Raw genomic sequence first — 72089 nt, forward strand, 5'->3', positions numbered from 1 at the left:
CCTTAGCTTTAATGTTAAATAGATGGGTATGGATGAATATAGTTGGGTATAGCTGGTATGGTTGGGTATAGTTGGGTATAGCTGGGTATGGTTGGATATAGATGGGTATGGTGGGGTATAGGTTGGTATAGATGGGTATAGGTTGGGTAAAGATGGGTATCAGTGGGTATAGGTTGGTATAGATGGGTACCAGTGGGTCTAGGTTGGTATAGATGGGTATAGGTGGGTATGAGTGGGTATAGGTTGGTAAAGATGGGTATTGATGAATATAGTTGGGTATAGTTGGATGTGGTTAGGTATAGATGAGTATGAGTGGGTCTAGGTTGGTATAGATGGGTAAGGATGAATATAGCTGGTATAGATGGGTATTGTTTGGTATAGATGGGTAAGGATGAATATAGTTGGTATAGATGGGTATTGTTTGGTATAGATGGGTAAGGATGAATATAGTTGGGTATATCTGGGTATGGTTTGGTATAGATGGGAATGAGTGGGTATAGGTTGGTATACATGGGTATTGGTTGGTAAAGATGGGTATGGATGAATATAGTTGGCTATAGCTGGGTATGGTTTGGTATGGTTGGGTATAGATGAGTGGGTCTAGGTTGGTATACATGGGTCTAGGTTGGTATAGATGGGTATAGGTGGGTACAGGTTGGGTATAGATGGGTAAGGATGAATATAGTTGGGTATAGCGGGGTATGGTTTGGTATAGATTGGGTATAGATGGGTATGGATGAATATAGCTGGGTATGGTTTGGTATGGTTAGGTATAGATGGGTACAGTTTGGGTATAGGTTGGGTATAGGTGGGTATGAGTGGGTATGGTTGGGTTATTTAAATACTGAGGCCTTAAGTCCATTGTTCAGTAAAGGAGCTGGAGTTTGAGACTCTGATGAGACAAACACACACACACACACACACACACACACACACACACACACACACACACACACACACACACACACACAGTGTGTCTACTGTGCAGCAGCTGCAACAGCTGTTGGCTCAAAGAGCTCCAGAAGCCTCCAAGGGCAAAAACAGCACAAACAGAGCTGCACACAGTGTGACTGACACACACACACACACACACACACACACACACATCCACACACACACACACACACACACACACACACACACACACACAGACACAGACACAGATAGATCCACTCCTACATTCAGGACTTTTTGTGGTTTAGTTATTGATCACTTTTCAAGAACCTTATAAGGGTTCTTTAAGGGTTCTTCAGTAAAGGCAATACTTCTATACAGAACCCTGACAATGTAAAGAACTGCTTGGATGCCTAAATGTTTTTTTTTGTCTGATTAAAAGGTTCTTCACATTGGTGGAAAGCCTTTTGCAGATGGTTCTTTAGAGAAGACTGCTCTACACAGCAGCAAAAATGGTTCCACCATTGTTCTGAGACAAAGAACCCTTTGTGTTCGCGAGCGCATTATAGCACACGATAAATTCTGTTGGTTTAAATGGTTTCCGCTTCTTCTCCACTGAAAGTCGCAGCTGTGACGCCATCGTGAAACACACAGCGGACGTTCATAAAGTTCTCTGGAGACCAAGGAGGTCTCTGTGGTCCGTTTGGGTCACGCCGGGCTGTCCAGTCAGTGCTTTGTATGCGGCGACTGAAATGATAATGTAGCATTTCCCATCAATCCCAGCTTTCAGAGCGTCCGCACGGAGTGGCGTCAGCGCGCCCGGCCTTTCCTGCAGCATTCCTATCAGACATCTCTCTGGAACAGAACCGCTTTATCCCTCACTGTTCTAAGAGCACTTGTTCCAAGTTCCCCTCATTTATGAAAATGATGAGTGCACTTCAACCCTGGTGTTCAGTTGTGGGTGAACCGACCCGGTCAGGAAGTTATTTAGAGTTAAAGTAGTGTAGACATACACTAACTGTCCAAATATTTGTGGACACCCCTTCTAATAAATGCATTCAGCTACTTTAAGCTGCACCCATTGCTGACACAGATGTGCAAATGCACACACAGCTTGTCTAGTCCCTGTAGAGAAGAAGTACTGCCAATAGAATAGGACTCTCTGGAGCAGATCAACATCATGACCCTATTGGCTCCATGCTGCCTAATGCCAGGCGTGGGCTAGAGGGGTATAAAGCCCCCCAGCATTGAGGAGCTGTGGAGCAGTGGAAGAGCTGTGTTCTCTGGAATGATGGAGGAGGAGCTCCATCCAGTACTTTTGGGATGTCAAATCCTCACTGCAATGCTCCTCTAAAATTTTGTAGAAGCTCCAGATCTCATCAGAACAGATGCAGCTGAACATAAATCCAGTAAAAAGGAGAAACTAGAGCTTCTCATTCTGAAGAAAGAAAGTAGTGAGATCTTGTCGGTGAGCTAGTCTGAAGAACAGAGCTCGGCTCCTCCAGGTTTCTCCAGCGTGGAGGATGTGTTCAACTCCACATATATATTGATTTAATACGCAGCAGGGCTACACTATTATTTGAGTGTAAATGGGCGGAGCTAAACTGCTGAAAGCAGACTAGGCAGATAGAACTGTATGTAAATTAGTACTTTTTGAAAAGTTAACAATGGTCACACACTCCAGCACACCCCCAGCATCCCCCAATACTCCACAGCACACCCCCAACACACCCGAACACTCCCCAGCACACCCCCAGCATCCCCCAATACTCCCCAGCACACCCCAACACACCCGAACACTCCCCAGCACACCCCCAGCACACCCGAACACTCCCCAGCACACCCCCAGCATCCCCCAATACTCCCCAGCACACCCCCAGCACACCCCCAACACACCCAACACTCCCCAGCACACCCTAAAAGGGAGGACAGCATGGTTGCCTGTGATTCGGGCCCTTTATAAGGAGTCAGGATATCTGCAGTGTGGAACACAAGAGGTTAAAGATCTTCAGATTCACGCCAGTCATTTACAGAAGGGCTTCTGGGACACTCATTTTTAAGGTGCCCCTTTAGGAACTCTCGAGCGATGAGCTTTGGGATGTAATGCACTAGGTATAAACGTCCATCACTCAGGGGTCAGGGGTCGGGGTCACACTGCAGAAGTCTGAGGGCTGGTTTTAAGGCTAAACTCTGCCTATAAAAGATCTGACTATTAGCTGGGTTTGCGGTCGGAGTGTGTGAAGTGATCCAAGTTGAGGAGAGATTTATACACAACACACTCTGCAAACACCCACGGTAAACAGTGTGTGAGACCAGAGAAGGTCTGGCCACTTCCTTAACTGGTCACACACACACACACACACACACACACACACACACACACACACACACACACAGTTTACAAACCATTTGCATATTTCCAGTGGAATGGGGGTCACTGCTGTAACTGACTTCATAAAGAGTCTCTGTGATACAGAGAGAGAGCGAGAGAGAGAGAGAGAGACAGAGAGACAGAGAGAGACAGCGAGAGAGAGAGAGACAGCGAGAGAGAGAGAGACAGAGACAGAGAGAGAGAGAGAGAGAGAGACAGAGAGACAGAGAGAGAGAGAGAGAGAGAGAGAGAGAGAGACAGCGAGAGAGAGAGAGACAGCGAGAGAGAGAGAGGGAGGGAGAGGGAGGGAGAGAAAGACAGAGAGAGAGAGACACAGAGAGAGAGAGAGACACAGAGAGAGAGAGCTGTGAAAAGATCTAAAAACTTAAAAAAGATTTTTTGTTTATCTGGGTTTATTCTAATGTTATTTAGAGTTAATTACAGGTAGACACTCTCACTGACCACTGACTTTATGTTTATTTGGGTTTATTCTAATGTTATATAGAGTTAATTACAGGTAGGCACTCTCACTGATCACTGACTTTATGTTTATTTGGGTTTATTCTAATGTTATATAGAGTTAATTACAGGTAGACACTCTTACTGACCACTGACTTTATGTTTATTTGGGTTTATTCTAATGTTATATAGAGTTAATTACAGGTAGGCACTCTCACTGATCACTGACTTTGTTTATTTGGGTTTATTCTAATGTTATATAGAGTTAATTACAGGTAGGCACTCTCACTGATCACTGACTTTATGTTTATTTGGGTTTATTCTAATGTTATATAGAGTTAATTACAGGTAGACACTCTCACTGATCACTGACTTTATGTTTATTTGGGTTTATTCTAATATTATATAGAGTTAATTACAGGTAGACGCTCTCACTGACCACTGACTTTATGTTTATTTGGGTTTATTCTAATGTTATATAGAGTTAATTACAGGTAGGCACTCTCACTGATCACTGACTTTATGTTTATTTGGGTTTATTCTAATGTTATATAGAGTTAATTACAGGTAGACACTCTTACTGACCACTGACTTTATGTTTATTTGGGTTTATTCTAATGTTATATAGAGTTAATTACAGGTAGGCACTCTCACTGATCACTGACTATGTTTATTTGGGTTTATTCTAATGTTATATAGAGTTAATTACAGGTAGGCACTCTCACTGATCACTGACTTTATGTTTATTTGGGTTTATTCTAATGTTATATAGAGTTAATTACAGGTAGACACTCTTACTGACCACTGACTATGTTTATTTGGGTTTATTCTAATGTTATATAGAGTTAATTACAGGTAGGCACTCTCACTGATCACTGACTTTATGTTTATTTGGGTTTATTCTAATGTTATATAGAGTTAATTACAGGTAGACGCTCTCACTGACCACTGACTTTATGTTTATTTGGGTTTATTCTAATGTTATATAGAGTTAATTACAGGTAGGCACTCTCACTGATCACTGACTTTATGTTTATTTGGGTTTATTCTAATGTTATATAGAGTTAATTACAGGTAGACGCTCTCACTGACCACTGACTTTATGTTTATTTGGGTTTATTCTAATGTTATATAGAGTTAATTACAGGTAGGCACTCTCACTGATCACTGACTTTATGTTTATTTGGGTTTATTCTAATGTTATATAGAGTTAATTACAGGTAGACGCTCTCACTGACCACTGTCTTTATGTTTATTTGGGTTTATTCTAATGTTATATAGAGTTAATTACAGGTAGACACTCTCACTGACCACTGACTTTATGTTTATTTGGGTTTATTCTAATGTTATATAGAGTTAATTACAGGTAGACGCTCTCACTGACCACTGCCTTTATGTTTATTTGGGTTTATTCTAATGTTATATAGAGTTAATTACAGGTAGACGCTCTCACTGACCACTGACTTTATGTTTATTTGGGTTTATTCTAATGATATAGAGTTAATTACAGGTAGACACTCACTGACCACTGACTTTATGTTTATTTGGGTTTATTCTAATGTTATATAGAGTTAATTACAGGTAGACGCTCTCACTGACCACTGACTTTATGTTTATTTGGGTTTATTCTAATGTTATATAGAGTTAATTACAGGTAGACACTCTCACTGACCACTGACTTTATGTTTATTTGGGTTTATTCTAATGTTATATAGAGTTAATTACAGGTAGACACTCACTGACCACTGACTTTCTGTTTATTTGGGTTTATTCTAATGTTATATAGAGTTAATTACAGGTAGACGCTCTTACTGACCACTGACTTTATGTTTATTTGGGTTAATTCTAATGTTATATAGAGTTAATTACAGGTAGACACTCTCACTGACCACTGACTTTGTTTATTTGGGTTTATTCTAATGTTATATAGAGTTAATTACAGGTAGACACTCTTACTGACCACTGACTATGTTTATTTGGGTTAATTCTAATGTTATATAGAGTTAATTACAGGTAGACGCTCTCACTGACCACTGACTTTATGTTTATTTGGGTTTATTCTGTTATATAGAGTTAATTACAGGTAGACACTCTCACTGAACACTGACTTTATGTTTATTTGGGTTTATTCTGTTATATAGAGGTAATTACAGGTAGACACTCTCACTGACCACTGACTTTATGTTTATTTGGGTTAATTCTAATGTTATATAGAGTTAATTACAGGTAGACGCTCTCACTGACCACTGACTTTATGTTTATTTGGGTTAATTCTAATGTTATATAGAGTTAATTACAGGTAGACGCTCTCACTGACCACTGACTTTGTTTATTTTGTGATTTGATGTGAATATCATGGTAATATGGACCAATTTGAGTTGCTGTACTTCTAATTAATCTTTATTGACGTGCTTCCTTGCTGTGAAGACGATCTGATCAGTTTTATAAAGATCATCCTCTTATTTTAGCATCTTTATATTGGCTCCTACGATACTGTAAACAAGCTTAAGCTGAAAGGAGATCAGGCCTTTTCAATCTCAGCCAAAGACTGTTGAACAGCTTACCACTGGATATTTATGGAGTCCCGCAAGGCTCTATTTTAGGACCGCTATTATTTACATTATACATGTTACCACTGGGCTCAGTTAAAGGCAGACATGGCGTTAACTTTACTGTACAAATCAGCCAAACCTGACGCTAAATGTAGAGTAAAGAAAATGGAGGACTGTGTAAAGGATATAAAACTTCCTTCTTCTTAACAGCATGCTAGCAGCTAAAAATCTTGGCGTCATATTCGACTCAGATTTATCATTTGAGCAACATATAGCTAATATTAGTAGAACAGCCTTTATGCAGCTTAGGAACATCTCCAAACTAAGACTCCTTATCACTACAGGACTCAGAAAAGCTAGTACACGCTTTTATCACCTCAAGGCTAGATTACTGTAATGCACTACTGTCAGGTCGTTCCAGCAGGAACCTCAATAAACTTCAGCTGGTTCAGAACACTGCAGCCAGGGTTCTTACTAAACTTAGAACATCTGACCATATCAGTCCAGTTCTATCAGCACTGCACTGCTCCCAGTTCAGTTCAGCACTGATTATAAAATTCTTCTATTAACATATAAAGCCCTACATGGCCTCGCTCCTGAGTACCTGCAGGATCTTATAGTATATTACGAACCATCAAGACTACTTAGATCTCAGGGTGCTGGCCTCTTACTCGTTCCCAAAATTCAGAAAACCTCAGCAGGGGGAAGAGCCTTTTCTTATGAAGCCCCCCAGCTCTGGAATAACCTTCCAGATAATGTTGGGGACTCAGACACAGTCTCAGTCTTTAAATCTAGGCTGAAACCTTATATGTTTAGTTTAGCTTTTGGTAATTAATGTTTCTTAGATAAGGGCTGCAGGTCCAGGGGTTCGAGGACACAGGGAATTATGGTGAGCTGAGATGCTGGAGCAATCACAATCACGATTACTTCGAGTATTTGTACCTTAAAGTATTTTGTATTTTCTATTATCATCATCATCATCATCATCTTCTCAATGTTCTTTTTTACTCTGAACGATTGTTAAAATCACAGACTGAAGCTCTTTAGGTCCAAAGCCTGGTTGGTTTGAACACCTGTAGCAATACCTGTGAGTTCAGAGGGTACACACACACACACACACACACACACACACACACACACACACACACACACACACACACAGCCGGTTTAAAAACACATTTTAAACAGTGTTTATTTGTATAGAAATAAGTACATTTCGCTTTGCCGTTTGTAGTTACACGTCGTAAAAAGAGAATTACACTCTATTAGCTTGAAAAGGGAGGAGGGGGAAACTCAGTCGACTGAAATGACCATTCAGTGTTAAAACCTGAAGCCCTTTTAAGCTTAACGCTTTCGAAAAGCGCGTGTGCGTGCAGGGTGTGTGTGTGTGTGTGTGTGTGTCTATGTACGTGTGTGTGTGAGATGCCGTGTGAAAGTGTGTGTGTGTGTGAGAGAGTTCAATAGTAAGGAGTCCACACTGCCACGGCACGCAGTTCTCAAAGTTGCTCATCTTCTGTTCTATGGTTGCGGAGATGCCGTGTACTCTCGGAGTGAACGGCGGCGAGAGTGTGTACAGGCCTAGGAGAGGAAGAAGTGGTCCTCCGTTCACTCCTCATACAGCACAGACAGGCAGCCAGGCTACAGCGGCGCTTTGAGAGCGCTATGCTGCGGTTCGCGCTCCACGTCCTCTAACGAAGAAAAACGAGCTACAACATCTCCACCAGACAGTCCACCAATCAGAGTGCAGCTGTGATCCAGAGCACCCACCACAGAGGTCTCCTCCATGTTACACTCCGTCTCAGAGATCCCCCCGACGTGCCGAGCCTCCCTCACGTTCGGCAAAAAGAATCACATGTACAGTTTTGTCCTCGCGGTCGATCTGCGCGGCCATGTTCGGCGCCTGGAGCAGCGAGGCTAACGGGGCTCGAAACCCACCAGTCTGCAGCATGACTGGACAGGTCCTACAGTGTCCGCAGGCACACGGGAAAGGCTGTGAGAGATTACCGAACCTCTCCTCACAGTCTGGTGTAGGCCGCTGCAGTTTGCTGTTCAGGTGTGAACCGGTGGGAATTCTGAGTATTCTGTTATCAGTTCATATGCAGATTATTTCACTGATGCATTGATTAGTCTACACCAATTATTCTCAGAACAAAAAAAAAAAAAAAAAAAAAAAAAAGATATGGGTACGGAGGGCACTAGCAATTGCTTGTTTTTTCCAATACCGGTACTGAAACGGAGTATTGGCCGATACTGGTGCAGCATTTCTTCCTTAAAATATACTGCACTTCAAAGTGAGCTGTGTTAAATAGACTTCACCTGAGATGAGCATCCTTACCCATCCATACTCACACATACCATCCATACCCACCCGCATTAGCCCATACACTCCCACTAACTAATATCCACCCATACCCACCCCCACTAACTAATATCCATCCATATTAACTAATATCCATCCATATTAATTAATATTCATTCATACCCACCCGCATTAACTAATAATATCCATCCATACCCACCCATACCCTCCCTACCCACCCATATTATCTAATATCATCCACTCCCACCCATACCGTCCATACCCACCCCATTAACTAATATCCTTCCATATTAACTAATATCCATCCATACCACCCATATTAACCCATAACCACCCATATTAACCCATCCATACCCACCCATTTTAACTAATATCTATTCATACACACCCATATTAACCCCTTAACCACCCATACTCCCCCCATATTACCCACTCTCATACACACCTATACTCCCCCATACCATCCATACTCATACATACCATCCATACTCATACATACCATCCATATCCACCCATACGAACTCATCTCCACCCATAATAACTGATACCCACCCATAATAACTGATACCCACCCATAATAACTCATCCCCACCCATACCCATCCATACTCAAACACACTAAACCAATACTCATCCAATAGCCCACACATATTGATCAGCCGTAAATTGTGTGTTTTCCACTAGACTGTAACTACTGGAAATGTGTGCCCTGAATTCTGATGATAATTGGTCTGTAGGTCAGAAGCCTCTCACAGGAATGACCAACATCATGTAAACGGATGGATGGGGTTCTCAGTGAACTGCAGCGGCCTCGCAGCTCCAGTGCAGAAGAAAAGAAGCAAGCTCCCCGAGCCGGCCTCCGCTGATCAGCTGCATTTGAAGTAAGAGGAAACTGTAAATCCGATTCTTTTGCTGAACCATCGCTTTAAGCTTCAACCTGAGTCGTCCTAATGTCCCACAGTTCCACTTGCATAAGCGTTCGTTTCTCCTGAGTCTCGCTCCAAAACTCTGAAAGACACGTCAACCCTGATACTCCTCTCTGCTCCAACAGCACAAAACAGGAAAATCACTGGATGAACAAAAAGCTAAATCCAGATCAGCTGTTAGATCAGCGCCACTGAAGAGACGATGCCAGGAAAGAAGACGCCGTCTTCAAAGAACATTGGAATCAGCTAGACTGCAAGAAGTGTAGATGTTGGCAAGTGAAAGTATCTTACATGTAGGCAACATATCTAATATTTCCTACTGGAGGAATATAACAAGATTATTCAGATTACTTTGAGGCATTGTTCCTCTTGGTGTCCACGTACGCCAGTTTCTTAGGCTTATTATTTAGTAACTACATGAAAACCAAGGCAAAATAACTGAGTTAGTCAAACTGAGTATAATTAACCTGCCTCCCTCTTCCAGTGCAATAGGATCACCTTAAATATGTAAAACAAAAAAAAAACAACTTGAATAATCGTATTAATATTCTCACATTAATGTCATAATGAGAAATATTAGATATAATATCCACATTTAATAACTTTCATTTGAATATCTCTCATTTCTTGCAGTGTGTGTGTGTGTGTGTGTGTGTGTGTGTGTGTGTGTGTCTCTAATCCGGTCTGTTTAACCTTCGGTTTTCCCTCCAGTCTCTCAGTTTCTCTCAATCTGCTCAATATCGAGCTCTCCGCCCAGCACGTCCCTCCTCAGCCCGCAAAGCCCCGCCCACGGAGGCTCCCATTCCTTTCCATTGGCCGTCCGTTCCGCATGTCCGGAGACGTCTCCGTCCGACTCATCGATGACAGTAGAGACCTCTTTGGGACTGTGTCGAGGTTCTGCCTCCTGGTCACAAGCAGAGGAGGAGGGTGGGATGTCGTTCTGGTGGGCAGGGCTCCTGACTGAGGGTGGAGTTTGGCTTGATTGGCAGCAGTCATCACCGGTAAAGCCAGGACAGCTGAGGCTCTGGAAATTCTGTTTCTGTGGGGAAAAACAACAAAACAGGGAAAAACAGACGTTACATTCACAACAGACTTTACTCTGAAAGGATAAGCCCCTCCCCTTCACAGTACACTGTCAGGATATGCTCCTCCCCTTCACTGTACACTGTCAGGATATGCTCCTCCCCTTCACTGTACACTGTCAGGATATGCTCCTCCCCTTCACTGTACACTGGTAGGATAAGCTCCTCCCCTTAGTTTTACTCTGAGAGAATCAGACTCCTCCTCTCGTGTACGACCCTCTTGCTCCAACTATACTCTGATGGGATAAGCCCCTCCTCCATTTTCTCTGACAGGATAAGACCCTCCCCCTTTACATTATGCTAATAGAATAAGCCCCTCCCCCTACAATATACTTTACTTTGTCATTTTGTAACTCAGTGCGCTACAACAGGGTGCCCAAGCACTCGTAAGAGGGAAACCCCCCCCCACACACATGCACACACACACCATGCACACACACACACACACACCATGCGCACACACACACACACACCATGCACACACACACACACACACACCATGCACACACCATGCACACACCATGCACACACACACTCTCTCACTGTCTCTGTAAGTAGCAGGGCGCTAGGCGCTACTTTAGCCATGGTCTGGCCCGGTTGCCACGGAGACAGATTATTTGGTTTGTAAATCAAGTCTTGTTTTTCCACGAGATGCTGAGATCTGCCCCCCCCCCTCCCCCACCCCAAAAACACACACACACACACACACACACACACACACACACACACACACACACACACACAAAGATTCAATTCATGATTCTTTAGGATTTGATTCAGGGAATCATGATATTCTAAATATTACAGCGATGTTTCATAAATAATTATTGTTTATTTACTGTTTTCTTTATTTTAATTGTTTTTATTGATTATTATTGTAATGGATTAAAATTGATTCTATTATTGATGCAGTTCAGATCGTGACTCAGTAAACAGCCAGGTAATGTTTACTGCCTCTTATCTCAAATGGACTGACTGGACCAGCGGTGTGTGTGTGTGTGTGTGTGTGTGTGTGTGTGTGTGTGTGTGTGTGTGTGTGTGTGTGTGTGTGTCAGTAGCAGATCTGCATTAAGGGTCAGTAGGTCTACTCTGTGAACTCCGTAAGGACGGGGGTGATGAATGATCACCATAGCGATCCCATATGTTATGATCCTGTGTTCTGAGTGTATGATGGGTGTGGTAGGAACTTCAGCACCTGCATGAATCACCTGCAGATTTACACCAGTTATTGATCACCTTTCACCAACAGCCCGTCTAAAGCAAACTGGGGTTTGTCTCCGATTGGTCGGTGTGTTCGTGGCCTTGAGAGATATAAGAATGAACGTGTAAAAAGAAAGGAACCTTCAAGAAAAGGTCTTAGAAGAACAAGGTTCCTGGAAGGTTCTCAGACTGAAGGAACGTCTACTTAACAGCGTAGGTGGAGCTCAGCAGCTCTCCCCTGCTGCTTTTCCGTGCCGCGGCCTAAAGCATGTGTGGAAACCCTCCCACCACTCTTTATTTTTACTCTATTTCAGACTCTTAAATCCATACAGTACTGCCCCCAGCAGCCTGAGTACCACCCCTCCACAACCTCTCACCCTGTCCACACGCCATCCACACGCCAGGCCATGAAGCTAGCGGAGCTACATCTGCTGACGGAGCACCCAGACTACACCAGAAACACTAAGCAACACCAAGAGTCCTCGTTATGGCAGACCAGAGCCCACCCCTCTACACCAGGAAGAGTTCCTGGGTAAGACCCTCTACATTCTGCTACCTGTGGATCATTCACATGTAAGAGTTCTAGATAAGAGCTCGATAACTCCTGTGCATTTAATGAATACTTTTATATTATTAATAATAATACTCTAATTATAAAACATGAGAGAGAGAGAGAGAGCATCATAAACACACAGGTAGACACGATATCTGTACAGAAACCTCTCAGACTTCATGTTCTCCGTTCTCTTATCATCTCAATCTAAATCCACACTGAAACGTCTGAAACTGCTCAACCGCCTGAAGCGGTGCTGCACTGAGTCAACAGTGTGATCAGGTGAGTAATACACACACAGCACAGCAGTAAACCAGGGTAATACCACTCGCATTATGATTAGGATCTGGAAACATGGTACATTACAACTGTTCATTACAGGGTTCACTCATTTCATATCTCTGTACTCAGATGGTCCACTGTAGACTCCTCAAAGACGCTCACCTGACCTTCAGCTGACCTTCAGCTGAGTCTGTATTAAATAAAGTAAACGACTGGCTATGGAATCCATAACCGTACACCTAATCCTAACTCTAATCCTAACCTAAACCATAAATTAACCCTTAATCTAAACCTAACCCTTAATCCTAATTCTAACATACATCTTAAATTAACCCTTAATCTTACCCTAACCCTTAATCCTAACCTTAACCCTAACCCTTATTCCTAACCTTAACCCTTAACCCTAACCTTAGCCCTTAATCCTAACCCTTAATCCTAACCTTAGCCCTTAACCCTAACCTTAGCCCTTAATCCTGACCTTAACCCTTAATCCTGACCTTAACCCCTTAATCATAACCTTAAATTAACCCTCAATCCTAACCTTAACCCTTAATCAAACACCTAATCCTAACCTTAATCTTAAATTACCCATTAATCCTAACCTTAGCCTAAACCTTAAATTAGCCCCAACTATAGCCTTAATCTAAAACTTAACCCCAAACTTAACCCTAAAAGGTTCAAGTTAGGGTTAGGGTTAGGGTTAGGGTAAGGTTTAGAGGAGGGTGAAGGTTATGATTATGTGTGTGAATGTACAGTATATGTAAATAAATCACGATTAATAGAGTAAAACAGGTAAACAGCGTCCGAACAGTTAACTGACGAGATCTATACCTTAAACCAGTCAACAACGCAGAGTGATGCTGCAGCACGTTCGATTTCTAAGTGCTTGTTGCTAGGCTGCTAGGGTGTTGCTAGGCTGCTAGGGTGTTGCTAGGCTGCTAGGGTGTTGCTAGGCTGCTAGGGTGTTGCTAGGCTGCTAGGGTGTTGCTAGGCTGCTACGGTGTTGCTAGGCTGCTAGGGTGTTGCTAGGCTGCTAGGGTGTTGCTAGGGTGTTGCTAGGCTGCTAGGGTGTTGCTGGATACTTTTGGACAGTATATAAGCTATCAATATTAGCTGCAGCACCCCAGTGCAGAACTGCAGTGAGGTTCCACCCGGCGTCAGGTCTGGCTCCACCCAGACAACACCACATAATGAGAGGATCTCCAGCTGTGTAACCAGGCTTACACTCCCCAGTCAAAAGTTTTAGGACATTCTGACTGTTAGGGACTTAAAACTGCCTTAAAAGCCTGGACCCTCACACCAAACTGCCTTTAGTATCTGGACCCTCACACCAAACTGCCTTTAGAGTCTGGACCCTCACACCAAACTGCCTTTAGAGTCTGGACCCTCACATCAAACTGCCTTTAGAGTCTGGACCCTCACATCAAACTGCCTTTAGAGTCTGGACCCTCACACCAAACTGCCTTTAGTATCTGGACCCTCACACCAAACTGCCTTTAGAGTCTGGACCCTCACACCAAACTGCCTTTAGAGTCTGGACCCTCACACCAAACTGCCTTTAGAGTCTGGACCCTCACACCAAACTGCCTTTAGAGTCTGGACCCTCACATCAAACTGCCTTTAGAGTCTGGACCCTCACACCAAACTGCCTTTAGAGTCTGGACCCTCACATCAAACTGCCTTTAGAGTCTGGACCCTCACATCAAACTGCCTTTAGAGTCTGGACCCTCACACCAAACTGCCTTTAGAGTCTGGACCCTCACATCAAACTGCCTTTAGAGTCTGGACCCTCACACCAAACTGCCTTTAGAGTCTGGACCCTCACATCAAACTGCCTTTAGAGTCTGGACCCTCACACCAAACTGCCTTTAGAGTCTGGACCCTCACACCAAACTGCCTTTAGAGTCTGGACCCTCACATCAAACTGCCTTTAGAGTCTGGACCCTCACATCAAACTGCCTTAAAAGCCTGGACCCTCACATCAAACTGCCTTTAGAGTCTGGACCCTCACACCAAACTGCCTTTAGAGTCTGGACCCTCACATCAAACTACCTTAAAAGCCTGGACCCTCACATCAAACTGCCTTAAAAGCCTGGACCCTCACACCAAACTGCCTTTAGAGTCTGGACCCTCACACCAAACTGCCTTTAGAGTCTGGACCCTCACATCAAACTGCCTTTAGAGTCTGGACCCTCACACCAAACTGCCTTTAGAGTCTGGACCCTCACATCAAACTGCCTTTAGAGTCTGGACCTCACAGCGTGCCTTTATCAATCTGCCTTAAAATTCCTGACTGCCTTAAAACTGATTTAATCAAAGTCTGGCTTTGTTAAACGTCCATGCAGCTGCTGGCTGAAGTGGCTCTAACAGACTGTAGGAGGCAGCTGATTGCTCTGATCACTGTGTGAAGTGCTGTTAAGGCTGGCAGGTTACTTTCTAAACTTGATGGGAACCCACAGCAGAACATCTACGACCAACAGCAACCACATCTGTAGACACTCATTACCAAACGACCTGAGGAGAGCCGAGGAGAGCCGAGGAGAGCCGAGAAGAGCCGAGGAGAGCCGAGAAGAGCCGCAGATGTAAATATATACGATACGTCTGTGATGTGTGTTATGGTTCAAAAATACCTCGATCCATTGGAACGGAAACATCTAGAAGTGTATATTTCCAGACAGGGTCAACCTACTGACAAACAGCATTGTCCAGACAGGCCATCTGCTTCCCCTACCTCTACACCAGGGACTGTATTCATGGAGAAAATCATCTGGAATCTGATCTGGGATCAGTTTCCACCAACAAAATCCCCAGTAGTGAGGGTGTAACGATCTCAGCAACATTAAAAACTTAAAGTTACCACTTTAATCAGCACATGGAAACTAGCTCTGTCTCTTTGTGTCTCTCTCCCTCTCTCTCTCTCTCTCTCTCTCTCTCTCTCTCTCTCTCTCTCTCTCTCTCTCTCGGTCTCTCTCTCTCTCTCTCTCGGTCTCTCTCTCTCTCTCTCTCTCGGTCTCAAGATTGTGATTTGGAGGCTTTTTAAATTAAGTTCTGTTTAATAACAAACACTATATTGACAAAAGTATTGGGACACCTGCTCATTCATGGCTTCTTCTGAAATCAAGGTTATTAAAAAGAGTTCTGCTTCCTGCTTCTGTTGGAGTAACTGCCTCTACTGTCCACAGAAGAAGACTTTCTACTAGACTTTAGAGGTGGATTGCTGTGAGGATTTGACTGCAGTTCCACTGCTCGGCCGCTCAAAGACAAAGACACCCACATTCACCATTTGTGCTGAACAAATAGAATCTGGCCTTTAAACCATCTGTGCAGTGACCACACACATACACATACATGTGTGCATTCATTAGAAGGGGTGTCCACAAACATTTGGACACAGTGTGCATTAGGCAAAGCGTTCAGCAGAGGCCGGCAGTCTGGCATCAGCAGACGTCTGTTGGTTAAATGATTTTTCTCAGCTTCCGCTCAACAACCCAGAAACACTCATCCTGGGTTGCCCCTTCCAGCGTGGCCAGAACAGCAGATCAGCCTCTACAGGCTGCAGGTGGTGATGAGTCAAAGCGACAGTGGCGAGGTGAAAGATCCACTATGGTTCTCTCTGCAGTTTATACCTTACATGGCGAGGCTGACTCTGTAACATCATATAACTGGTCTGTAAGACCCAAGTGTGTGTAAGAGGATTATGGCACCCATCAGAAGTTATGCTACTGGCTGCCCTCAGTAACCTCCTGTTCCTGAATATGGTAGCAGGGATAGGTCAGTGTCATCTCCAGTGATTAGTTCAATTATGTGCAAAGAGCTCACTCTGTAAAGAGCTGCACATATATAGGAAAAGAAATAAATAAATAAAAATAATATCATATAATAAACATATATCACCAGATTATCGAACATGTTGTGATATTAATAATACACCCTGTATCCAAGATCAGAGTAAAATAAACTATACTGGGCAGATATAAACAGCCACTGGTAGATATTAGGGATGAGTATTGGCAAGAACCTGGCAATTTGATACACATCACAATCATTTTAGGAAAACTCAGACCTTAATTAATATAACTAATTTGTACTTGTAATAGTACAAAAACACACCATCATGTTTTAAAAATAAAAAAAACCCTATAATTCACTTTTTCTCCAATCAGAACAGTGGGATCTGAAGACGCAACACTGCTACACTATATGTCTAAGTTTGTGGACACCTGTTCCTTTTTTTTCTTTTAAAATGTAACAGTGGGGCTTGTGTTCCCTTTGCTGCAGTAACTCCACTCAGACATTTTTTCCAGAGGTATTGTCTGGAGCTCCAGCACTCTAGAGACGTCAGCTCCAGTGCTCCACAGCCCAGTGCTCCCAGTGCTGCAGGGCTGTGTACCCCTCGCTCTACTGGAGGGCACTGGGCCTGGGGGCTTTAGACCAGGCGTGGCTGCTGCAGAGCGTCCCGTTATATCAGCAGTGCTATTCTATTGAGCTGTGCATGTCCAGCTGGAGGCCTGGAGCACGTCAGTGTTTGGAAGTAGAAGAGGAGAGATTTTATCATCAGGACCTGGATTTGACTCTTCACACTGCAGTCTTTTTATTGATTTATTCATTTGTTTGTTTGTTTATTTTATTTATTTTTACATTCAACCAAAAAAGAAACAGGCCAGAAATGCTGAATAGAACCTGCGGAGGCAGAACACAGGTCCAATAGGAATGTAATTAATTAGGTGTGTAATTCTGTAATTGAGTACTTGGAGGACAGTAATGACTGTAAACTTCTGAAAGCTGAGAATTCAGATCTGACAAAAGGAAATGGTGTCAAACCACAGTGTTGTTCCCCACCTCTCCCGGTGTGACTCACTCCTTTTACTGCTCTTCCAAAGCAGCCCACACCCTTCTACAGTCATGAGATACACTATGTCCAAAAGTTTGTGGACACCCCTTCTGACAAATGCATTCAGGAACTTTACGTTGCACAGACACACACAGACAGCTTGTCTAGTCCCTGTAGAGAAGAAGTACTGCCAATAGAATAGGACTCTCTGGAGCAGATCAACATCATGGCCCGATTGGCTCCATGCTGCCTAATAATGCCAGGCGTGGACTAGAGGGGTATAAAGCCCCCCAGCATTGAGGAGCTGTGGAGCAGTGGAGGAACGGTGTTCTCTGGAATGATGGTGGAGGAGCTCCATCCAGTACTTTTGGGATGAGTTGGGGATGATGAGGTGGGGTGATGATCATCATCAAACATCCTGACCTCACTAACGCTTATGTGTGTTAGGTGTGATATTGACTTAAAGACACAAAGAGAGATCTCACGTGATGCAGACAGTCATTCTGACAGACTGCAGTACACTACAGGAAGTGTGGTGGTGGTATGGTTTCGCTCTGCCATGAAAGAAGAAAACCTTTAGAGGAACAGAACCCTGAAAATGTCTCCATTTTGCATGCAGACCAGCCTATGGTCTACAGTGGCTGTTCATTTCCCCATAGATAAAATAATACAGGGTGGCTCTCTCACCCTGAGATAAACCAAGCCAATATGTTTACACTAGTGCTGGGTGATCTGGTAAATACTATATCACAGTATTTAAATACATTTTCCTGATAAACGATATGTAGCCTGATATTTGGTCATACACCCAAAACCCACCATCCAAATCCCCTCCCATTCTGAGTACAATAATTTTTCCTTTTTTTTTTTAACAGTACATTGAGGCCCCGCCTACTTCCTTCAAATTAGCAAGGCTGTGTTCCTCTGACTGTCCTCTCGAATGTTAAATACAGCCTGCACTATATGGACAAAAGTATTGGGACAACTGCTCATTCACTCATTCATTCTTTTTTCTGAAATCAGGGGTATTAAAAGAGTTGACCCTGCTAACTTGACCTTTCTACTGTCTAGAGTTTCTACTAGATTTTGGAGGAGCATTGCTGTGAGAATTTGATTGCATTCAGCAACACAAGCGTAAGTGAGGTCAGGACATTGGATGATGATCACCACCCCACCTCATCATCCCCACCAACTCCCCAACTCATCCTAAAAGTACTGGATGGAGCTCCACCACCATCATTCCAGAGAACACAGTTCTTCCACTGCTCCACAGCTCCTCAATGCTTTTATACAGGGACTAGACAAGCTGACAAGCAAAGCAGATCATTAGAAGGGGTGTCCATAAACATTTGGACACAGAGTATGAGTTTCGTAGCCAAATGTATTGTATCCTATAACCCCAAACCCTATAACAGCCCAACATAACATGACCTATAGTATAGTACTGTTACTTCTCAACACATCACAGGCTGTGTTGACTACTGTAGGGGGCGCTATACCACACTAGGTGGAATGATTACACAAATAATTATAAGTTGCAATCCTATCTCTTACCTGGGTCATCTTGGCCAGGTCCAGGGAGGGCCTGTGTTTGTGTGTGTCGGCAGGTCTGCGGCGTTTCACTCCGATTTTCTTGTCGTTGAGGACACAAGGCTGAGAGCGGCTGCGGGACAGCCCACCCTGACCGGCCCGGCGGTCCAGCTCCGGGGTGGAGTCCGGAGAACTGGCCTCCGAGGGCCCTCCGCTGGGCTCAGCCAGGCATATCTGTTCATGAGAGAGGTAGAGAGGGGTTTTGGAGACTGCGGCGGAGAAAGGAGCGAAAGGCTGCCGCTGGAAGTTTCCAAAGGCCGGAAGCTCCAGCAGGTTGGAGCGGGTGGGGAGGCTGAAGCTGGAGCTACGCTGCATGCCAGAGAAGCCGGTCTGAGCGAACGCGGACGAAGACAGGGCGGATCCGCGCTGGACGCTGCCCCCGCTGTGGCAGCGGCGCTTTTCCACAGTCGTCCACACCCGCGAACCCTGTGGTCGCCATGGAGACCGGCAGCTGGCCGGCTCGTCTGAGCAGGAGAGCGACCGGCACTGCCGTTTGCTGGGCGGCGCAGTGGTGGCATTCGGAGTTTCACTCAGGCTGAGGTCCCGCAGCAGGCCGCTGATGGCCCCTGCAGCACCAGTCTCTGGCAGGACGTCCCACAGGCTCTCCAGACTCGAGCCCACCGGCCTCTGACGAACCACACAGCCGCGGCTAACGTCTGGCCACCGGCCCGGCTCTGGAACGGAAACAAAGTCAGAACATGACACTAATGCAGTGCTGGAGCCGGGTTCGTTTCTTTACCCTGCAGATTCATACTGGATTAAAAACCACTGCATAGTTATTACCATCAGACTGTAAAGACTACACACTGCAGATTCATACTGGATTATAATCATATCATGATTACTAAGAGCACCTCGTTTATACTACACACACTGTAGAATAATTGTAATCCAGTATGAATCTGCAATTATGGCAGATTCATACTGGGTTAGTATGAACTCACACTCCACAGTTGTCACCATCAGCTACACATACTGTGGATTCATACTGGTTTACAATTAATGCACATTTTAATTACCCTGCAATTTCATACTGGAGTAGAACTTCACTGTTCCTACAACATAGTAACAACTTAACAACAAAACTGTAGATTAATAATGGATTAATAAAACCAAAAATTTATTCATCCTACAAGTACCATTATAAATCTGTAAAAAATCATACTGGATTAGAACCACTTCAAAATTACTACCATCAGTTTACAAATACCACACATTGAGAAGTGATTTTAATCCAGTATGAATCTGCACTATTATTACCATCAGACTATAAAGACTACCTACTGCAGACTCATACTGGATTACAATTATTCTACAAGTACGGCAGATTCATACTGGATTAGTTTGAATTCATCATTCCACAATTTCACCATTCCACATACTGTGGATTCATACTGGTTTACAATTATTCCACAATTAAGGTATCATTTTTCCACACTGCAGATTCATACTGGAGTAAATATCACTCCACGAATATTACCATCAGACAGTAACAATGTAAAACTGAAGATTCATAATGGATTTTTAAGAATTAATATAATAAATCTGTAAAAATTCATACTGGATTAGAACCACTTCACAATTACTACCATCTGTTCACAAATACCACACATTGTGAACTGATTGTAATCCAGTATGAATCTGCACTTTTATTACCATCCGACTATAAAGACTACACACGGCAGATTCATACTGGATTAGTTTGAATTCATCATTTCACAATTTTCACCATTAGCTAAAAGCTACACATACTGTGGATTCATACTGGTTTACAATAATTCCACAATTAACGTCAGAGTATCATTTCTACATACTGCAGATTCATACTGGAGTAAATATCACTCCATTATTATAGTCAGACAGTAACAATGTAAAAACGATTCATAATCGATTAAAAAATATATTATAATGGGTTTATTATGGGTTAGAACTACTTCAAACTTATGACCATCAGTTCACAAATATTACACATAATGCAAATTCATACTGGATTACAAATATTTCACAATTATTACCATCAGACTGTCAGGACTACACACTGCTGATTCATACTGGGTTAGTATAAACATCACTCCACAATTATCAGGTAAAAGCTACACATACTGTGGAGTAAAAATCACTCCATTATTATTACCATCAGACAGTAACAATGTAAAACTGAAGATTCATAATGGATTTTAAAAAATTAGAATAATAAATCTGTAAAAATTCATACTGGGTTAGAATCACTTCACAATTTCTACCATCAGTTCACAAATACTACATAGATTATAATGCAGATTCATACCGGATTACAATAATTTCACAATTATTACCATCAGACTGCAACGGCTACACACTGCTGATTCATACTGGATTAACATAAATCCACAATTATCAGAGTCAAAGCTATGAAAACTACACCCACTGGAGATTCATACTGGAAATAAATCACAGGGTTAAGGACAAACACCGGAGAGATGTGAGCCAGGATGTGTTTGGATATTTGTTCCAGCTTGTGCTGCAATTACCCAGTTTTACTGCTTAGCTTCCACCTTAGGCATGCGATGGTGTTTTGCTTTCTATGAATCATGTTCCAACACTGAGGCCACTACAGCTTCTCCTTCACCCAATACTTTCAATAAGCTTTATGGAAAATCACCCTAACGACAGATCATATCTACTGACTAAACACACCAAATAGAACTTAGTCAGTAGCCCCACCCCCAACTGTAGGCGGTCAGCTGAAATATGCTGAGTATGCAGAGTCCATTTCTTTAGCTCTTGAGAAACTGAAGACCTGATCTTTGTGTTGCTTTAAATAATAATGCAGTTTAGTAAGATGAGCTGCTAATTAATGACGTAAAAACACATGTTAGGTTCTCATGTTCCACTGTAAAACAGCTCCACACTGCAGACTCTTAACTGTTCTCAATTATGGTCTCCATATTGACTTGTGTTTAGTAGAGTCTAAGATCAGAGGATCTGAATTTGAGTCTATTTAAACTGGCTGAGCTTCTTCAGTAAACAGTGAAGCTCTTCAGTAAGTCGCTCTGGGTAAGAGCGTCTGCTATAAATGCTGTAAACGTAAATGTTCAGCTCTTCTGAGAGCGTTCCTCGCTGCTGCAGGCTGGGAATAACGTCTGTTCATGATGTCTGGGGGCTCTGCTCGAACACAGCGGTAAAAACAAAGGATGGCAACTGGATCAGGCCTAAAACAGATGCTATTCTGACCCATTCAAATGTAATGAATGATATTTTAAAATGATATTTATTATTCAAAGTACAATATTCACAGCAATGCTAATATGGTAGTCTAGTGATAATACACACACTTCTAGAGAGTGTCCCTTAACTTCCAGAGCTCAATTATGAAGAAAGGGTAAAGGGTATGTTTTAGTATATTCTGTACTGTTACACTCCTTTATTATTTATTTATTTATTTATTTAATATTTTATCAGATTTGTCACCCATTTTCTCCCCAATTTGAATTCTTCACAACCCCCCACCCCCACTACACGCAATGCCCCCGACACTAGTGAGGGCGGACCAACACACGCCCCCTTCGTTTTTCGAAGTGCAACATCATCGATGCAACATCACTGGGCTAGCAGCATGACCAGTGATCCTCTGATCATAGTGACAGCGCCTTAGTCCGCTGGACCACTCGGGACCCCTATTATTATTATTATTATAGTTAATTAAATATTTGCATCAATAACAAAACTATACCTTTATTTTCTCATTATCTTCATGTCCTGCACCTGTGCTTCACTTTAAAAGGACACACACACACACACACACACACACACACACACACACACTCTACACAGCTAACCACAGAGCAAATCCGCTATTACAGACACAACACACCCTACTACACTCTGCTCCTCCTCTCAGAATGTCTGGAATGCTGTCGGCTGAAACTGGCTGTCAGAGTGTATCGTTCCATCTTTAGTGTCATCAAGTTCTCATGAAGAGGGTGAGATCATGACAGAGAGGGTCCGGGGTAAAAGGGACAGAGCCTTAACCCTGCCCTGCCCAACAGCACACTAAACCCGAGGCCCAGAACACACAGAGCCACGAACAGCAGCGGCTGACTGGGGCTGGAAAGGAGGGGGCCTGGTCACACGGTGTGCCCAGTAGGAGTCCGGACATGTGAGCCCTACTCCCCACACCACTGTTCTTCCCTAAATCTCCCACACGCGTGTGTAATCTGACACGGCAGCTGAATTTGGGTTGATTAGCTCTGCACCACACAGGCCTAGCACAGCTCTGACTCTAACCATGACCACATCGGCCGTTTGTGCCGTGATGACTTTCTGAGGACACCTCGTTATCTAGGTCAGGGTTCAATGCCAAGAAGGCCCAGGCCTGCGGTTTTAACCCCTTAAATTGTGCACCTTAAACCTTGGCCTTTCGATTTGGACGTTGTTTTCTTCTTAAAAGAAATATATATCATATATAAGCATTCTTAAAGATAAAGTGACAGACTGCTGAACTGTGAGAAATGAAGGGAGGCTGGGAAATGGTCATATACCAATGAATTATGACTGTTTGTGGTACATAAGACCACTCAAACATCACAGGACGGAAGACGGGGGCTCTTTAAATGAACAATACGAGCCTTTTCAATGCGATTTCTGAATAATTAGTATTAAAATATGAGCATATCATGATAAAAATAATAATAATTTTAGCCAAAAGCAGTGTTTGAGAGGGAGTGGGAGTGTTAACACAATTAGACATATTCTATTATGGTACCTGAGGCCTTTAGCAGCTAGCCTAGAACAATTACAGCACCAAATTACAGACCAACACTTTCACAAGGGCTTGTAGTGGATAGCGGCTAGCTAGGCTAACACTAGCAATGCACACAAATAACAAACAACTGCTAATCCTCAGTGCGGGGTTCTCTCTGGCAGTAGCGGCTAGGCTAACCAAACTAAAGCCAACACTACAATATATATTATTAAGGCATCAGAGACCATATAAGTAGCAGCAGACATGCTAACAAAGCTAAGGCACTAACTTACTAATGCTATGAAAGTGGCTATGGCCTTCAGAAGCTTGTGTTGTTTGTTTGTTTGTATGAAGTAGACGCTAGGCTAACACGCCAAGCAGCTAAATGACAACCTGAAATCCACGAGTTCTCTCCGGTAGTAGCAGCTAGGCTAATAAAACGCTAAGAAATCATATACACACACAATATCAACAGGAGGCTGTAGGTTGTAGCTGCTAGGCTAACTAAACTAAGCAAGCATAACAAACTACAAATACCATCAGGCACCTGAGGCCTGGAAAATGGCACATATGCTAAAGTCAAGCTATCTTAATAATAATAATAATAATAATTTGGACCAAAAGCAGTGGTTGAGGGGGAGTGGGAGTATTAATCTTACAGACTTATTCAGTTAGTAATCTGCAGTTTTGTGGTTATGAGAGTAAGGACCGGCCCGCTGGGTTTCAAGGGGTTAAAAGACACAAGACTGAGCTGAGGGAGCACAAGCTATTTCCTCACACCGCCTCCCAGCACAGTCATCAAAGCTAACGTCAGGTGGACGGGTCCATCTTCAGCTTTCTGCTCGGCCGACTCCCAGCCCACTCGCTATTTCCTGGAGGAGCGCCCGCATCTACAAACGGGGCGAGAATAGCATGTGCTTGACCTCGACAGCGACAGCGGCTCGGCCCGGCCCGGCCCGGCCCGGCTCGGGACACGGGGGATTTTTCTGAAGTCAACAACAAAAATGCTGCTGTCACCGGGCAGGGGGAACAAAAGCCAGCCTCAGCAGCACGCATCGTCGTGGGCATCGCGGTTATGTGCCAGCAACGGCCAGGCTAGCGCCAGCACAAAAACCTATTGATCTGATTTTGGGACCCGAGCTCCTGTTTGTTTATTCAACCCGAAGACTAGAGGCATTATTGTCCCACCTCTGCTTTCCATGTCCTGATATAGTGAAGACAATCTGCCCTCAGACAAACCCCACCGAGGCCCATGAGGTCTCGTGGGTGGTAGCAGCTAGGCTAACAAAACAAAGGCAACGCAATTATACACAAACACTGTTGAGGTGCCTGAGGCCTTTAGCAGCTAGGCTAGCAACGTTAAGGCAACAAATCACACAAAGACATGGTTACAGTGGTTTGTGGGTAGCAGTGGCTAGGCTAGCTAACGCCTAACAAGTAATGTAGAACAAAAGAGAAACAACTGCTAATCCTGAATAATCCTGCTAATTCTTTCAGACTCTAGCAGTGATTATAAAGACATCCGAGACCATAGCTTTCTAGCAGCTACGCTAACAAAGCTACGGTAAGCAACTATACACCGTCGAGGTGCCTGAGGCCTTGTACGTCGCTACAGCTATGCTAACAGAACAAAGCTAAGGTAAGCCATCAAGGTGGGTGAGGTCTTCTGGGTGGTAGCAGCTAGGCTAACAAAACAAAGGCAACCGAATTATAGACTAATAACCACCAGCATTATGGTTTATATGTAGCAGTGGCTAGGCTAACACAAGCAATGCAGAACAATTACAAACATCTGCTAATCCTGAGTCCTGAGATCTTTCTGGCAGTAGCAGCTAAGCTAACAAAGCTAAGCTAAGAAATGACCTACAATCAAAGATGCCCGAGGCCTTGTAAGTTGCAACAGCTATGCTAACAAAGCTAAGCTAAGAAATTGTATATCATCAAGGTGTCCGAGGCCTTGGGGGTTGTAGCAGCAGCTAGGCTAAGAAAACAAAGGCAACACAATTAGACATATTCTATTATGGTACCTGAGGCCTTTAGCAGCTAGCCTAGAACAATTACAGCACCAAATTACAGACCAACACTTTCACAAGGGCTTGTAGTGGATAGCGGCTAGCTAGGCTAACACTAGCAATGCACACAAATAACAAACAACTGCTAATCCTCAGTGCGGGGTTCTCTCTGGCAGTAGCGGCTAGGCTAACCAAACTAAAGCCAACACTACAATATATATTATTAAGGCATCAGGGACCACATAAGTAGCAGCAGACATGCTAACAAAGCTAAGGCACTAACTTACTAATGCTATGAAAGTGGCTATGGCCTTCAGAAGCTTGTGTTGTTTGTTTGTTTGTATGAAGTAGACGCTAGGCTAACACGCCAAGCAGCTAAATGACAACCTGAAATCCACGAGTTCTCTCTGGTAGTAGCAGCTAGGCTAATAAAACGCTAAGAAATCATACACACACACAATATCAACAGGAGGCTGTAGGTTGTAGCTGCTAGGCTAACTAAACTAAGCAAGCATAACAAACTACAAATACCATTAGGCACCTGAGGCCTGGAAAATGGCACGTCAAGAAACTACAAAACCATATTAATCAATTAGCATCTGAAAGCTAACGCTAATGCCATTCAAGGCGACCGAGGCCTACTGCACCGAATCAGGCCGTTACCTCAGGTGCACCGGTCAGGGGTGGAACGTTTGTGGCATCACGTTGCTAAAGGTAAGTGCTCTCAGGTGTCAGACCTCCCTGGAGAGAGCAGGCCAGGTGTTGAGGGAGGCGAACGACACGGACAACTTCTGTTTCACTCTGTTCAGAGATCCGACCACTTCACTGTCCCCAACCGGACAGGTCAGTCCCAATGAGCTGCCAGAAGCACAATCAGCACCTGCATGCAGACACTGACCACATTTGGCCCCCTCTACTTTAGAAAGACCACAAAGTCAGTCAACATGAACGGTCAGTCAGTCAAATACACCATCAGCCATAACATTAACACCACCTCCTTGTTTCTACACTGCAGATTCTGTTATCAGCCTCCTCCTCTCCCCCTGATTGTCCCTCAATGCTCTCAGGACCCCACAGGACGGACCACCACAGAGCAGACTGTAGAGTTCGGGTATTGGGTCAGTCGTTCTCAGCACTGCAGTGACACTGACTGACCTGGTGGTGGCGGGTTAGTGTGTGTGTGTTAGTAGTGTGTGTTGGGCTGCTGGTACGAGTGGATCAGACACATTACAGAGGTGGGCCAATGCAGTGCCCAAGGACTCGTATTGGTGTAGCGCACCCAGACTGGAAATCGAACCCCGGTCTCCTACATGCTGTTATCTGTTGCGCCATACTGTGGGCTCTGATGAAGGACTAGAGGATGACCAACACCAACAAACTGAGTAGCAGCAGATCAGAGAGCTTCTGTCCTGGACTCTACTGTCTCTACAAGCTGGACCAGTAAGCTAGGTAGGAGTGGACAGTGAGTGGACAGACAGACACAGTGTTTAAGCACTCCAGCAGCACTGCTGTGTCTGATCCACTCGTACCACCAGCAGCCCAACACACACTACTAACACACACACTCGCCACTACCACCAGGTCAGTCAGTGTCACTGCAGTGCTGAGAATGACTGACCACCACCCAAACACTACAGTCTGCTCTGTGGTGGTCCGTCCTGTGCTGTAAGTGAACGGTCAGTTCTTGAAGGTGATAAAGGGGATGAAGGTGATGAAGCAGGAAAAATGGACAAGCATAAGAATCTGAGACACTTGACTGGGTCAGAACATCTCCAGAACATCAGGCAGGTCATGTGGGGGATCAGTACCTACTAAAAGTGCTCCATGGAAGGATAACAGGTGAACCGGCGACAGGGTCATGGGCTCCCATGGCTCACTGATGCTCATGGAGGCTCCGCCCCCCTCACAACTTACAGGACTTACAGTATCTGCTGATAACGTTAGCCTTGCTACCAGAGACCACAGCAGGACACCTTCAGAGGTCTTGTGGAGTCCATGTCCTGTTCTGACTGCACAACCTACACAACGTTAGGCAGGTGGTGCTAAAGTTATGACATTTCTTTAGAAAGCAGCGTGACTGACTACAGCTTCAATTTCATTTTGAATTAAGTAGAAATTTCGAACAAATGGGGGGATTCCCCTTTGATGGAGAGGTGGTGGAGTAGGCGGTTTGGCAGAGCTTAGTGCAGTGCCTCCAAAGATCACGGAGGCTTACGAGAGAAACCTGACAACTTCGAGAGAAGATGCACGATTGGACGAAAAAAGGAAACACACGTACCCATGATTCCGCAGGAGAAGAGGGCCGTTCCCTGGCTCATGGTTGATGGCTGGCGCTGTGGAAACAAACAGACGTGTCAAATGAGGAGGCATCTGTAACGGGACGAGAGCAACGGGTAAGGAAAATCAAGCAAGCCCCTCTACTCTGGTGATAGGTAGTTCAGAACGAGACAGGAAACCCCATGCTCCCACCCACCCGTGTGCTCGAACAGCACACAACCAACACAGCGAGGTCAGGCGAACCACAGTCATCTGTCACAGCCTGTGGAAACTGGTGCAGTGAGAGCAGATGCTGCCTAGTGAGATGTTTGCTAAGCATAGGTGCGCTAGACATACGCTGTCTGGACAGAAAGCTCCACGCAGGCCTCGAACTGAGCTTAGACGTTACTAGGAGGTGTCTGCCAGGCGGAAAGGGTTGGCTAGGGTTACACGGCAGGGGATTTCTCACGCTGTTGAGATGTTTAACGTTTGGTCTCTGTCTGATGGTAGAAGCTGTACTTTGACTCCTCAGCTGTGGTGAGATCTACCTGCAGGTCCTGCGAGGAGATTTTAGGACTGTCGGAGTCTTTTGCATCATCTTGAGGTTCTGTAGTTGGGCTGAACTTGCTAGGGGACGGTCTGATCTGGTCATGTTGGCCAGCTGTTCCTCTTGTAGATGATTTAGTGGACGGTGGAACAGCGGCTGATCTCTAACTGTTCCGAGATCTGTTTAAACCCCTTCCCAGACTCCTCTGCATGTCCACCCTTCTTTCTGAAGGCCTCAGAGAGCTCTCTGGATCTGACCATGGTGATGATCTTCACCCTCACTTCAACCATCAATCAAGATCAGACCAGACTAAACATCTGAGGTTTAAATCAGACAGACTCCTCCAGAATAATCCTCTCCAACCATGATCTGATCATCTGCAGCTGATCTTCTGCTCCTGACTCTGATTCTACACATTAGAAGGAGGAATAAATGTGTTTTGTGATGTTAGATATCTAAAATATCTCATCCATGCATATATCTGCACATTCAACCTACAGTTTCCCCAGCCCACTTCCACTGAAGCTACAAAAAGGAATATAGAGCAGCCAATCAGAACTGAAGTGATTTAAATATCCAGCGGTGTGGCAGAGTGCAAAAATGTAGGCACCCCTGTTTATCACATGTTTTGCTGGTTTTCCAAGTGAAGGTTAATAAACACAAAAACCTGTCTGTACATGTAAGACCCAATTTCTATTTATTTACTGAATTTATTGTAAACAAATAAAGCATTTATTGTTATTATTTTGTTTATGAATGTTATATTTAGTCAATAAAAGAGTGTGTGAAACACTACATCAACTAAACATGGAATTTGACCAGGCGTGTCCAAACTTTTGCTGTTTCAGTTTTAAAGAGACGGGCTGTTTAATTGTAAGGGATTTAAAAATTTGAAAAATGGTCAAATTTATTTATGACTGCCCTGGATAAATGCAAGCACACATATAGTAGAAGTTGACCTCAAGACCTTCAATCAGTCAAATAATGACTCCCATTGGCCGAGCCCAAGGAAATCACCACCCTGCCCCCAAAAGCAGGATGATTTCAGGTCACATGAGGCCCTTATGGCAACAAAATCAACCATTACAGCACAATCACAACGAACTGCTACAAAAACATTTTGATGATGTGTATTGTAAACAACTGTGATGTCACTTCCTGCGAACTGAGACAACAATGCCTGTGGTTTTCCAGCTAGCTGAACTCGTGGAAAGTAATCTCCATTAGTTGCGTTCTGTAAACCGGACAGGAATTCTTTGTAATCATATCCGCTCATTCCGGGAAAAGGACCTCATTCATGGAGTCTGCTCCAGCAGGAAGTATTGGGGAAACGGGATCATGGTCAGATATGCTATTGTAGCATCACATAAACAATCGATCAGAAATCAACTCCATCTTACCAGCTCCAACGTTGAATCTTTGGACGTTACATCATCGACACCCTTCTTTTCCAGTGTTTTAGTGTAAATAATCACCATGGCAACACACATCTTTGCTGCAGCCCATTCCAGTACATGGAAGATCTAGTAGGGTCCATCTTCATGCGCAGCGCCGGCTGATCCGAGTACACACTCCCGTCCTCGCCAGGCCCCCTCGTTACTTCTGGAATGTTCCTCAGTCGCCCTCTTGACCCTGCGGACACAAAAGAAAGACACGGGTCAGCCTTCGACCTCCCACACCGCCATAAAACAACAATACGAGCAACGGACGGAGGCTACGGCTGAACCCAGCCAAGTCTGTGACCCAGTGTACCTTCTTTGAAAACACTGAGCTGAGCTGTTTGTCCAGCCAGGACAGGAAAACCTAGACAACACTTACACAATACTGTTGTACCAGAGATGGCGTGACACCACTTTTCATACTGATCTGATACTTCATATTTAATAACTACTGCACTTTAAAATCAGCTGCTTCTAATCAAAGCTCTTCACTTCAGACGAGCATCTAAAAGTAGACCATCAGGCTGAAAGTCCTCAAACACTCCCGCTGGTAGACTCACAGCTAACATCACATCACACCGTGGGCCGTTTCAGGATCAGATGGGATTCAATCTTAATGTCCTTTTGATTTCCCATCCAGCATTTTCTGCTGATTTTAGCCAACATGCTCATCCATACCCACCCAGTCATCTATACCCACCCATCCATGTCAACCCACAGATATTCATCCAGACCCATGTTTACCAACAATACAGAGCCAATGCCACCCAGGCCCACCTGTCGTTCATACCAGTCCATGCCCAACCAGTCATCCATGCTCGTCCGTTCATCCATACCCATTCTATACCCACCCAGTCACCCATGCCTGTCCATTTGTCCATAACCGTCCATGCCCACTCAGTCACCAATAACGGTCCATGCCCACCCAGTCCTCCTTGCCCGTCCATGTCTACCCAGTCACCAATGCCTGTCCATGCCTACCCAGTCATCCATGCTTACCCAGTCATCAATAACCGTCCATGCCCACAGTCATCCATGCCCACCCAGTCATCCATGCTCACCCAGTCATCAATAACCGTCCATGCCCACAGTCATCCATGCCCACCCAGTCATCCATACACGTCCGTGCTCACCCAGTCATCCATAAGCATCCATCCATTGAAGACGCTATAAATGGTCATTTAAACTGATCCAGCCTTTCCAGTTCCGATACCAATACATGCACTTTGCATATCGGTGGATACCCGATACCAGTGCTGAATTAAGAGACTTAAGGCATCAGGATTGACTTAAACATTACTTTATATATTTATAATATAACAAAGTAACACAGATATAAAATTAATGCTATTGCTAATTAGTACTAAATTGCCATGGGTCATTTATTTATTTACTTGCACATTTAGTTCAGTCTCACACCAACAAATTAAAGTGAGAGGATCGGTTCCATGGATCGGCCTAATTATCCGATACCCGATCCAGCTAATTTTGTTAATATCGGGGCCGATATCTGATCCTAGTATCGGATCGGTGCATCCCTATTTTAAACTGCAGTATTAATCAGCAGCTCATCTGATCTAAACTGTGTGACTGAATCATTAATACAAACTCAAGATCAGATCAGATCAGACTGGGACACTGGACCACAGTAGGTCCTAAAGCTGAGCTGAGGACTACAGCCGGGCCAGAACTGACTCCCCTCCTGAGACCAACCATGAGATTGAGTTTCCTTGTGTAATCCCTCCTCACTGCATGGAGGGCCTTCAAACCGAACTGGTGTCCAGAGGCTGCTCCTCGAGACTCGAGGGCTGAGAATAGCAGTGACCTCGCGGTTATCAAAACACGCAGCCCTTCCTTTAGCTTGGAGTGACACGCCTCGCACTGTAAACCAGCTGATTGGAGCCACATGTACGTCTATAGCTCTCTCAGCGATCGCTTGTTTCACGCGACTGCTTTCAGGACCGTCAATCACCTCCCATCCCCCAAAGTACAGATAAACTGGTCCTGTAAAATCTTCCACTCAGCCAATACTGAGCTCAGATGTAGTAACGCAACACTGCAGGCCCAAAGGTTGGGAAGCAAAACTAAACTTGTAAAAATAATAAATTTTTCTGTCTTTCCAATAAATAATCCACAATAATGTTTCTGAATAATGTTTATGTATCTACAGTCTTGTGCAAAGGTTTGTGCTCCCCTGTTTGAATGACACACGGTGTTGATGTTTATGGTGAAGTGTAAAAAAAATGAACGAATCCTTTACAGGAAACTTTTAAATCCAGTAAATAAACAATAACTGTGTAAAAAAAAAAAAAAAAACAAGTATTGGGACACCTGCTCATTCAGTGTTTCTTCTGCAATCAAGGCTATTAAAAGAGTATCTCCTGCTCCTGTTGGAGTAACTGTCTCTACTGTCCAGAGAAGAAGACTTTCTACTAGATTTTGGAGGAGGAGCATTGCTGTGATGATCTGATTGCATTCAGCAATTAAAAAGAGTGTATATGGATGACAATCACACCTCACCTCACCCTCAACCCATCTCAAAAGTACTGGATGGAGCTCCTCCACCATCATTCCAGAGAACACAGCTCTTCCACTGCTCCACAGCTCCTCAATGCTGGGGGGCTTTATACCCCTCTAGCCCACGCCTGGCATTATTAGGCAGCATGGAGCCAATAGGGTCATGATGCTGATCTGCTCCAGAGAGTCCTATTCTATTGGCAGTACTTCTTCTCTACAGGGACTAGACAAGCTGTGTGTGCATTTGCACATCTGTTTCAGCAATGGGTGAATGCATTCATTAAAAGGGGTGTCCACAAACATTTGGACTTCATAAAACATGCAGTCTTCTGAATACTGACTTCACGTCTATTTTAGGAGGCCATTCTTGCCCTTACGTCCGGTTGGTTCTCACAGTGAAAAAGCAGAAGCACCATCAGCTGCAGACTGGCCCAGATGGATTCGCAGTTCCATTACTTTAGTCCACAGCTGTCAACAGAGCACAGTAAACACTGCCCTGCGTTCAGTTCAGCGGTAACACACGCCCTCAGGCAAAGCGGAGGTTAAGCTTAGAGATCAACACTGTGGTGGTAACATCTGCCAGGTGACTTGCCTTTCATCTCAACCGATACTCTTTTCAAAATAAAGGGGTGTTAGACGGTTCTCTGAGTGATGCTGCAGAAGAACCATGTTTCATAAACAAGCTCGTTTGTAATAGAGAGGTGAGGAGTGAGCGTGAAGAACCATTCAATTGGTAAGGAACTGGAGGCCCTGGGGGGTCCAGCGGACTAAGGCGCCGGCGGCTGCTGATGGCTAGCAGCGTGACCAGCGATCCTCTGGCCTTGCTCTTTCCAGGGTGGGTGGATGGCGCTCTCTCCCCACATCACTCTAGTGCTGCACTGGCAGTCAGAGCCGGGTATATGGTGCGTCCCTCCAAGCGGTTTTGGTTGCCAGGTGACGTAGCATCGGTGGCAGTACAAAAAGAGAGGTGTGGCTGGCTGGGCACGTGTTGGAGGGGGCGTGTGTTGGTATCGCCCTCTTTAGGGTCGGGAGCATTGCATGTGATGGGGGGGGGGGGGGGGGGGGCTTTGAAGCTCCTTTTATTTTTAGGGGTTCAGAGCCTCAGAAAGAGAACAGCACCCAGCCAGACTGACTAGCACCTCTGAGATACGGCACGGGCGTGCTGTTTATCAGTAGAGTCCGATCTCTCGCAGCTTGGTGAAGAACACGGAGCTCTGGTTCACTCGTTCTGTTTGGATCAAAGAGTAGCGCGAGAGGAGAGGAGGGGAAAAAAAGAAAACACCACATTCCCCTCCAGTCATGGAGAACCAGGGACATTCCAGACCTGCTGGAGGGCATTTATACATCACTGATAATTCCCCAGTGAGGACCACCAAACCGGGCTGACCTGTGGCCACCGCACGGCCTTGTTAACTTCAAACAGCACTGACGTCTTCTGGCTGAGTAACAGAATAACACAATTTATACTACAAGCCAATTACATAAACGACATTAAATAAATCTAATACACACACACACACACACACACACACACACACACACCTCCCCCCAACTCCTAATAAAGTTCTTCAGCCAAGACCCCTTTGCTTATTTTAACTTTGCACTGGAGTGTCTACAGGTAGATACTCTCACTGACCACTGACTATGTTTATTTGGGTTTATTCTAATGTTATATAGAGTTAATTACAGGTAGACACTCTCACTGACCACTGACTATGTTTATTTGGGTTTATTCTAATGTTATATAGAGTTAATTACAGTTAGACACTCTCACTGACCACTGACTTTATGTTTATTTGGGTTTATTCTAATGTTATATAGAGTTAATTACAGGTAGACGCTCTCACTGACCACTGACTTTATGTTTATTTGGGTTTATTCTAATGTTATATAGAGTTAATTACAGGTAGACACTCTCACTGACCACTGACTTTATGTTTATTTGGGTTTATTCTAATGTTATATAGAGTTAATTACAGGTAGACACTCTCACTGAACACTGACTGTGTTTATTTGGGTTTATTCTAATGTTTGAGTCTTTATAAGCCACACAAGTGACTTGCTGCTCTGTGAACACTGATCAATACTGAACACTTTAACGTGTTTACAGCCTCAGCTCGGTGTGGAGAGGCCTGCTGACATTCACAAAGGTCCAGAGAATTAAAAAAAGGCCATGTTTTGGAAACCCCTCGGAGAACGTCTGCGGCGCTGAATGGAAACGTGGTGGTGTTCGCTGTGAAAAACGAGCTGGCTCAGCCTGGCAGGGCTTTGGCAGGAGAGGGACTTTCTCATGCAGGAACGAGGTCGTTGGGTAAACACAGCGGGCTTTTCCTCGACACTCTGACCGTCTGCACCAAACCACAGCAGAGCGAAGGAAAACAAAAGGTTATGCTCAGATTACAGTGCTGAAGTGGCACAACTCTGTTGGGTCTTGCCTTAATACATTATATGGACAAAAGTATTGGGACACACCTTTTAATCACTGAATTCAGGTGTCTGATTCAGTCTCAGGACCACAGCTGTATAAACTCCAGCCTCTAGTCCTGCAGTCTGTCTTTCCTCCACACATCAGTGAAAGAACGGGAGGTTCTGAAGAGCTCACTGAACTCCAGCGTGGTTCTGTATGTAATAGGAGACACCGCTGCACCAACAAGTCAGCTGGTGAAATCTCCTCCCTCCTAGATCTTCCTCCATCAGCTGTGAGTGGTGTTATTATTGAACAGTGGAAGAGTTTAGGAGGAACAGCTCACAGAGAGCAGCTCAGCCACCGAGTGTCTGTCAGACCACGTACAGTTACAGAGCGGGGTCAGGGCCGAGTGCTGAGCTCAGAGCAGAGAGCAGAAAAGCCTCCAACTGACTCAGTAACTGCAGCAGAGCTCCAGACCTGCTGCTGCTGCTGGTAGAGCTTAGAGCAAAGGGGGACCAGCTCCAGATTAATGACTATGGGGTTAGAACGGAGTGTCATAAAAGGAAATTAGAAAAGAAATCACTGATTTAAACTAAAGTAAACAAAGGATGCTACGCTAAAGAGTGGCCTATACTTACTGTTTTTACCAGATAGCTAACATGAACAGCTTAAGCTGACCATCAAATGTTCAACCAGCATTACAAAACTAACCAACCCGAATGACCAGCTTGACGACCAGCTTGGTTAAGTGGGTCACACGGATAGACAACACACCTTGGTCAAGAGCTAAATTGGTCAACCAGCTTAACCCATATATTACAGTTCATATCAGTGTAATAGGCCCCAAAATAGAGCCCTGCGGGACTCCACGAAATAAGCTAATTCACACCAGTTTCTGCATTAAGAGTAACAGCTGAATAATAAAGCTATATATTAACCAGGGTTAACCAGCTGTTGGGTCCCCCTTTCACTGGATGACCAGCTTTTCAGCCACCTTAACCACCAAAGACCAGTTTAGACACCTCTGAGCTGCCAGCAGAAGCTGGTCTAAACCCGTACAGTAATGGTGCTGAGTACACTCTGCAGTCTGTAGAGAGACAAACCCCAGATATGAGGGAGCTGTAATGTAATGTAAGGTGAAAACAGCCAAAGGCAGATAAAACTGGGGCAGAGAGCTCACTGCTTTGCATCTCCAGCCAGAACTGCTGAGCAACGGCTTCCCCCAAAACCACTCGCTGCTATCTCCCATCTCAGACAGGCACCCTACACCAACGACACGCCGTTATCAGCTGAACAGCATGAAGAACCACGTCAGCTGGGGGCCACATTCACAGGAGCTCTGCATCGTGCAGACCTCCTCGACTGTGGGACAAATTACAGCTCACTTCCTTCCAAACTCCTTCCAGACCGTTATTCACTCTGTGATTTCTTCGGTAAAGCAGAGGATTATTACTGCAGAGTTGCTTTATATTCAATTCACATAATAATTCTTTAATAATTATATTTCTATTTAATTTAGGTTTAGGTCAGAGTCTTAACTTATGACATTTTTGGTTGTTTCTGGATCAGAAATGACAGAAATTGACTTACACACAAAATAAAACCTGCATAAATAACCTTAAAACAGCTCTGGAAACACTGAGCAGCCATAACATTAAGTGAAGTGACCCACACTGATGATCTGGGTCCAGCGGCTCCTGTCTGTCCAGGGCTGGATCTACAGATCAGTCAGTGAGTGAAGAACAGTCAGTTCTTGAAGATGATGGTGATGAAGCAGGAAAAATTGACAAGCGTAAGAATCTGAGACACTTTGATAAGAACCAAACTGTGATGTTCTAGATAATGACTGGGTCAGAACATCTCCAGAACATCATCAGGCAGGTCTTGTGGGGTGTTTCTCCCAGTACCTACCAAAAATGCTGCAAGGAAGGACAGCTGGGGTCATGGGTCTGCTGCTACATTAGTCTTGGTGTTCCAGATGGCACCTAGGGCACCTACAGAGGTGTTGTGGAGTCCATGCCTCGATGGGTCAGAGGTGTTTTGGCAGCATTATGGGGACCTACTCAATATTAGCCAGGTGGTTTAAATTGACAGCTCTGATTGGCTGGGATGTTGGACATGGTTGGTTTGTTTTTGGGAAGATAATTAAAATGTAAATGTGAATTTTTTTCTTTCTTTTTAGACACGCTTTTTAAATACGCCAAAGGATAGAGAGCCTGCTAGCAACAACCCAGACGATGGGTCAACTTTTATCATTAATAGACATCATGTTAGAAACGCTAATTAAAATATACATACTGATTTATTATTTTACTGTTTCTGGAGTTTGCTGGTTCTCGTTTTGGGCTTTAGCAAGCTGCTGATACAACAGCTGTTGACGGTCAAAAGCCAATCTGCACCAAGAGCCCTTCCAGCTTCAAGTACGGCTCGGCTCGACCCGCCATCCTTTAAGATCCACAGAAGACGAGCATCCAGACTTTTTACTGTCCTGCACCGAAGTGGTGGAACGAACTTCCCCTGGGTGTCCGAACAGCAGAGTCCAACACTCCAACACTCGCTGTCCTCAAACCCAGACTGAAGACCCTCCTCTTCTGAGAGCACTCAGGCGAAGAGAAGAGTACTATGGTCTCCACACTGACTTGTGTTTAGTAGAGTCTAAGATTAGAGGTTTTTCTTGGGTAAATAGCAAAGCACTTTTGTAAGTCGCTCTGGAGAAGAGTGTCTACTAAATGCCTTAAATGTAAATGTAAATGTTGATAATTCATAGCTAGCTTGCGTGAGAATAGCTGCCCCTGCTGAGAACATGGTGCATGTATGGCAGTGGCTCGTGACCGAAAGCAAGATTTGCAAGATATCACAAATTTAATTTAATGACTGTAATATTCGTTAACACCAATCATCATCATCATCATCCCAAAGCTACTGTCCACATACTTTCTTATTTTAATGGGAAATAATGAACATGTGCTTTTTTACCATCACTTCAAAACGAGAGTCAAGCCAAAGCAGCAGACGAGTACAAACGAGAAGTGATGTTTGCCCAAACCCAACAGTGTAGAAGTGTTTTCAGTGACAGGAGTAAAATGGTGTAACTGCAGTAAATGCAGTAGATAAAGAGCCACTCTAGCAGTTTCACACTTACAGGACTGAAGGCAGAGAGTTCAGCCCTTTCTGGCTCGCTCGCCTGGTTTTTATCTGAAGGCTCATGACGGACTGTCGCTGAGGGACTGCGCCCATTCCACAATGCCAGCACTGCAAGATAGTGACTTTATGTTTAGTGCAATTTATGTAAGCATGTGATTAAACGATCTGAGGTCAGATGATGAATCTGCTGAACAAAGTGCATGATCTAATATCAACCACGAGCAGAACCACTAAAAACCAAATACTGGGTCAAACCAATAAGGCTGGTATTTGATTCCTGGCCCGTAAATATCTAAAAATAGAGCTAAAAAGAGCAGCGGTCATCTAAAGTCTGAGGCATGGGCAAAAGTATTGGGACACCTGCTCAGTCAGTCATTGTTTCTTCTGAAATTAAGGCTATTAAAAAGAGCTGATCCTACTTCTTTTGGAGTAACTGTCTCTACTGTCCAGAGAAGACTTTTACTAGATTCTGGAGGATGGAACATTGCTGTGAGGATTTGATTGAATTCAGCGATAGATGTTGCATGATGATTATCACCACCCCACCTCATCTCAAACTCCCCAACTTAACTTATCTCAAAAGTACTGGATGGAGCTCCTCCACCATCATTCCAGAGAACACAGTTCTTCCACTGCTCCACAGCTCCTCAATGCTGGGGGGCTTTATACCCCTCTAGCCCACGCCTGGCATTAGGCAGCATGGAGCCAATAGGGTCATGATGTTGATCTGCTCCAGAGTGTCCTATTCTATTGGCAGTACTTCTTCTCTACAGGGACTAGACAAGCTGTGTGTGTGCATTTGCACATCTGTGTCAGTGTCAGGATCAATGAGGGCTTAAAGAACTTAAAGTAACTGCATGCACAACACAGATACAGCCCATAATTTATCTCCTATCCAAACCCCCCAGTGCAGCTACACGAGTCTTCTGAGTTTTATATGGAATGATGATGATGATGATGATGAAGGTAAAATAGTGAATAGAGAATCTCCACTAATGCAGTTTTCTTTAGGGACTACTTTCTGTAGCTGCACTACACCCTGCAGCATGTATCCCTCCACCATTTTAATGATCTGGTTCTAAAAGCAGGTTCTAGAGCCGAACTCTTCTCAGAACTCTGGTAGAACAGTGTCTCAGGCATCAGGCAGCGTCTTCATCACCATTAGGTGAAGAACTTTCTGTGAGGAGCTTTTATTATTAGAGCTTCAGACGTCTGCTTCCCTTCACCTCCACTGTAGAACTCCTGTTTTGGGGGGTTTTAAATACTGGTGTGATTCCCCCTTCATTTCTAGGTGTTCTTTATAAACAGGTGTTTGTCTGGTTTCTGTGCTCCTCATGCTGATCTTACAGTAATTCAGTAAAGACTTAGACTGAGCGAGAGCGCTACGCTCTTCCTGCTTCGTGCGAACAGTAAAAGAAACCAGGCCACGCTTTTCGCCAACACAGCAGGTCCAAATATCCACAGCCCTCAGTTCACAGAGGACATGCCCTGCTGGAAAGGCTGGGCACAATGAGCAGGACAGTCCCTGGCTCGGAGCCCGGTGGCTGGCTGGCACCTGAAACCTGCAGCTCTGAGCGAGCCGACACTCAGCCTTGGGGCTCAAGCCTCCGCCGTTCGAGCCGTTGAGAGGAGCGCCAGCAAAGAATGTGCTCAAGCCCTTCGCCACAAGGAGGAATTCAGTCCTGCGGGGGAACCGAAGCCAGCCCGTGCGTTCTCCTTTTTTTGTCCCAAGGCCACGAGGCTGCAGAGAGACATAACTCATACATGTTTGTTTCTGAGACCCGTTTCGCTGCTCTGTGTTCGGTTTGGCACGTAAAACTCTTCAAGACCACAGTAAAACTTTTAGACATGGACTATATGGACAAAAGTATTGGGACACCTGCTCATTCCTTGTTTCTTCTGAAAACAAGGACATAAAAAAGGTTTCTCCTGCTTCTGCTGGAGTAACTGTCTCTACTGTCCAGAGAATAAGACTTTCTACTAAAATTTGGAGGTGGAGCATTGCTGTGAGGATTTGATTGCAATCAGCAACAGGAGCGCTAGTGAGGTCAGGATGTTGGATAATTAATCAGCACCCCACCTCATCATCCCTAACTCCCCAACTCATCCCATCCAAAAGTACTGGATGGAGCTCCTCCACCATCATTCCAGAGAACACAGCTCCTCCACTGCTCCACAGCTCCTCAATGCTGGGGGGCTTTATACCCCTCTAGCCCACGCCTGGCATTATTAGGCAGCATGGAGCCAATAGGATCATGATGCTGATCTGCTCCAGAGAGTCCTATTCTATTGGCAGTACTTCTTCTCTACAGGGACTAGACAAGCTGTGTGTGTGTGTGCATTGGCATTAGTGCAACTTAAAGTAGCTAAAAGCATTCATGAGAAGGGTGTCCACAAACATTTGGACATGCAGTGTGAGTAAAACCTAGAACAGATAATAAGAGGTAGACATAAACAGGTCGAAAGCGTTCAGAGAACCTCGTCCACACAGCGGCCTTGACTACTCTTGGCACGGACACCAGATCATAGTAGGAGGTCTGATGTTAGGAGGAGGTTTGAAAAGCTTGACTTCACGTTTGGAAAGATAAGAGGACAGTTAGGGATTTTTGTTGCTGCAGTCTCAGCAGATTTTGGCCAAGGTCGGAGGAACCGATTGCTGGAGGAGATAGCAGTGTTGGTGCTGTGCTGTTAGAGAAGGCAGGTAATGGAGCGTGACTTTACACTCTTATAAATAAAGGAGCTACAGATGGTCATTTGAGCGAAGCCAGAGAAGAACCAGTTCTCCCTAAAGAAGCATGCTTGTAGTAGAGATGCCTCTGGAGTGTGAAGAACCTTTTAAAGGTCTTTTTAAGGACCAATTTAAAGGTTCTCCACACTCACATCACATTACAAGCATGGTTCTATATGGAACCAGACCTAGTTCTTCTGTGCCTTCGCTCAAAGAACCATCTGTAGCAGCTTTATTTATGAGAGTGTAGATGTGGTGAGTTAATACTGAGCAGGGAGTATTCTGGATTCTGGTCTCAGTCCATAGCAAACCTGAGTGGTTCCACCATAGCTGAACTTCCAACCAGCCGTTAATTTAAGAGTAAAGGCGTGGTGGGAGAGTGTTTACACACGGTTTTGGCGGCGACAGAAAATCAGAAACTAGACAAATGTTTGGAGGAAAGGCAGCTCAAACCCAGTCAAAGCTCTAGAACCACAGATATCAGGTTAGGTTCTCATGTTCTACTGTAAAACAGTTCCACACTGCAGACTTTAAACTGTTCTGTTAACTTCTGAGAACATTCCTCACTGCTGCAGGCTAGGCTGGATGGGTAGGAGGGTGGGTGTTTGGATGGATGTGCGGGTGGATGGATGTGCGGGTGGATGGGTGGATAGAGGGGTGGATGGATGGGTGTTTGGATGGATGTGAGGGTGGATGGGTAGGTGGGTGAGTGGGTGAGTGGATGGATGGATGGGTGGATGGGTGGATGGGTGGGTGGGTGGATGGGTGGATGGGTGGGTGGATTGGTGGAATAAAACGTTTCTTAATGGAGCCTATAAGGCTTATATTTGCTTATATTTTTTTAAAATTCCCGAATCAACCAATTAAATATAACAACGGTTTCCTGATTTGTGATTGGTTGAGTATTTACTGATCACCATGAGTTTCACGGTGCATAAAGCCTATTCCCAATTCAATAGTGGAACCTTTTACAGTAGAACCATCTATAAAAGTTTTTTTCCCAATAAAACCCCTAACCAGGCAGAAAGCCACGTGAGTATCCAATGGTTCTTCACACCCTCATGGTTCTGAGGGAATCGTGCGCCACACAGAGGCAATGCTTTACACGGTAGGACACCTTACACAGTGTCTACAGTCACAGTTTAACAGTGAGCATCTACGCTAATGAAAGCACACAGCTGAGATCTTCAACAGCTTGTTGAGTTTCTGAGGAGCTTTTAAAAGGGCTGCACTGAACACACCCAAGCAGACCAATATTACAGACCCCTCGAGGCCTTCAGAAAGACATTAAGTCTTTACGATGGAGCCTCGAGCGCTGCTCGTCAATCTCCCATAACTACAGTCGCCCTCAGACCCTCGCGGGTTATACGAGCCACAGTTCTCTGTAGTGCTCTGCAGTCCTATAGTTTATAATACACTGTAGTACATTTTAGATACTAAATATAGATTTATTATATACTAATACATGACATTGTCTACCATGCCAAAACCCTGCATCTCCATTTTTGCAGTTTTTCACATTTCTCCATATGTGAATCTGGTTGTTCTTTATACTATATATTAGAATTGTCACAATTTCATGATGAACAGACCAATAGAAATGCTCCAAAATGACAAATCATGAATCAAATATTTTTACACTGACTTTCATTGAAAGTTCGGAATGTTTATCTTCTCCTGTAAATCTGCTGTTTTGGAGATTTTAGAAAAACAGTGATGAGATATATATACACACACATCATCAGAATAATAGGCTGATCCATATATATGTATATATATATATATATATATATATATATATATATAGGCACCCCGATATTAAACTTCAGCTCAACCCCCCCCCCCCAAAAAAAAAAAAACAGAAACCCCTTCTAGTGAAAGACTGAGACTAGAACCCTCCCATTAGCCTCTATTCAGAGTCTAGGTTTGTTAACAGTGAGGGTTTCATAGCCCTGGAGGTTACATCAAATCAATTAGTCATAGGCCTTCTCTCCAAGCTGCAGCCTCCAGAGCCAAACCAAACCCCAGAATTACCGAGGAGGGGGGCGCCAGTGCCGTTTTTTAGGAGGTCAGCCGAGAACGTCACGTTTTCAACTGTGGAACGAGCCATAAATCCCAGGGCAACACCTACGGAGCTGCCGGAGCCAACCATGTTTAAAAGTCTGACTTTACAACACCGTAACGCCGAACTGGCACCGGATGGAGGTCCTCCGAGGGAGTCTGTGGTGTTTGTGAGTGTGTGAACGCGACCGCTGGCAGATGTGCCGAACTGATCTGGCTCTGCTTGCACAATACCCGGGGCAAAGGAGCGAGCGGCGTGGAGGGGGGACACGGCGCCCAGCCACAGTTTCATAAGCACACAGCTGCCCCAGCCACTTACCATAAACACAAAAGCCCTGTAAGCCTGTGCATCTCAGAGGAGGGAGGCCTGAGACTCCCCATTCTTTCTTATAAGGGGCGAGAGACACAGAGAGAGACAGAGCGAGAGAGAGAGAGGCATGCCATTTAATTAACAGCTCCCCACATTCACTATATGTCCAAATGTTTGTGGACACCCCTAAGTTGCACCTACTGCTGACACATATTTGCCTGTAGAGAAGAAGTACTGCCAATAGAATAGGACTCTCTGGAGCAGATCAACATCATGACCCTATTGGCTCCATGCTGCCTAATAATGCCAGGCGTGGGCTAGAGGGGTATAAAGCCCCCCAGCATTGAGCTGTTTTGCTCTGGAATTGTGGTGATCATTCATCCAAACATCCTGACCTCTCCAACACTCATCACTGTATGCAATCAAATCCTCACAGCAATGCTCCTCCTCCAGAATCTAGTAGAGAGTCTTCTTCTCTGGACAGTAGAGACAGTTACTCCAACAGAAGCAGGATCAACTCTTTTTAATGTCCCTGATTTCAGAAGAAACAATGAATGAGCAGGTGTCCCAATACTTTTGTCCATAGTGTATCTGTACCTGGTGGAAACGGGTCAGCACCCATCCATCAACGGACATTTGAATTATTATAATTTGTTGTAGCTTTGTTGTTATAGCTATTAGGCTATATGCTTTAGCTATTAGCTATACTTGCTTTTATTACAACTTTACTACAGCTGTTACTGTAGCGTTTCAATAACATTTAGCTTTTTTATATCCATTTGTATAAGCTAACATATACTCCTAAAGCCATTAGCTATACCCATTTCTATGATTATTAGCTTCCATAACATTAATATATAACATTAACAGCTATGATCTACAGCGGCTTCCATCTCAACCACATTCACCAGTATAGGTTAGCAATGCTAAACAGCTTAGCTTTACTGTGACAGCGTTACTATTATTATTATAGCTACAACTATTATCATAGCTTATTATTATTACTACTTCTACAGCAATTAGCTTCATTATTATTAGTAGTAGTAACTTTTCACAACAACTATACCATTATAGCTATTAGCTGTTGCTACTACTATTACAATTAGCTCTATTATAGCCATTAGCTTTAGTTACTTCTGTTACAATTAGCTTTAGATTTATAGCTGTGAGCTGTTTACATTCCTACTGTATTTGGGTATATTATAGCTTTTCTCTCAAGCAACTGGTATTACAGTTAGCTTTATTGCTATAGCAATTAGCATTAGCTACTTTTGCTACAATTAGCCTTAGTATCATTTTGCACAAGCAAAACTATTAGCATGATGCTAAAGAGTGAGGAGCTGTGTAGTAATATCTGATAGACCTGATTAGGGGATTTCTGACTGTTATCTAGAACATGAACCTGAATGCTGGAACAGAGCTATGGTCAAGTTCTAGATAATGTGAATCATACAGAGTCACGTTATCTAGAACATGACCCTAACTCCGTATGATTCACATTATCTAGAACATGACCTGAATGCTGGAACAGAGCTATGATCAAGTTCTAGATAACGTGAATCATACAGAGTCACGTTATCTAGAACATGACCCTAACTGTATGATTCACATTATCTAGAACATGACCTGATTGCTGGAACAGAGCTATGGTCAAGTTCTAGATAACGTGAATCATACAGAGTCACGTTATCTAGAACATGACCCTAACTCTGTATCATTCACATTATCTAGAACATGACCTGATTGCTGGAACAGAGCTATGGTCAAGTTCTAGATAACGTGAATCATACAGTCACGTTATCTAGAACATGACCCTAACTCTGTATGATTCATATTATCTAGAACATGACCTGAATGCTGGAACAGAGCCATGGTCATGGTCAGGGTCAGGGTGCGCTCAACAGCAGACCGGTCTTCGTTAAAACGGCCGTGAGGAAAACGCGGTCAGTGGGAATTCACACGGTTAGTCTAGTCTAATTGGGGTCGTGACCACTCTGCAGGCCCGGGGGTGACGAGCTCGCCCGGTCGTACCCGGGCCGGTCGGGTTTGTTTACGCTCACCTGCTTCAGAAGCGTTAAGTAAGACCGATGTTAGTAAAGTAAACACTGATTAAGGAAGATGAATTAGGGGGTTATTAGGGTGTTCTTTGTGCAATAAAGTCTAAATTAAACATTTCTTAGATATTTATTCACTCTGTTACCACCCTGTTACACTGATAACTGATCAATGAGTTATTAATCCAATTTAAAATGTTATACTGGCAGCACTTTGAGTCATACTGGTTGTAGACAGTGTTGGGTTTATTGCTTAATGTGAGTTTATTTAGTTTAATCATTTTAAAGTAAGGTTGTCCTCATTGCTAATCAGATACAAAAATAAAATAAAATAAATAAATAAGTATGTATTTAATTAATTAGCAATTAATCATCAATAGAGCAGGTTAGTTCATCAGTTTTTGGTTGTTAAATTGGGTTAAAGTAACATCTGTAGTTTCTACTGAATCACTAATTACAGACTAAACAGCACTGAATAATCAGCATAACAGGGTGGTAACTGTTTTATTTGTGCATTTTTAAAACTAATAATGCAATTATTAGTGATTTTTAACACAACAGAGCTCCACTTATATACAATGCAACTTAACTTAAAGACTTTCATCTTTTTTTAGCCCTAATTCGTGGTGAGAACCTCACTTTAGAACATGGAACAGGGACGCTGATGCATTAATGATGATTAAACTCAATACAGTCAAATGTAGACCCCACATGAATCAACATGCTGCCAATCATATTAAAAACATGTAAATAAGGTCATCAATTATGAGCAATAATTTGCATAACAGTGTTTATTGTGCATTATTACGACATTATTAATGTAATTATTAGGGATTTTCACACAACAGAGCTCCAACTGTGTACTAATAAAAGGTCATAATTAATAATTATTCATGCAGAGTGAATAAATCACTTAGAACTGTCTAATTCAGGCTTTATTGAACAAACAGGAGATTATTAGATCTCTAAAGTGTGTTCTGTAAAACAGCCTTCCCCTGATTACGCGGATAGACGTAGTGTACCACTCTGCATGTGAGCCAGGCAGTCAATTCCGTGCAATCGCACTGGGTCACACTGATGAGCAATCTCACGCCGAAAGTGCACGAGTGCGTTTGTGAACACGCCCTAAAGCGATACTTCCACTTTTACGTGTTTGTACTCATGCTCCTGAAAGCGATGACAGCCTGAACGTGCTCTGGAAAAGCAGAAGTGTCTCCTCTGGTGGCTGTGGATGATTACCCTCGCGACAAATGAGGCAGTAAAATCAGCTTTGCTGACCATGTGACTGAATATAGGAACTTCCACAGTGGGTGGGGATGGTGACGGGGGGGTAAAAACAGATTAAGTGACCTAGTTAATGGCCAAACGACCACTATAAAACAATGGAGCCATGTGCGGCAGCACGAGGCCTCCGAAAGCATCCAAAGTACAAAGGCCTCTACAGTCGATCAGAAACTTAATAAGACCTGCTCAACCATGTGTGAACGTCTGATGACTTACTTTGTCTGAGCCGCGCGCCGCAGTTTAATCTGTACAATACAGAGCGTGTGGGGGTGGGGCTTAAACAGCGGCGACATCATGAGAAATATTGAGCTTCTACGCTTAATGAACAGCCTGATAGCACATTAAAACAAGACCAGCGGTATAAAGCTGGGGGAATGGTTATTAATTAGGCCATAAACACCTTAAAATCATTAATAAGCATTTATAACACAAACACCTCAGAGCCCATCTTCATCTCTACTGTTAAAGCTCAGATGCTTCTGCTTCCTGACCTTCCACTGGCCTATCAGGCAGGGGTAAAGCTCTCAGCTGCAGCAGATCTTTATCCATAGGGTTCTACTATTGATCCCCAATCAGGATCAGTTTGTGCAGTTTTAGTCAGAAATGGTCATTTTCTCCTCTCTAGTTTGACCTCAGTTGCACTATGTCGGTTTATTAACGAGTTATTACCACTTATAAACAGCAGAGAGGCTCTCACTGTAAAGAGTGAAACTCGTCAGCAATAGTTAATGAGCTCCAAACATGAAGATATTTCATATGCTGAAAATGTGAAGCTCAGCAATATCACTCAGAGCTCAGACTGTGAGAATGCTCTCTTCATATGTTCATGAGCTGATCAGATGATCATTAGTGAGTAATTAAAGCTCCTGTTGGAGTTCAGCTGTAGTCCGGTATTAACAGAGCTCTGCTGAAGCTGACCGGTAGAACACTGACTGATGGAGAACCCACAGTAAGATCAGGAACCAGCAGCTTCTGAGCTTCAACAGTATGGAGGATGTGGGGCACTGACCATAAGGGTGGTCTTATCGTAAACTAGTATAGTAGTAAAGCAGTACCATTTCCCTCATTATTGAATGTAATATTAGGAGCTTAATAATTAAAAAAGTATCAGATGACCTCAGAAGAATGCTGCTGCCTTAGTGCCTCAAAGGTTCTCCAAGTTCTAAAATAGATTTTAATTAAAACAGATTGGAGTCACTCAGACCTCAAACTTTATTTAACAGCTCATAACACACTTAACGCTGTTTAGATGTCTCCAGCCGTCACAAACACAGATTTTAAACATGATTTCAACTTGTTTATAACATGTTTATAAAATATTCCAGAGGCCATCTGAAAATGATATGCATGTTGTAAGCCACGACTAAAGAAACCCACGTTTGCTTACGAATAGCCTTTTTGTTCAACATTTGCTCCACTAAATCTAAAACAAATTTCTTAAACAGGGGTAATTACCAGGAATCCACAAATATAGGAATTTCTGGCTATTTCAGATCAATATCCAGATAGCCGATATTTTTCCTACGAGCACATCAGCTGATAGAGAAGTAAATCCACCTGGATCAGCAGTACAGACAAAAATTACTTTAATTTCTGCAGCAAAATGACTTACACACAGTCTGCTCTTCTAGAACTCAATAAATACATGAACACATCTGAACATATATCTGATGTTAATATTTTTAATCAATTATGTTCTGATACCAATATTATTCCTCGGTATAACGTACATCCCTACTAACTTCGCAAATGAAAGATGCCAGGTGGGCAATTTGGGGGAAATGCAGTCTTGTGATAATTACAAAACCTTCTATCCACATCCAAACATATGTAAGAAACTGTGAGGTTCTAGACAATGACTGGGTCAGAACATCTCCAAAACATCAGCAGGCAGGTCTTGTGGGGTGTTCCTCGCAGTATGCAGTGGTCAGTACCTATCAAAAGTGCTCCAAGGATGGGCAACCGGTGAACCAGTGACAGGGTCATGGAAGCCCAAGACTCACTGATGCTCGTGGAGGTCTCACCCACCTCACAACTGACAGGACTTCAAGTCGCCATGGCTGCCCATCGCTTCAGGCATGTGTGGTTGTGTGTCCACTGTGGTTGTGTCGCCACAAATGGCGAATGTGGTTGTCTTTGTATTTAGAGGGTCTTCTGCAAGCTTCTTGGTGCCAGATACCACAGGAGAGGCCTTCAGAGGTCTTGTGAAGTCGAGTGTTAATAGGTCAGCAAGGTAGATCACAGCTAATGCCATTTTTGGAACCTGGTACTAGCGCAGTACCATCATCATTTTAAAGCGCAATAGCAAAAAAGGGCTCAAGGCTGGACAGCCAAACCCCATCAAATGAACCCACAATATCTTCCTATCCAATAAGAATACTGGAGTAATAACTGGCCCAAGTTTCAGAAATCTAATATGGCCCAAATCTCCAAATCCTGTCCCAGTTGAGATTTCAGAGCTAGAACCCACGACTGGATGAATCACAGCCTAAAACGGAGACAGCTCCTTCAAACAATAAGGAGAAGAAAAAAACGCTGAGCTAAACATTCTCGTAGAGGTCACCTGGTCTCGTGGCAGCAGGGGGAAATGTTATTAGCTTGTATTTCAAATAAACAGCAGTTACCCATTGCCAAACCTGTTCTGTGTGTGCTCCGACCTCTTAAGAAATTAGGTCTATTACCCAGTTACGCCCAACTAACCTCCACAAACATTTCCTCAGAAGGCCCTCTCCAAAAGCTCGAAGAAAAGGAAGGGAGTCTGGCAGGCGAGGCTGAGCGGCGGGGGCTCGTGTTGCAGTCAGACGAGAGCAACAGAGCTTTTACCCCTGGAGAAAAACCTCTAACGCAACGTCCTCGACAGCATCTCGCACCAACGTCAACAAAAACAGCAACAAACTGATGCCATTCTGAGTCACGAACACCAGAGGAACTGGTCTAGTTTTGAGAGGAGCCCTGACTAGATCAGCCTGAGGCCGCTCTCAGGCGCTGGTGATGGGCCGATTGGGCGACTGGTGAGGATGAGGACTAGCGAAGGGCTTGGCGTATTCACTGTGCACAAACTGGAACGAAGCCCTTTCACAGTGATTTAATAAGTGAGGTAACTTCAGAACAGCTGTCCTTCATAAAGCCACAAAAGGAACTATTCTAGATGAGGCCCCCGTAGACTCAACCCACAGTTTTACACAACATCCTCCACCAAAAACGATGACCGGCGTCCGCTACTCATGACACCACATACAAAAAAAGAAATGGAAGTACACACTCCTCACAGTCCCTAAGCATTGCTCCAGCCAATCAGGCGGCATCTATGTGGTCACATGGAAGCTAGGCAAAGCACCAGCCAATCAGGTCCCACCTATGCGGTCACAGGGGCACCCAGTTTCTCTCACAGGGGCAGGACACATGTGGTCTAGTAATTGAGAGCCTGACCAATATATACGTTTGCCGATATCATTGGCTAATATTGACAGTCACTAAGCACCGACCAGCCAATCAGGTGCCATTCTATGTTGTCACATGAGTGCTCAGTTTTGTCCTAGTGGCAAAATTCAGGTGGTGTAATAATTAGGGCCTGACTGATATACCAGTTTGCCAATAATATTGGCAAATACATTGACGACATGAGGCTTACACAGCACCAATAATCAGCGGATTTAACATCAAAATATGAATATTTAATATGAATATTTAATATTTATGTTTTAATTTTAATATTTAATATTTTATAAATTATTAATTATGTAGCTCCACCACAGAGACGAACCACTTATAGTCACACTATTTATAGTATATATCGTGTATTTTAGGTTAATCTGCTTCACTACTTCTGCACTGCTTCTGATTATATAACATAATAATTATTAATACACTAAACACTTCACTCTGTAACCCGGAGCCAAACCTGAAGGATATAAAAACTAATCATAACTGGCCTTCCTGCTGACCCCCTTCAACCCTACAGGCCTGTACGGGAGCACTTACTCCATCAACAAGGTACACATTACTTTTATACTGGATTCTGAATAATTAGTACTCACTGAAGAATAATTAGTAGGTACTGAATAATTAGTTATTTCGAAATAATTGGTATGTACTGATTAATAGATACTAAATTAGTGGTTACTGAATTAGTGCATATGGAATATTAACAGACACTGAATAAATCAGTAATTATTGAATAATGGATACGTACTGGGTAATTAGTAAATGCTGAATAATATGTATGTATTGATTAATTAACTAGTAATAAATTAGTAGGTACTAAATATTAGCATTTAATAAATGATTAGTAGGTACTGAATTAGTACTTATGAATATGAATTATTTATCTATTTTTAATGAAGATGCAAAACCACATTGGGAATTGCTTATACGCTTATAAATGCACAATTTAATAAGCTTTTAGCGTTTGCCACACACTCTTTGGGAGTCTTGCCCAAGAACCATAAGCAGTAGCCAATATTTCAAAGGAAAAGGTAATCTGAGGCAAAATAAAAGTCTCTTTGGCCCCAAAAAACAAAACCCCACCATTCTGTGTGTTTATATAGTGCAGTGTGCCCTTAGACTCCTCCCTGATGGTAATTGGTCTTAATCACCACTCCCCCTTGCCTCTGATTGGTCCAAATCACCTACAAGTTTGTCCTTAGACTCCTCCCCCTGTCTCTGATTGGTCCAAATCACCACCTTTTTTGTTCTGAGACTCCTCCCCAACTGTAATTGGCCCTAACCGACACCTCCCTCTTGCCTCGATTGGTCCGAATCACCACGTTTGTCCTTAAGACTCCTCCCCCTGTCTCTGATTGGTCCAAATCACCTACGTGTATGTCCTTAAGACTCCTCCCCCTGTCTCTGATTGGTCCAAATCACCTACGTGTATGTCCTTAAGACTCCTCCCCCTGTCTCTGATTGGTCCAAATCACCTATGTGTTTCTCCTTAGACTCCTCCCCCTGTCTCTGATTGGTCCTAATCCCCACCTTTTTGGTTCTGAGACTCCTCCCCAACTGTAATTGGCCCTAACTGACACCTCCCTCTTACCTCTGATTGGTCCGAATCACCTACGAGTCTGTCCTTAGACTCCTCCCCCTGTCTCTGATTGGTCCGAATCACCTACGAGTCTGTCCTTAGACTCCTCCCCCGACTGTGCCTGGTCCTAATCCCCACCTTTTTTGTCCTTAGACTCCTCCCTGACGGTAACTGGCCCTAACCACCACTTCCTCTTACTTCTGATTGGTCCGAATCACCTACGAGTCTGTCCTTAGACTCCTCCCCCTGTCTCTGATTGGCCCGAATCACCACCTCATTCCGTCTTCAGACACCCCCTACACTAACTAACTGATGATGCATATTTTACCTGCCCAGTGGGGTCACATGACCTTTCCTCATCCTGCCAGTATGGGCCCGTTAATTAGACGTGGTAGAACTTCCTAAATACAGGTAAAGCAGACGTATAGCGCACAGGAGGGGGGCCGGCATCAACCCACTCCAATTTCTTTATGTCCAAAATCCAAAATCCAGCTCTTCCAATTGGACAATAATTCATTAATAATGAATAATTTATGAGATAATTATAATATGAGGACATGTATATAAAACCAGCTTATAGAGAATAGACCTGTAACATGAATGAAACTAATCCATAGAAAGCTCAAACCCCCAAATCTCACCCCTTCCATGCCATGAAGTCCTGCTCATGCCTGAGCTGCTCTGCAATGTGGCTCTTAGCTACCAACTTCTCCAGCTCCTCATGTTTTTGGCAGCTCAGCCCTCGATTAAAAGTATTAAAAGTGAGATTAGCAGCACTTCCGAGGACTTTAGGGGTGGAAGGGTCCGGTGTGGGGAGCAGTTTTAGGCTGGAGATCTGCTGAACACACAGGTGGTTCATGATAAAAACATGCCCTGGCAAACAATAGCTAACCTCGCCAGCTTGCAGGCAACGGTGGCGAGTCCAGGTCCAGAACGTGGAAATCCGCTCCGGGATTTTGTTCCAACTGCCTGGATGGCTCTGCTGCAGCTCAGCTGCAGCAGAGCCATCCAGGCAGTTGGAACAAAATCCCGGAGCGGATTTCCACTTTCGCCAGCTCTGCCTGTAGGCTTCTCTCTCTCTCCCAGCAGAAGTGGATAGTCGCTCACCCACACCGCGTTTCCTAAAGCTGGGCTCACAGAGGAGCACCGAGAAGCTCCAACAGCAGGAAGACTCGCTTCTATAAACTTTAAAACTTTCACAACTTATAACCTTCACCCCTAAATCTGCTCCTGCTGCTCCTGCTGCTCCTGCTGAGTGTCACGAGTGCTACTCACGCTGGTAGAGCTGCTGCATCAACATAATAATAAACAACAACAACAAAAACAACAACAACCACCAAAAGTAAACAAAGTTCATAACTAACCTTTACTGGCTGCATCCTCGACTCGACTCCTTCAGAAAGCTCCGTTTTGATGCTGCATGTTTGCTCCCTACCCCGTGTGTGTGTGTGTGTGTGTGTGTGTGTTTCCTGCTACACGGGGTCGGCGTGTGTGTGTGTGAGTGTGTGTGTGAGTAAATGTGTGTGTGTGTGTGTGTGTGTGTTTCTCACTCTTTTCCTGTGAGTAAGTGAGTGAACACCAGTTGATGTGCCGTTCGCGAACGAGTCGGCTCGTCGAGTCAACTCCTCGAGTCGACTCGTTAGCGTGTTTACAGCGTATTTCTTTTTTAATATCTTAAATATTTAAATCTTAGAATACGAGCGAAAAACAGCGTGTTTATTAAAAAAATAGCTATTAAAATATTTAATAAATATTAATATAAAAGCTTTAAGATATTTTTATTGTGTATTGGAAATCGTTACATCGTTAAATTTGAGGCAGCTAAAAGCGTATTTAAATACTGAAATAATTCAAAATGATTTAAATAAAATGTTATACATATATAATATTAAAATAACTTTTAGCTCACGTTTAAATCTTAAATATGTTTTTTAAACGTGTTTAAATAATTAAATATTAAATATGATATTAAAAAAATAACTATTCAAATACTATTTGAGTACGTGTAGTTTTGTTTGTATTGACCACCGTTAAATCTTTATAGCATTTATTTAGTTTTTTAAATACATTTAAATAAATATGCTTTTAAATGCTATAAGGTTATACACATTTAAATGGCTTTTTAGCTCGTGTTTAAATCTTAAATACTTCAATCTTATCATACGAGCTGAAACGCATTTACATATTAAATATAATATTTAAAAATAACTATTTTAATACTTTATAAATACTATAAAAGCTATTTAAATACATGCTAGTTTTAGATTTAGCTCGTCTTGAAAATCATTAAATATTTACATTTGAGGTAAAAAGCTTGTGTTTAAATCTTTAAATAAATAACTATAAATAAATAACACCTTTATAGCAAACTGTTTGTTCTAAACTTTGTGAATGACTTAGTTAGCGAGAATAATCAGGCCTTATTTAGTTAAATACAAGCTTTTAAAAAAGCCATTTGAATATGCTAATAAGTCGGCACCTCCAATCATATTTAATATTTCAAATATTGATTTACAATATACTCACATTTATTGAGCTTTTATAACAAACTTTTGTAAGTTAGTGTTATTCGGGACCCTGTTAGTGAACACCACCGGCCCCCGCATGACAGACTGGGGCCAGTTCTGTGCCTGGCTGTGCTGTACTAATAAAGCTATTACATCTACTGAAGCTAATTCTGGTTTAACTGTAGATTCTGTAGCTGTATAATGAATTGGATTTCTGAATGGATTCATTAAATGACTTGTTTGGTTCTGGAAAATGATTCAGAGTCTAATCTGGGCCCAGAAGCCTTAGTTCTAATCTAATATTACATAAATAAATAAATACATAAATAAATAGATAGATAAACACATACATATAGACTCACATGTATTTAAACAGCTCTTATAACAAACACAGGCCACAGTGGTTGTGAATCTGTGTACTGGAAGGTCGTCTGTCAGCCAGCTTGGCTTAATGTTTAGGAGATATGAATGAAGAGTCGTTTGGGAGCCAAAGGAGTCGCCTCCTGTTAGTGAGATGAGTCGACTGATTTGACTCACTGGAACGAGCCGGAATGTCCATCATTATGCACGCTGCACTCTCAGCCAAACCATTTCAGTAAAACATGGGGGTGGATGATCAGAAAAGTCTGGCTATCTGCACCAGAACCGATCAGAAATTAATAATCAATAATATTACAGCAGATCAAATCTGAGTATTATTTTAACCAGAACAGAACACTTCTGTTTCTAATGTGCTTTTTGTGAGTGGTGAAACCAGCCAACACACACCCCTCTCAGAGTGGTACTGCTGGTCTAATGAGGGGAGTAGGGTTGGGAAAGTGATGCCACACATTTGAATGTGAATATTGATCAATGCTTTGATGAACCTCCAACTTTATTAGAAACATAAACATAAAAATTAATTTTATTTGAATGTATAAAAATAAAAGTGTGCACTTTGTACGAGTAATAAAAGCTATTAAAAAGCTCATATCACTGAAAACCCAGTTCTTCCTCACTCCTCCTGAATAAAGGGTTTGATGTAGTATCTGAGCGCTGGTCCGGTCCAAATGCAGCCCATGTGTAGAAACTAGGCCGTAAAACAGCCCGGTTTGAAGGGGCTGTTTTTGTGATGTCACACAAATGCTAGCACCTTTATATTCAATCATCTGTTCAGTAATCAGCAGATTAGCCCCTCCCATTCACACTGACCTTACTGTATAAGGAGTGTTTCAGCCTGGACGGCTTGTTCTTGAGTCATAAGTCGCCTTGGCCAATCAGAACGCAGCACATTTACATAAATCAGTCTTTAAGGCGCAGTAAGAAAGGACAGAGGATCTAATGTAGAATGGTCATGTATAGTAAATTATGACTCGTTTGGGTCAATAAATGTTCTAAATGGCGTAAAAGTGGGCTTTTAACCCTTTAAATGCCTTTGAGGCCTAACTGTGAGCTCATAGATTACATGCAGTTACTGAATAATATAATAATAATTCAGTTTATAATGGTTCGTTTTTAATAAATACTGAGTCTTAAGCTAAAAAGAAGGATTTGGCTGTGACCCTGGCATGATCCTCATCCTGAACAAACTCAGTGACCAGATGTGGATGACTGGCACCTCGTGGCCTTCTCTGTACTTGTACCAGGCATGAGAGCACTGACCGGCTGTGATAACACATTACATACTGTGAGAATTAATGACTTTATAACGATGAGCTGTGTATCAACAGCCAGTCAGCACTGCCACCATGACGTGACACGGTTCCACATAACTCATTAATGATTAATGAGCACCGACTACACCAACACCAACTGCTGCTGCCACTGCTAAAGGCCACCTTCTCTGCTGCAGCCCTGCAGTGCTGTTAACAGTGCTTTAACGGGCCCACACCTCACCTCACGTCCTCTGTGATCTATATATGACTTAAGTGTGTGGTTTTGTGATTATTGTAATTATTCTTGATTCGTCTGATATTTGCAAATGATCTGTTCTGATGTAATCTAGGCCCCCAGCCTTTGCCTTCTGAAGCCAGTGCCAGTGGAAGCTGGAGCGGGAGGCATGAGAGGACCATTCGAGAGAACCTGCCGTTCACCTCCATTCGTCTCGTGGCGTGTCTTTATTTGACGCACCTGTGAAACAGCTGGTGGAGCAAATCAATAAATCATAAATTAAATGGACTGTGTTTGTTGATTATGAATTCCTAGAAGTTGTCTTGTTGTCACTTATTTTTCATAATATCATATCTGGTTCTTCACTGGACACCAGTTTTTCAAGCAATTCCTGTTTTTACATGTCATTAAAACATTGTTGTGAAAGACTTGTTAATAAGTCGTCTTTCTATGATGACAAATTAATATATGGGTACTACCAAACATGGTCAGATAAACTCTGCAAATATATATATATATATATATATATATATATATATATATATATATACTACAAAATATATATATACTACATTATACTGTGTGTATATACTGTATATATACTACAAAAAATAATATATACATATATATTTATATATATATATATATATATATATATATATATATATATATATATATAATGCCCATTTTTTTTTTGGACACACCTGACTGAATGTGTTTCTAAGACTAGGTGAGGTGGCTGTATGAATGAAAAATACTACAAAATACTAAATAATATATTATTACTTGTTTTGAGAACATGGTTCTGTGCAGCTCCTACAAACAGTACGGTTGTTTGAGAGGCTCTCCGGAGGTTCACCTCATGCAGTTTCTCACTTTCCCGGTAATCGCTGCATGATAAGCTGACCAGGAAGTGGCATGATTGACCTCACCTGGTCCTCATTGAAAACAGCGGGATGACTGGGTCCAGTTTATATATAATACTGTCTATGGTTCTGATTGGCTGCCCTGTATGGTGCCTTAAAAAAAAAAAACTGAAATAGTCTGTAGGCCGAACAGACTCTGGAGAGGATACATGCAAATGCACTGAAACTCAATAAAAACGTAATAAAACTTAATAATAAAAAAAAAAGTTTGATCTTTTGCGGGTTGTTTTTATAGACGACATGTTCGGCATTTTAATAACGTCCAACCCCAACCCATAAACCGCTCCCTGTGCCACTGGCTGCAGCACAACGATCCCCCACTCATGTACTTAACAGTTGGAGAGTTCTTTCCAGGAAATTCTGCCCTTACTCTAAACTTCACAGCCACAAAGTTGTAATTTGAACTTCATCAGTTCACAGGACTTGTTACCAAAACACGGCGGACCTGTTTAGATGTTCCTCTGAAAACTGGAAAGGTGCTCTTCTGAAGATTCTTCCATGAAGGTGATATCAGTGTGGGAGTCGCTGCACAGTAGAACAGTGCTCCACCCATCCAGAGTCTGATCGACCCTCCTGAAGGTCTGATTTGCCTTTCTAGCAAACCTACAAGCCGTCTCACCTTCTCATAGTCTTCTCCTGCTTTGTGGGCAAGACTTGAAGTTGTGAACAGACCTGAATGGACAGTCTGGATCAAGAGACATCACAACAGTAATAAACTCCATATATGGACATACGAGGTTAATGGTGCGTTTTGAAACTTGGACAGCGTTTCCACCTCAGGATTCCACTGAGTGCACCGACCACAGAGGAGGATGTGAAATTCTCACTTACCCAGCCCACATGGCTTCACCCATCCCTGCCCGTGTTCATGTCAGGTATCATGTCAGTCATCGGTGTAAGGTGCCTGAAGATGACACTGAGCTCCAGCTCGTATTCAGGGAGGATAACGGAACCCATCGGGGAGGTGTAATGGCTCTGAGTCACTGGCTGCTGTCACACCGATCAGGTTGGATCTGATACGGAGATGAGTGTGTGGTGCTGGAGGCCGAGCTGGAGGCTGTTGTCCCTCATTTACATAAACCTCACTCTCCAGCTCACCTGGTGGACTGAAGGCTTTTATCATTACATTTAAAACTGCATCATATCAGCATATAATATATACCCTATTCTATTCATTTATCATCCATATCCTGTTTTATTCATAAATAATCGAAATCCTGTTCTATTTTGTTTATAATCTATATCCTATTCTACTAGGATACAATCCATATCCTGTTCTGTTGTATCTATATATTATATCTATATCATATTCTATTAGAATCAGAATCAGAATCTCTTTATTTCTCCAGGTTTGTTACACATACAAGGAATTTTACTTGGTGAGAGCAACACAAGTGAGACATGTAACAAATAAACAAACAAACAAACTGTTAACAAGTTTTACACTGAGAGAAAAAAACACCAAACAATAAATAGAATAAGAAGCTGTAAAAAAATAACCCTAGTGTATAATCTGTTAGCATTTATACCATCTCTACAGTTATTGTTATATAATCTATATCCTATTGTACAATAAATCGACATATTTAATATTCTATTAGTATATAATCTATATTATATTTCATTATGATATGAAGTGATCTATTTTGTTTGAATTCAATCTAAACCCCTTTTTTATTAGAATACAATCTACACCCTGTTCCATCAGTTCCAGTAGAAGCGGCCGTGGCTGAAAGCAGGATGAACGGGCTAAACTGCTGAGTGCTACATAGAAAGAGAAACCGTCTGTAAAGTAAACCGACTGTATTGTTTTTATCACAACAGCAATGAATTTCAGCTCTCTCCAGTTTCCAGGAGTCTTCAGATGGTGTAGGAGACGGTGCTCCCCACACTCTGGCTTCATCTGGAGATCCTCTACAGGAAAGAGCTCCACTGGTAAGCGTTAGAAGGTGGTTCTGTGGTACAATGTTCCAGTTAAAGCCCTTTTATTTACTGCTTACCTTTCTACATTTCAGATTAGTCACTGGACTCAAAGTGCTTAAATTGTGGATGTTCTAAAACTTTTGACTGGTGTGGCTACTGGTGAGTATTGAATGGCACTGTAATGATGACCACGAGTCCAGCAGTGTGTTTAATGGAGTGTTTCCGTGTGTCAACAGACTCCAAGATCTCAGTCCGACTGAGCGATGATCGGATCTTTATCAGGGTCAATCTAAACAGCGAGTATAAAACACAGGACTGATGACTCAACAGCCTTAAGAGTGTGTGTGTGTGTGTGTGTGTGTGTGTGTGTGTGTGTGTGTGTGTGTGTGAGTTGGCAGGTCGTGTGGTAATCTGACCAGAGCATCTGCTGTGTGGAGGTAATCTGCATAAAGGTGGACAGACAGGTGGAGAGTGAGGCCCTCAGGTCCAAGTCCGGCGACACGCTGGTACTCCACTGATCTGAAGAACCCTTTTTTTATTTGATAAAAGGTTCTATGAAGAACCCTTTAAGCATCTAAATGGTTCTCTATAAAGAACCACTGCCATTCCTTAAGAACCCGTTTTGTTCTGTTGTTATTCCAAAGTGTTGCATTATCAGTTTTGTAAATAATAGGAGTGAACATGATGAAAAAGGGTTCTATACAACACTAATAAAGTGTTCTTTGATGAGTGGAACCCTTTTTGGTGCTATAACAAGCACTTTTCAGCACGTTTTAGTAGTAGGTTTAGCAAGACTGTCCACAAGGGGGTGCTGTTAGTACTAGAACAGGTTTTGGTGCTTCACGTCAATGACACTGTGTGTCTTTGTTAATAAATCGTTCTCTATAGAACTATTACATTTACTAAAGAACCCCCATATAGCTACATAATCAACCCGAGCTCAGATCCACTGACAACCTGGCTTTAAAGCAACGGATCGGAAAATTCAAACATGCAGGGTTCCCCCTGACATGGTGTTTGGATAAGGGAAGCTTGTCCTGCTACTAGACTCTACACAAAAAAGGGTTCTATTTTCTATTAAAAAAGGGTTCTTTGACTCAAAAAGGTGCTATATAGAACCACCCATGAGAAAAACCCTTGGATGTTTGATATCATGGTTGTCATGGTTCTATAGAGAACAATTCCCTTCATCAAATAACCCTAAACCAAAGAACCAAAAAAGGGATTCCACTATCCAAGAACCCTTTTCAGTGTTGTCTAGAACCCTTTTTGCTTATTCTTTGTTTAACAAAGACTTTAGGTTCAAAAAATAAACAAATAAATAAATAAACAAATAAATAAAGTGGGTCGGTGCTTTAGGGAACCATTTCTGTAAATGAAATTGTTCTATACAGTACTGAAAAGGGTTCTCTGTCTCACGTCGATAGTGGTACCTTTTCGATGCTATATCTATGTCAGGTTTTAAATGTGATGGTCGCAGGTAGGATCCTTCTCACGACTCTTGCTTTTGTGTAAGCAGCGCTGCACAGTAGAACGGTGCACCACCCTCTTACCCTCCTGACTCAGCCTAACCTTCTTGCAGGTTCTTGGCTGCATGTGAGGACGTGGATTTGTCTTACCAGCATACAAGCAGTTCTCTCAGAGTCCTCCAGATCTCATTTTGACCTCCACAGTTCCCCTGAACGGCAGAAGCTGCTTGGCTATCTTCTTATAGCCTTGCCCTGACTTGTGGTCATTGATCGTTAGGTGAAGGTTTGAGAGTCAGAGGACTTTAGAAAGCTTGGAAATTGATTTGATTTGATTTACTAGGCTTGCAACACTGTTGTCCAAACTTTTGCACAGGCCATACTGAAGATGTAAATGATTTATTCAAGCTAGGAATCAGATTGGCCTGGCACTGACCCTTTAATGTCTGTCTCCTGTGGTCATTTTCTATTTGATCAATGACCTACTAACAGAGACGTCCCAGTGAGAGGAAGTGATGTCATTTGCGTGGCCTCCAGCCATCAGTGAGGATTAGGTGGTTGGGCTAGCGTGCTGAAGGGCTGTTGAGCACACTAAGAGCATCATGGGATCGGTCTCACCCACTCATCAGGCCTAATTGACTCAGGCTTATATCATAGCTGTATCAGTATACAGGCAGTGTAAACAACACTGCTGCCTTAGCGGTCAGGCGAGGGTGAAGTCTGGCCAAAGACCAACGGACATCCAATACGCTTCCTGATACGAGCTTAACACAGCAACACCCTACTGAACAACCTCCCTGTACAACACTTATTACTGTGTACCATATTTAAAAAATATAAAGTACATGTGCAACATATTACATTATTATTTAAGAATAAATACTATAATGTAATTATTTATTAATGTATTAAGATCAATTATTGGACTTGTCAAGTTGTCTGCCTCAAGATATGTACACATACAAGGCAATATTATTAGAGCTTCATACTGGATATTAATATTATTAGGACTTCATACTGGATATTAATGTAATTAGAGCTTCATACTGGATATTAATGCTATTAGAATTTCATACTGGATATTAATGTTATTAGAACTTCATACTGGATATTAATGCTATTAGAGCTTCATACTGGATATTAATATTATTAGAACTTCATACTGGATATTAATGTTATTAGAACTTCATACTGGATATTAATGCTATTAGAGCTTCATACTGGATATTAATGCAATTAGACCTTCATACTGGATATTAATGCTATTAGAACTTCATACTGGATATTAATGTTATTAGAACTTCATACTGGATATTAATGCTATTAGAGCTTCATACTGGATATTAATGTTATTAGAACTTCATACTGGATATTAATGTAATTAGACCTTCATACTGGATATTAATGTTATTAGAACTTCATACTGGATATTAATGTTATTAGAACTTCATACTGGATATTAATATTATTAGAACTTCATACTGGATATTAATGCTATTAGAGCTTCATACTGGATATTAATGTAATTAGACCTTCATACTGGATATTAATGCTATTAGAGCTTCATACTGGATATTAATGCTATTAGAACTTCATACTGGATATTAATGTAATTAGACCTTCATACTGGATATTAATGCTATTAGAGATTCATACTGGATATTAATGCTATTAGAGATTCATACTGGATATTAATGCTATTAGAACTTCATACTGGATATTAATGTAATTAGACCTTCATACTGGATATTAATGCTATTAGAGCTTCATACTGGATAAAGAATGTGTAGAAGACATATATGTCTGATACGTTATACAAAATCTATGTAAATGTATTAATTTGCATATGTGCTGATAGGGTGCTGCTGCAGAGCTTTGTACAGGGATTGCAGTGGCGGGGCGTCTCAGGGAGTGCAGAGCTGATAATACACAGCAGACAGATTCTGTGGAAAATTCCACTGCCCTGCAGGACTGACAGGAGTGTTCAGCTAAGCGTGCTCAGGTCTCAGGTCTACTCCCACTAGGTGTGAACCTTTTCATCACTAAGTCTACAGAGCTAATTTACCATCACCTAGTGGCCACACGTGTGCACTGCACGCGTTTTATGCATGTCATTTCCACATGGCCATCTTCAACCTTTCCTTATCCCTTAGGATTACACAGGCTGTCTTTATGACTGCCATATGTAAATGAGATCTGTTCTGATTGGCACTGACAATAGCAATTCTTTCTAAATTATGAATTTGGAAATTATGATTTAGGTCAGCTTTCATACATGTTCATCCTGTTAAGTCTAAAGAGTAAACAATGTTTTTATCAATTAATAACAAGTAGAATAAACAGCACAGTGTGGAGGATCAACTCCATCATCATCATCATCATCATCATCAGCAGCAGCAGCAGCAGCAGCAGCTCACCTGATTTACCATCATTAAGCCCTGATTTACCACCAAACCAGGTGTTGATCTGAGGAGAACTCTAAATAATACTAGACTCCATGAGGAGAACTTTGGAGATGTTCTAATGATGAACACAGTGATGGAGAACCTCCACCACCTTCTGTAGGAGTGTTATTATTAGTATTTATTCTAATATCAGTGTTTTACTGAGGAAATCAGCATAATCTGATAATCTAATCTGACTAACAGCAGCGTCAGAGACAGAGAGCTCCTTCCAGTTTATCCAGGACAGACAGAGGGCTGCTCGGGTTTGATACTGTTAAACAGTCTTAGCAGGCCCAAACAGCTCCACCCACACACCCACAGGGCCACGCCCACTGACCCCGGGAGAGGACTGCATGTTAGCCCCATGTTATTGTTTATTGTGTGCTGTATTACACAGTTACAGTCTGAGGACGTTTCCAAACGCTCCGCATAATTAAATGCTTAAGACGTACTAAAATGACTACTTATGCAAAAGTCTGTGCACCCCTGGTTAAACCCCATGTACAGTTCAGTTTGTAAGTGTATATAAAAGTCTTCTATCTTCTATAAAGACACATTTTCTACACGTGTATTATTTATTACACAACCACTGTTGATTAATGGAATTTAACACAGATTATAAAAAAGAAAATAAAACCTTAAATATGGATCAAACTAAAGTAATTAAATATCATTATATCGTTTAATTATATATTTTCTATTTATTTACTGAAATTAGATTGGACAGTGTGTCCAAACTGTGCAGAAAAATATTATTTTGCCAGGATTTGTTCACTTATTTACATTAGATCATCAACATGCGTCCAAATGTTGATCAGCACAGATCAAGAAAAAATCTCTTTAATGTGAAAGCAAACACTGACTTCTACAAAGTAATTAAATAAAATTAAATAAAATATATATATGTAAAAAATATGTGTATATATGTATGTATATGTATATATATATATACACAGACACACACAATATATATATATATATATATACAGAACTGTTAGCTAGAACACTAGAACCAATACTAACAGCACATCCTTAAGAAGGACTGTCAGGATCACAACCAGCGAGCAAGCAGCAGGCCTCAAACCTACAGTACTTGATGGCGATGGTCAAAAGCTGATCTGCACCGAGAGCCCTTCCAGCTTCACCCGCCATCCTTTAAGATCCACGGAAGACGAGCGTCCAGACTTTTTACTGTCCTGCACCGAAGTGGTGGAACGAACTTCCCCTGGGTGTCCGAACAGCAGAGTCCAATGCTAGAACACTAGAACCGATACTAATAGCACATCCTCAAGCAGGCCTGTGAGGATCACAACCAGCGAGCAAGCAGCAGGCCTCAAACCTACAGCGGAGACCTGGTCCCACTCTAGCGGTGTCCACTTGTCTTCCTATGGTGGATTCAGAGACATTAGGTGGAAGAAGTTTCTGTTTGAAGCTTGAAGAGGTTTGGACGTCTGGTCTCGTTCACCTCCACACTTCTTAATTCAGTAGTTTTCTCTTCTTTCGCTGTTTGAATTATTTGGCTCGTTGTGTTTTAGTGTGAATGTCTTCTTTTGAACTCTTCTTCTAAGTTCAGAATTCGGTTTCTGTGACGTTCTGCAGCACTGTATGCATGAAAAGTGCTCATGGTCCATGTGCTACACATGCTACACTGAAGGCCTTTAGCAGACGCTCTTCTCCAGAGCGACGTACAGCAGAGCTTCACTGTCACTCAGAAAACACCCTCATCTAGTTTATAGAGGCTAGGATCCAAACGTCCCTCTGAGCTTCCACACTACTAAATACAGAAGGCCGGATGGAGACACAGTACTCTACAGGATGCAAAGGGGAGGAACATTTCCGATCGATTACCAGCAAATTACAGATAACTACCGGGAACTTCAGCAATATTCCAAAATGTAACCTTTCCATGGAAATTTCTGGAACTTTTTTAGGATTAATAAGAAATATTGGATAATTTAAAGAAACTTAATCATACACTATAGTTAATGTACCATTTTTTGTCAACAGCAAACAGCAAACCTGATAATAATGCTTAATTATTTCATTGAAGGTTTCATTGTCAGGTTTCTAGAAATCATCTGGACATGTGATGGAGGAATGGACAGTGGGTGCAGCAGGGGGCGTGGTCTGCTCAATTCCCATTAACTCCCGTGGTACATTTTCCCCAAAATATCCAGAATTTTGCAACCCTACACCACACTCTCAGAAGAGGAGGGTCTTCAGTCTGGGTTTGAGGACAGTGAGTGTTGGACTCTGCCATTCGGACACCCAGGGGAAGTTCGCTCCACCACTTCGGTGCAGGACAGTAAAAAGTCTGGACGCTCGTCTTCCGTGGATCTTAAAGGATGGCGGGTCGAGCCGAGCCGTACTTGAAGCTGGAAGGGCTCTCGGTGCTGATCAGCTTTTGACCATTGCCATCAAGTACAGAGGGGCTGGCTGGTCCAGTCTTGGCTTTGTAGACCAGAGTCAGGGGTTCAAGTCTGATGACCTGGGCAGCAGCTACAGGAAGCTACAGTGAAGAGAAGCTGAACACGGCTGAATACTAATGACCTGATCTTATTTCAGCTTCATCTTGGGCCTAGTTATGATTATATGCTTTAGGGTAACTGATTATGTTTTTATTTCTGTTGTTTTTATGCATTATACTGTTCAGATAGATATCAGTATTTTTAAGTATTAATAATTATTATTATATTTATTTTATAGTTTTAACTTATTGGTTTGTAAGGTAACGTTATGGTGATGGTGATGTTGCCCAAAGATGAAACTGATAAGATCAGAGCTAATAAGATCAGGTCATCTTGTCCCCATTAGTATTCAGTGTGATATGTAAATGAGACCCACATCTATTATACTTCCCCAAAAATAAAAGGAGGTCAAGGATGCACCATCCTAGACCAGAATTTCAACCTGCAATTACTAACTCCAGCAGCAGGGGGCGCTAAAATAAAAGGGTTCAAATGAATGAATGTGAAGTAATTTGAAGTTTCATTGAACACACACACACACTGTACAGTACTGTGTATTTTACACTGTTTTTAATATTTAGTATTCCCACAAATTGATGAAACACACATTACACACACCTTTCACACACACACACTGCAGTTAAATACACACACATCCCAGGAGTGTCATTAAACACTAAATAAAGTCTGTTGAGGATAAACACATTCATTTAGCTACAGTACATCTGACCATCTGTGGTCATGTGCTTGGTCATCAGTGCTGTCCAGTTTGCTTGGTTTTAACCTCAGAGTCCAGTCTCTGTCCGCAGGCCTCGTTCTCCATGTAAGACTGAACGGACCTCCACAGGGCCCGGATGTTCCCTTCGCCGAAACCGGTGGCCCCCCTGCGTTCAATCAGCTCCAGGAAGAACGTGTCTTCGGGGAATATGGGCTTGGTGAACACCTGGAGCAGGTACCTGCTCAACACAGCACAGACAGGGTACAGAGCTAAGGCTGGTGTGGAGGAGTCACTACACTCAGTTTACATGGCCTCACCTACGTCAGAGTGCACCAGTAACACCAGTAACACCAGTTACACCAATAACACCTTGACATGTGCTCTTACGCTGTTTTCATCACCCAGGTGAAAATAAAAGTAAGAAAATAAGCCATAAGTCCGACTCTGGACATCTCCTCAACGTTCAGCAAAAAAATCACATGAAAAATCACATGATTGATCTCTGACCCCAAATTCAGTCGATCATCTAAGACGTTTGACCTCCACTGAAACAGGGCTGCATGATATTGGGAAAAACTGACATTGCAATATTTTGCTGTTCTGTGATAAATATTACGATATTACATCATACAGGACTTTCCACCAGACTTGAGCAGAAGTCAATGATCTCACATGCTGTGATATTAATAATGCCCTCGGTGTGTCCCAATATTGCAGTAAAATAAGAGATTTCGGACAGATCTAATCTTCCTCTGGTAGATCGGTCATGGACCATGAGACGAGTGTGAACTGTCCCTTTAAAACAAGCAGCAAAAAACACGTTTTTAAAAATGTAATTTAAAATCGCACGACCCTGAAAGTCCTGCGATGTGAGTTTTGTGCATGTGACAATGTAATACGAGTTATTTTTCCGTTTCACAATAAATGTTGTTATATTCAAATGTTTGCTATTTTCTAATCATATAGAGGAGACTGTTAGTGTTAATAAACACTGATCAGCTGCAGGGTTCATTACTAACAGTGTGATTAGACTGAAGGGTTCATTAGATGAAGAGCAGCAGATGTTGAGTGTAAATCACTGTATTCAGTACAGGAGAGGATCTGATGGTAGTTTATAAGAATCTCTGATTACTTACTACTGGGACCCTCTATGCACAGTCACACTGCACCCACAAAGACTTCTCCACCCACACTACACCTGAACTCACACCCATCCAGCACCTTTTGTAAATAATGTAAACATTCAGATTATATCAAACCTGTACTTCTACCAGTGTAATACTGTAAATAGAGAGTGTGTGTCTGTGTGTGTGTAAAGTTAATGTGTAAATATTCAGTATTTCTATTTTGTAAATATGTTCTTTTTTTGTACTACAGTGAGTTTTTCACTCACCTTTACACCTGTGTAATGTGACATGACAATAAATGTAATTTAAATTTTAACTGATTTGATTAAATATCATGATATTTTTGGTATTTTTGATATATCACCCAGCCATACACTTCTCCAGTTAAGTTGCTGTTTTGGACATACGAGGTTTTGGTGGGACCACGATGATAATAAATTGAGATAGATATATATACATTTTAAGCACATCAAAAAACAAAAGCCTAATTAAAAAAGATTTAAAAAAAAAAAGGAAAAAAGGGGCGTGTACTAGTATAGACCCTACCTCCCACTGGGCACGCTCGAGCCTCCGTGGTCGCCCAGGTCAGTATCCAATAAGATGCCGTGTTGCTTCAGCTCTTTTGGATCATGCCCCGCCTCCAAAATCTCCTGCTGCTTCCCCACCTATCAGAGCGTGAGAATCGCACAAACACTAACGAGCATGACCAGAGGCCTGAACCTGAAGTTAAGGTCGATACTGAATTGAACATGTATTGATTTATTCGTGATGTAAGCAGGTCACATGGGTTATCAGTGTGATTTTTTGCTTATATTTCTATATTTTCATTTTTATATTCTATTCTTTAACTTAAATGTAACTTATTCTTTTTTTATTTTCTTCATTTTTATTTTATTTTTCTTTACTTCATTAAGTTAAGGTTTAGTTAAGTTTAAATGTAGATTTTTATTGTATAGCTTGATGTGGGCAGACTGTCAAAAAAGCATTTCACTGCAAGTTATACTGTGTATGACTATGTACGTGACAAATAAAATTTGATTTGATTTGATTTGATTTTGATTTGATTAGTGTTATTATTAGTGATATTAGTGATATTCAGCTCACCTCAGTGTAGTAGGCTGGAGGAGGAGAGAAAAACTCCACCCCGGTTTTGGCCATCGTTTGCGCCGTGGAGACGATGTTCTCTGTGAACAGGCCGATGTGCTGGATCCCCGGACCTCTGTGCTGCTCCAGAAACGTGTCCACCTGGTTCCTACCTGATCCACGAAGAACACAAAGAGTGTGTTAATAATCCGACATTACACATTACTGAGAGAGCTGATTAACGTCCCCACCGCACGCTGATTAACGTTCTAATGAGACACACACTCTAATACACAATTCCAGAACAAACTTTATGGCTCATTAAATATCTGTTCAACTCAGGAAATAAATAAAAATTAATAAGAAAAATGTTAATAATTGTTCATGCTAATATTGTCTGTTTGATATTGTGTTATATGTGTCTAGACTTTTGCACACTACTGTAATTGACTTATATTGGATGGTGTGAACACATGCACACGCTCGCAGAAACCTGTCTGCAGCTGCGATTGGTCAGAATGCTCCTATGGGGCTCCAATAATAACTCCCAGTACACCCCCCACTCCCAGTAGACAGACGGGAGTGGGAACAGCGGACCCTACCCTGCTCGGGGAGAGACTCTGCGATGACGAATTTGCAGTCCGGCTCCTGTGAGTCTTTAAAGGGGATGTTGAGTCCAGTCTCGCTGCACTTCCAGTACTCCATGGCGGTCAGCCGCAGCCCGATCCCATCCTGGTTCAGCACGTAGCCCTCGTCCACATCCTCATTACTGTCCCAACACACACGCGCACACACACACACGCACACACACACACACACGCACACACACACGCACACACACACGCACACACACACACGCACGCACACACACACGCACACACACACGCACACACATCAGTTCTCCACACACACCTGCAGCCCAGCTCCTCTCAGATCAGTGAGAGCAGGCTGTGATGACGATTAGTGAACAAAACCTAGCAACACCATAACAACTGTCTAAGCACCATAGCAACCACCATGCAATACCTTAGTATCAACCTAACCACCACCTAACAACTGTAGCAACTACCATAGCAACAACCTAGAAACAAACTAGTATCTGTCTAAAACACCATATCAACCACCTAGACATATCTTAGCTATACCCCTGCATCTACCACAACTGCCTAGAAACTCTCTGGCAACCACCAAACACACTACAAGAATGATAGCGACACCATAGCAACACCCTAGCAACAGTCCATCAAACAACTGTCTGGAATACCCTAGCAACCACCATGCAATATCTGAGCATCAACCTAATCTCCACCTAGCAACGCCCTAGAAACAAACTAGTATCTGTCTAAAACACCATATCAACCACCTAGACATATCTTTGCATCAACCTAACCACCATCTAACAACTGTCTAGCAGTGCCCTAGCAACTGTCTGGAATACCCTAGCAACCACCATGCAATATCTTAGCATCAACCTAATATCCACCCAGCAACACCCTAGCAACTGTCCAGGATACCATAGCAACAACCTAGAAACAAACTATATCAACCACCATGCAATATCTTAGCATCAACCTAATCTACACCTAGCAACGCCATAGCAACTGTCCGGGATACCATAGCAACAACCTAGAAACAAACTAGTAACTGTCTAAAACACCATATCAACCACCTAGACATATCTTAGCAACAACCTAACCACCATCTAACAACTGACTAGCAGCGCCCTAGCAACTGTCTGGAATACCCTAGCAACCACCATGCAATATCTTAGCATCAACCTAATATCCACCCAGCAACACCCTAGCAACTGCCCAGGATACCATAGCAACAACCTAGAAACAAACTAGCACCATATCAACCACCATGCAATATCTTAGCATCAACCTAATCTACACCTAGCAACGCCATAGCAACTGTCCGGGATACCATAGCAACAGCCTAGAAACAAACTAGTAACTGTCTAAAACACCATATCAACCACCTAGACATATCTTAGCAACAACCTAACCACCATCTAACAACTGACTAGCAGCACCCTAGCAACTGTCTGGAATACCCTAGCAACCACCATGCAATATCTTAGCATCAACCTAATATCCACCCAGCAACACCCTAGCAACTGTCCAGGATACCATAGCAACAACCTAGAAACAAACTAGCACCATATCAACCACCATGCAATATCTTAGCATCAACCTAATCTACACCTAGCAACGCCATAGCAACTGTCCGGGATACCATAGCAACAGCCTAGAAACAAACTAGTAACTGTCTAAAACACCATATCAACCACCTAGACATATCTTAGCAACAACCTAACCACCATCTAACAACTGACTAGCAGCACCCTAGCAACTGTCTGGAATACCCTAGCAACCACCATGCAATATCTTAGCATCAACCTAATATCCACCCAGCAACACCCTAGCAACTGTCCAGGATACCATAGCAACAACCTAGAAACAAACTATATCAACCACCATGCAATATCTTAGCATCAACCTAATCTACACCTAGCAACGCCATAGCAACTGTCCGGGATACCATAGCAACAACCTAGAAACAAACTAGTAACTGTCTAAAACACCATATCAACCACCTAGACATATCTTAGCAACAACCTAATCACCATCTAACAACTGACTAGCAGCACCCTAGCAACTGTCTGGAATACCCTAGCAACCACCATGCAATATCTTAGCATCAACCTAATATCCACCCAGCAACACCCTAGCAACTGCCCAGGATACCATAGCAACAACCTAGAAACAAACTAGCACCATATCAACCACCATGCAATATCTTAGCATCAACCTAATCTACACCTAGCAACGCCATAGCAACTGTCCGGGATACCATAGCAACAACCTAGAAACAAACTAGTAACTGTCTAAAACACCATATCAACCACCTAGACATATCTTAGCAACAACCTAACCACCATCTAACAACTGACTAGCAGCACCCTAGCAACTGTCTGGAATACCCTAGCAACCACCATGCAATATCTTAGCATCAACCTAATATCCACCTAGCAACGCCATAGCAACTGTCCGGGATAGTAAGTAACAACTGCTTAGCAACGCCCAAAATACTATCTGGAATACCATAGCAACCACTGATGCTCTCCTTCTCTGGGCCATATGCAATCCTCCTCACAGCAATCGAGCAGAGGCTGCTCCTGCAGGGAAGGTTCTCACCTGCGGATGAAGAACCTCTGGAAGCCGAAGTTCTCCTCGTACCACTTCATCACCTCTCTGGTGCTGCGTCTCGGACAGGCGAACGTCACGTGGTCGAAGTGCGTCACCCGGCATCTGGAGTCCGGTTTCGGGTCAGTTCCGTCCCCGACCCGCCGGAACCCCGGCAGGAACTCGCCTTGGTACCGGCTGCGGTCCAGCAGCGTGTGGCACACGTTCCCCACGATCGACTGGACCACCGAGTAGGTGACGCAGCCGGCGCCCTCGGGGTCGCGCACCTCCGTCGGTGGCACGAGCACGTCGCAGCCGCGGTCGCTCAGGCGCGCGCACGACTCAGCCACGTCCTCCACCTCGAAGCACACGTTGCACGCGCTGTCCACCGAGTAGCGCGGGCGCACGTCGTACAGGTAGCCGTGCTCGTGCTCGTGCTCGTGCTCATGCTCATGCTCGTGCTCTTTCGTCTCGTTCCGGGTCACGCCGGTGTGGCGCCGCTCGTTCACGACAAACACGGCCGCGCCTTTCCTCAGCGCGAGCTGCCGCGAGCTTGCCGTGACCCGCGCGCCCACCGCCGCGAACTGGAAGCGCGAGGCGAGCGCATCGGCCACCCGCAAGGCGTTAGACACATGCAGGGTTACGTGATGAAGCCGGCACACGCGCGCAGCCATGATGGGTGACGTAAGACGAGGGGAGGAGCCGGGGGCGGGGCGATGGGATTGTCAAAAAAAGAAAAACACACACAGAAGGCAAGATACACTACATGTCCAAATGTTTGTGGACACCCCTTCTAATGAATGCAT

The 72089-nt window shown here is 43.1% G+C and overlaps 2 protein-coding genes across 2 annotated transcripts; both read right to left on the reverse strand.

The window, feature by feature from the left end:
- Positions 1-9169: 9169 nt before the first annotated feature.
- fam53b (family with sequence similarity 53 member B) lies at positions 9170-53048 on the reverse strand. The gene is made up of 5 exons (XM_072667832.1): positions 52929-53048; positions 29998-30229; positions 28073-28127; positions 19024-19733; positions 9170-10560 (listed from the first exon to the last, which is right to left on the reverse strand). Exons 2-5 carry the CDS (start codon positions 30085-30087, stop codon positions 10237-10239), a joined length of 1179 nt encoding a protein of 392 aa, XP_072523933.1. The 5' UTR covers positions 30088-30229; positions 52929-53048; the 3' UTR covers positions 9170-10236.
- Positions 53049-65710: 12662 nt separating this feature from the next.
- hpdl (4-hydroxyphenylpyruvate dioxygenase-like) lies at positions 65711-71957 on the reverse strand. Its single transcript, XM_072667831.1, has 5 exons — positions 71296-71957; positions 68698-68864; positions 68117-68268; positions 67559-67677; positions 65711-66123 (listed from the first exon to the last, which is right to left on the reverse strand). Exons 1-5 carry the CDS (start codon positions 71955-71957, stop codon positions 65922-65924), a joined length of 1302 nt encoding a protein of 433 aa, XP_072523932.1. The 3' UTR covers positions 65711-65921.
- Positions 71958-72089: the final 132 nt, after the last annotated feature.

The sequence above is a fragment of the Salminus brasiliensis genome, chromosome 22 (genome assembly GCF_030463535.1).
Source record: "Salminus brasiliensis chromosome 22, fSalBra1.hap2, whole genome shotgun sequence".
Classification (NCBI taxonomy): Eukaryota; Metazoa; Chordata; class Actinopteri; order Characiformes; family Bryconidae; genus Salminus; species Salminus brasiliensis.

Bases quoted from the DNA above. Each gene is read 5' to 3' on its own strand.
- fam53b (XM_072667832.1), bottom strand. From the start codon at position 30,087: ATGTGTGTTGCCATGGTGATTATTTACACTAAAACACTGGAAAAGAAG. The intron at 19,734-28,072 runs GTACGTGTGTTT...TTTCCGTTCCAG, and splicing joins CTTCTCCTGCGGAATCATGG to AGCCGGGCCGGTGGCCAGAC. The intron at 10,561-19,023 runs GTAAGAGATAGG...TTTTCCCCACAG, and splicing joins ACCTGGCCAAGATGACCCAG to AAACAGAATTTCCAGAGCCT.
- hpdl (XM_072667831.1), bottom strand. From the start codon at position 71,957: ATGGCTGCGCGCGTGTGCCGGCTTCATCACGTAACCCTGCATGTGTCT. The intron at 68,269-68,697 runs GTAGGGTCCGCT...TTCGTGGATCAG, and splicing joins AGAGTCTCTCCCCGAGCAGG to GTAGGAACCAGGTGGACACG. The intron at 67,678-68,116 runs GTGAGCTGAATA...ACGCTCTGATAG, and splicing joins CTCCAGCCTACTACACTGAG to GTGGGGAAGCAGCAGGAGAT.